At 38.8% G+C, this 72089-nt stretch overlaps 1 pseudogene; it reads left to right on the top strand.

Moving 5' to 3' along the window:
• Positions 1-51554: 51554 nt before the first annotated feature.
• On the top strand, positions 51555-51626 carry LOC122025897 (annotated as a pseudogene).
• The last annotated feature ends 20463 nt before the right edge of the window (positions 51627-72089 follow it).

Below are 72089 nucleotides of genomic sequence, written 5' to 3'. Positions count from 1 at the left end.
ATCATGGATCGTTATATGAGCGTCATATACTTTCTCATGTGGCTATTAGTATGACTACTAGTCCTTAGACCTGAAGTCACCATGGATCCCTACATAAGGAGTTATGTACTTTGGTTTCGTCAAACGTCACCCGTAACTGGGTGGACTATAAAGGCGATTACTGGGTATGTAACAAATTATGAGGAGGGATGTGAGTGATGTAGATGGGATCTATCCCTCCTATATGACAGGAGTGACATCGATATTCTTGATAGAGTGAGACCACGAAGTGCATGGTCATGCCCAAATGAGTCAATACGAGATATTGAGTTCATTTGATTTAGTGAGTCTACTTGGAGTTCAAGATTTAGATTGGTCAGAGGATGACATGGTCTATACCTCACATTGATCAATCTAGATGTCTAGGATAAAAGGACACTTGTCATATATTGTGAGGAGTCACAATTAGTAGTCACAAGGTGATGTTGGATCTCAACATTCTTATAACTTGGGTAGTAATGATGTGTTGCTAGATACCGCTCATTACTTATGCTTCTAAATGGGTTTAGGAGCATTGTCAACGTTATAAGAACCTATAGGGTCACACACAAAGGACAATTAGATGGAGATTAGGTTCATATGATGAACCAAGAGGGTTAGATTCATGTGATGAATCTGTTGGTGCGGTTAGCACTAACGATTTAACCCAGGTTTTGATGAATGACAAATAGTTTAAGTTAGTTTTGTTGTTGTCTGACACTTTGATCGAGTGTGCAGGAGAAGTCCAGACAGGTCGACGGGCTGACCGGATATCTGGCACGAAGTCCAGCTAGGTCGACGGGCTGACCGGATAGCTGGCAAGAAGTCCAAGCGGGTCGACGGGCTGACCGGACGCTTGGCGAGAAGTCCAGCTAGGTCGACGGGCTGACCGGATAGCTGGCGAGAAGTCCAAGCGGGTCGACGGGCTGACCGGACGCTTGGCGAGAAGTCCAGCTAGGTCGGCGGGCTGACCGGATAGCTGGCGAGAAGTCCAGACGGGTCGAAGGGCTGACCGGACGTCTGGCAGGTAAGTAAGGTAAGTCACTGGAGGAGAGTGACTGCGAGGACGCGTTCCCGGGAAGGGAACATTAGGCGTCGATCCGGCTTAGATCCATTTCGGATATCTAAGTCGAGATCGTGACTAGATTCCGGTCTCGGAAAGACGGAATCTAAGTCATACTCTTTGCTATTACTTTGTTGAACTTTAATTGTGCTAACAATCTGTTTTATAGGATATAGATTTGCCTCCGGACTAACGTTTGTCTTGCAGGACGGATTTTACGGGAAAACAGGGTCCGGGCGCCCGGAAGGAATCTAGGCGCCCGGAGGTCCGGGCGCCCGGGAGGCAAACTTTATCCTGATTGCGCGTCGCCACGTGGAGCATCTCGGTTTGAGCAGCTACGTCACATTCCAGGCGCCCGGAAGGAATCTAGGCGCCCGGAGCAACATATAAAAGAAGCCCCAGGCAGGAGCTTCAGAATGATCAATCAATCAATCGGAGAACTCTTCTACTGCTGGTCTTGCTGCTCGACGTTCAGTGCGACGCCAACAAAGCTCCGACAAAGTGCTCCTTCGGTTTTTTAATTTCCTTGTCGGTATTGCTTTATTTTCACTAGCAGTTCCTGTGTTCAATTTTGTAACTATATTCGAATTGTTAGTGATTGCCCAACGAAAGTGGTCAAGGACCACGGGCCTTCGAGTAGGAGTCGTCACAGGCTCCGAACGAAATAAAAAGCATTTGTGTCTATTCTACTTTTCCGCTGCGTTTATACTCTAAGTTTTCGAATCGATATTCACCCCCCCTCTATCGACTCTAACGGTCCTACAAGTGGTATCAAAGCAGGTACCGCTCTAATTTGGTGCAACCACTAATCAGGCAAAGGGGGGGACTTTTTTAAAGAAAAATTAGATATCGTTTGTCTTTTAAATACGCCTTTCGTTTTTTCCCTCCAAAACGGTTTTTGAAAAATACATCGCCATCTTTTCACCATTGTTTAGTATTTAAAAAATATTACATTTTCAAAATTTTGAAATAATATTTTTTTAAAATATTTTATTAATATTTTATTATTTTTTCCGAAAATAGTGAAATATTAGTTTTTCCAGCACTGCTAATCCAAGACCAAGTCTTGGGATTTTTTTTTCTGTTTCTCTGTGTGCAAGAATAATGACTCTTCAAGAAGGACGAAACCCCCACGAACCACCACCATACGATCAAGATTTCAACTATTGGAAGCGATTAATGGAATGCTTCTTAGGAAGTGTAAACTTTGATTATTGGCTGATATTGAGAAAACCTTCTCAGAACTCAGAACTAAACACAAATGTAAGTAAAATCATTTGTAATGTTTTACCTAACTATTGGAAGCGATTAATGGAATGCTTCTTAGGAAGTGTAAACTTTGATTATTGGCTGATATTGAGAAAACCTTCTCAGAACTCAGAACTAAACACAAATGTAAGTAAAATTAGATACACCTTTCGTTTTTTCCCTCCAAAACGGTTTTTGAAAAATACATCGTCATCTTTTCACCATTGTTTAGTATTTAAAAAATATTATATTTTCAAAATTTTGAAATAATATTTTTTTAAAATATTTTATTAATATTTTAATAATATTTTATTATTTTTCCGAAAAAAGTGAAATATTAGTTTTTCCAGCACTGCTAATCCAAGACCAAGTCTTGGGATTTTTTTTCTGTTTCTCTGTGTGTAAGAATAATGACTCTTCAAGAAGGACGGAACCCCCACGAACCACCACCATACGATCAAGATTTCAACTATTGGAAGCGATTAATAGAATGCTTCTTAGGAAGTGTAAACTTTGATTATTGGCTGATATTGAGAAAACCTTCTCAGAACTCAGAACTAAACACAAATGTAAGTAAAATCATTTGTAATGTTTTACCTAACAATGTTTTATGTAGACTAGAAAAGTACACAGATGCACATGAGCTTTGGACCCAATTGATCAAACTTCACGAGGAGCCGATGGAGCTCGAGGATCAAGTAAAAATCGAATCCGAACTCGGGTTAGATTCAATCGAAAAGCCTACTGAATTAGGGGTTGCGCTCAAGGTTAGTGATATTTACCAAAATACCCCTGCTAATAGTAGTTTAAAAAATATGAGCATTGATCTGGTTATTTCTGAAAATATATGTGAAAATAATGTAGTTGACAATAATTATAAAAATACCCCTAGGATATTATCTGATAAAACAAATCCAATTAATTTAAAAAATTCAAACTTAAATCTAAACAAATCTGAAAACTCAAATGATAGAGATGACAAGGTCAATATTGATCTAGATAAAATTAATAAATTATTTAATAATCTAGACAATATTAATCTAGAAAATCCTATCCAAACCCAAGATAATTTAATTAATAAAAAATTAAGTTTTAACGATAAGAATAATCTAATAAACTCCACTAATTATATCAACTTAAAAAATAAAGAAAATATAAGAATAAAATCAAAACTAAATTTAACAAAATTAAAATTAAATGTTAAAAATAACATATTAAATAAAGATAATCCGAAAAATTCAAAATTAACAATTAATAAAAGGTTAAAAGATAAACCTTTAAGGAAACATAATTCAAACAAGTTAATTAATTCAAAGTTAAAAATGAATAAAAACTTAAACTTTAAAAATAAGCTATTAAAGAAAGATAATTCAATTAACCTAATAAAAGTGAAATTGAAAGAAAATTTAAATATTAAATACATTCTCTTAAAGAAAGATAATTTGACTAATTTAATTAATTCAAAATTAAAAACTTGAATCTAAATTACAAATTAAACATTAGATTTTAACCAAAACTTAACTATAATAAACCCAGAACCAAAAATCTTATAATGGGGAGGTTCCAGAATAGCTGGCACCTCCAAAACTAACCTACCCGACAGGGTAACCCTAACCAACCTACCCGAAAAGGGTAACCCCAACCAACCTACCCGACAGGGTAATTAGGACTAGTTAAAGAGGGTTCAAGTTTAACTTGAATCATGGTACTGGTGAAGTTTTTTGATGATAGTACGTTGGGGAAGCTTGGGCATCGCATGTCTAGAAAGATATGGCTTCAATCTGGTGCATTTGGCCAAGTGGAACCGACCGAAGCTACCTTTAAATGGATCCTAACTAGTTAGACCAAGGTTTAATACTAAGCTCCGTGGATAGGACTATTCGGAAAACCTCGAAAGGTTGGTTACTTCTAATGACGTCCAAGTGACTCACCAAGCTTAGAAGTTTATCCGAAGAATGCCTATTTGTTGAGACCAAAGCTAAACCTGAATCTAACACAAGTTAAACCAAACTCTGTAATTAAATCTAATTCATCTCATAAAATTATAAGATTCCCTGATTGATAATCTAGATCGGGTGAGATGAATAAGGATTAAATTAATTAATTTTCAAACGAAATTAAAATTAATTAAAATTAAATTTGGAATTTCAAATTCAAATTAAATTAAAATTAATTAAAATTAAATTAAATTAAAATTAATTTTTTTTAAAAAAAAATCTATTTTAAAGATTAAACTTATTTTTAACTTAAAAATTTATTTTAAAACTTATTTTTTTTAACTTAAAAATTTATTTTAAAACTAAATTTCGGCAGCATCTCCCCTGTACGGGTGACAATATGAATCTCAGTATACATATATCTATACCTCGGCCACACTCGGCCGGAACAATACAATACAAATAAGAAACAACCACGCAGTTTATATCAATATTCCACACAGCTCAACATATAATCAATCCACGCAGTTTAATAGGGAAGGACGATATAAAACCAACGAAGATATACGTACACATCCTACTCCACTACAACGAAGAAAACTAATCCACGAAGTAGTGTGAAAATCTGCAGCGGAAAACAAAAGCAGCAAACCCAAAGGTTCGACATAAAGTCCACAATACAAACCCACAATACAAGTATACGTATAAAAGCGAATACAGAAAACGATATCTAGAAATCCTCGCGACCAAGGGGCTAGCGACTGGAATCTCTCCTGACGGCCTCAACCTGAAAAATAGTAACAACGGGGTGAGTTCAAGAACTCAGCAGGTAAACCAATAGACATGTACAACAATATATATCCACCAGTAATAACCTATGGTACAGTACACTAAACCATAGAGCCTACAGTACAGTCTCCTAACAGTACAACCTACGGTACGGTCTCCTAACAGTATAACAGATATGCATAGCTGAAATAAACTGTAATAACCAGCAATAGGCATAAAGTACAGTCTATAGCAAGAATAATAAGAAATGCATAACTGAAATAAACTGTACTCACCTGCGAGGCTTGGGCAACTGACTGTTAACATAGAGAGATAAAAATAGTCAGAGCAAAAGCATGTATCCTGTATGCATGTCAATCATATGCAATCACCAAAATGCATCAATCATAACGAATGCAATCCGTGCATATGATGCAATATGACATGGTCACCCCTGTCAACCAGTCAGCCATCTCACACACAATGGTGAGACCGAGTGGGTAGGGCTGTGACACCGTGCACTCTGCCATCACTGCCCCTGAAGAGTGACCGAGTGGACGGGATGCTGTCGGAGTACACCTATCCTCCTACCTCAAACATAGTGAGGGAGCGCAATGCTCTCAACTCCCGGTACGCGATGACGGGGAGGGATCCCTGTCTGCTACCACGCTGCAGTCACACTACCCATGAGCGGACCAGCGGAGCACTACAGAGCTACTACCATACACACCCTACTGTGCTGTGCCACTACCCATGCAGTGAAACACGTTGTGTGCAGGCCTATGTAGCCGGCCGACGAGCTCAACAATAATGGAGTCGTCAATCGCCCAGCATGCAATCATGCGATATGGTGCATGCGGCTACAATATGACATACCTGAACAAAGCCTCCTCCATATAAGTGCGTGCCAAAAAGGTAAACACATATAACTATAACCATGATATAAACAGCATAAATCCAAAGACATCACATATAACAATGATGTAAGTATCATGAATCCAAGAGCATGTATCACACATGTAAAGCAACTAATCCAGTAGAGTAGAGCACTATAGATATGCACCTCTATGAACATATATACACATGGCAAGAGATAAAATATCCAATCCTGAAGTAAAGCAACTAGCAGATGAAGTATGTGATAGGTATCAACTAACCCTAAATCCAGGGGAAGTGTTGAACTACCAATCACTAGTAACCGTCTACAAGTATCGAATAACCTATAACCAGGGAAGTGCTAAATCTACCAATCACTAGCAAGTATATATAAACTGCACATATCAAAAGACACTATCAAGAGATAAGTCAAAGGGTACCCGCCTCAAATAGCAGGAAGTATCACGCCAAATCCAACGTCGAGACGTCTGTCTCGAATCAGAGTCTTGTGTCAAACAAACAATATATATATATTTTATTTAGCTAAATCCAAATGAATAGCTAAATAAAATCCCTAAAACTAAATTAGGGCAAAACCCTAATCACACAACCTCAATCTACATAATTAAATCTAATGGTTAATTAGGATTAGTTACCTAATCCCTAATCACCAATTAGATTAGAAATCCAACGGTTGACTAGGGTTAATTACCTTAACCCTAATCATTCCATTAGATCAATATAAACAAATAAATCTAAACATAATCACTAACCATCTAGTAATCATGTAATCCAAATCATACCTAAATCTACACATAAACCTAATTCAATTCTACACACGATCAAGTAATACAACCATAATCCACATGTATCAAAATCCCTACACATACCTCGATTCACAGCCCCTGTTGATTGCTGGATCAAGGAATGCTGCTGGAAATCACCTCACTGATCCAAAACCTTTGTCAACAACACAGCAACAGAACCTCATTACTCTAATCAAGTTGCTGTTGAAACAAGATGCTGCTGGAGGGAGGTTCTGCCGAAACCCAGGTGAGCTGCTGGATCAAAGAAACCACAGCACACAAATTGAAATCCACAAACAGATCCTCACAGGAATCAAATGGATCACAACAGAAATTAAGCAGTGATTACCTAATCTTACCTCACTGATCGGATCAAGATTGGAATCAAGCCGAAAGATTACTGATCCAGCACAACTCCTCTGGTCTCTACCCGAAAACCCAAGCACAACTCACTGATCCCCTCCAATCCGTGACCTAATTCAGTCACCAAGAAGAAGAAGAGAAGGTGCGTCGGTGACCTAGGGTTGTGATGAGCTCGCAGGTGATCGGAATCGGTGGCGTCGCCGGCAACACCGGGAGGAGAAAGAGATCGATGCTCTCACCTAAGACTGGAGAAGGTCATCCACGATCGGATCTGTACCGGCGTCTGCTCCCCTAGGTCGACGGCAAAGTCGGGATGGTGAAGCTTTGGCGACGATCGAAGGCGATCGGAAAGAAGAAGAAAGGATCGGGTAGGAGAAGGGACTTTGGCTGGATCTGAGCGTACTGGTCGATGCCGGCAGAAGGAGATCACCGGAGCTCTCGGCTTGCTTCGTCCGCAAGGGAGACAGAGGAAGGGTCGGGGAGAAAGGTCGGGGAAGAGGAGTGGATCGGCGATTTGGGGGAGAAAAGAGCACGGGTTCGGTATTTGGGTTGGAAGAAATAATAAAGGAAAAGAACTAATAATTAAAAACTTTTCCTCACTTAAACGGGTATCCAAAACAGGCTTGATCCGCACTCGCCGATTCGTCCCCTCAAAACCCTCCATTCGAGATCCGAAAAATTCCCAGAAAATTTCTAAAAATTCCGGAAAAATTCTATAAGGCTATTTTCCAAATAACCCTATTAATTAAATTTTCTGAGATCGAACTAAACACAAATGTAAGTAAAATTAGATACGCCTTTCGTTTTTTCCCTCCAAAACGATTTTTGAAAAATACATCGCCATCTTTTCACCATTGTTTAGTATTTAAAAAATATTATATTTTCAAAATTTTGAAATAATATTTTTTTTAAATATTTTATTAATATTTTAATAATATTTTATTATTTTTTCGAAAATAGTGAAATATTAGTTTTTCCAGCACTGCTAATCCAAGACCAAGTCTTGGGATTTTTTTTCTGTTTCTCTGTGTGCAAGAATAATGACTCTTCAAGAAGGACGGAACCCCCACGAACCACCACCATATGATCAAGATTTCAACTATTGGAAGCGATTAATGGAATGCTTCTTAGGAAGTGTAAACTTTGATTATTGGCTGATATTGAGAAAACCTTCTCAGAACTCAGAACTAAACACAAATGTAAGTAAAATCATTTGTAATGTTTTCCCTAACAATGTTTTATGCAGACTAGAAAAGTACAAAGATGCACATGAGCTTTGGACCCAATTGATCAAACTTCACGAGGAGCCGATGGAGCTCGAGGATCAAGTAAAAATCGAATCCGAACTCGGGTTAGATTCAATCGAAAAGCCTACTGAATTAGGGGTTGCGCTCAAGGTTAGTGATATTTACCAAAATACCCCTGCTAATAGTAGTTTAAAAAATATGAGCATTGATCTGGTTATTTCTGAAAATATATGTGAAAATAATGTAGTTGACAATAATTACAAAAATACCCCTAGGATATTATCTGATAAAACAAATCCAATTAATTTAAAAAATTCAAACTTAAACCTAAACAAATCTGAAAACTCAAATGATAGAGATGACAAGGTCAATATTGATCTAGATAAAATTAATAAATTATTTAATAATCTAGACAATATTAATCTAGAAAATCCTATCCAAACCCAAGATAATTTAATTAATAAAAAATTAAGTTTTAACGATAAGAATAATCTAATAAACTCCACTAATTATATCAACTTAAAAAATAAAGAAAATATAAGAATAAAATCAAAACTAAATTTAACAAAATTAAAATTAAATGTTAAAAATAACATATTAAATAAAGATAATCCGAAAAATTCAAAATTAACAATTAATAAAAGGTTAAAAGATAAACCTTTAAGGAAACATAATTCAAACAAGTTAATTAATTCAAAGTTAAAAATGAATAAAAACTTAAACTTTAAAAATAAGCTATTAAAGAAAGATAATTCAATTAACCTAATAAAAGTGAAATTGAAAGAAAATTTAAATATTAAATACATTCTCTTAAAGAAAGATAATTTGACTAATTTAATTAATTCAAAATTAAAACTTGAATCTAAATTATAAATTAAACATTAGATTTTAACCAAAACTTAACTATAATAAACCCAGAACCAAAAATCTTATGACCAATAATTCAGGGGGAGGTTCCAGAATAGCTGGCACCTCCAAAACTAACCTACCCCGACAGGGTAACCCTAACCAACCTACCCGAAAAGGGTAACCCCAACCAACCTACCCAACAGGGTAATTAGGACTAGTTAAAGAGGGTTCAAGTTTAACTTGAATCATGGTACTGGTGAAGTTTTTTGATGATAGTACATTGGGGAAGCTTGGGCATCGCATGTCTAGAAAGATATGGCTTCAATCTGGTGCATTTGGCCAAGTGGAACCGACCGAAGCGACCTTTAAATGGATCCTAACTAGTTAGACCAAGGTTTAATACTAAGCTCCGTGGATAGGACTATTCGGAAAACCTCGAAAGGTTGGTTACTTCTAATGACGTCCAAGTGACTCACCAAGCTTAGAAGTTTATCCGAAGAATGCCTATTTGTTGAGACCAAAGCTAAACCTGAATCTAACACAAGTTAAACCAAACTCTGTAATTAAATCTAATTCATCTCACAAAATTATAAGATTCCCTGATTGATAATCTAGATCGGGTGAGATGAATAAGGATTAAATTAATTAATTTTCAAACGAAATTAAAATTAATTAAAATTAAATTTGGAATTTCAAATTCAAATTAAAATAAAATTAATTAAAATTAATTAAAATTAAATTAAATTAAAATTAATTTTTTTTTTAAAAAAAATCTATTTTAAAGATTAAACTTATTTTTAACTTAAAAATTTATTTTAAAACTTATTTTTTTTAACTTAAAAATTTATTTTAAAACTAAATTTTTTAAAATTTATTTTAACCTAAAAATTATTTTAAATTAAAAAAAAATTATTTTAACTTAATTATTTAAAAAAAAAAACTATTTTTTAAAATTCTTTAAAAACTATTTTAGAAATTCTTTAAAAACTATTTTTTAAAATTCTTTAAAAACTATTTTAAAAGTTCTTTAAAAACTATTTTTTAAAATTCTTTAAAAACTATTTTTTAAAATTCTTTAAAAACTATTTTTAAAATTCTTCAAAAATTATTTGAAAAATTCTTTAAAAACTATTTTTAAAACTCTTTAAAAACTATTTTTAAAATTCTTTAAAAAACTATTTTTTAAAATTCTTTAAAAACTATTTTTAAAACTCTTTAAAAACTATTTTTAAAATTCTTTAAAAACTATTTTAAAAACTCTTTTAAAAATTCTTTAAAAACTATTTTAAAAACTCTTTAAAAACTATTTTTTAAAATTCTTTAAAAACTATTTTAAAAATTCTTTAATAACTATTTTAAAAAATTCTTTAAAAATGATTTTTAAAATTCTTTAAAAACTATTTTTAAAGTTCTTTAAAAACTATTTTAAAAATTCTTTAAAAACTATTTTTAAAATTCTTTAAAAATTATTTGAAAAATTCTTTAAAAACTATTTTTTTAAATTCTTCAAAAACTATTTTAAAATTCTTTAATAACTATTTTAAAAATTTCTTTAAAGACTATTTTTAAAATTCTTTAAAAACTATTTTAAAAATTCTTTAAAAAAAACTATTTTTAAAATTCTTTAAAAATTATTTGAAAAATTCTTTAAAAAACTATTTTTAAAATTCTTTAAAAACTATTTTAAATTCTTTAAAAACTATTTTTAAAATTCTTTAAAAACTATTTTTTAAAATTCTTTAAAAACTTTTTTAAAAATTTGTTAAAAACTCTTTTCAAATTTTTTTTAAAATTCTTTAAAGACTATTTTAAAAATTCTTTTAAAAATCATTTTAAAAAAACACTTTAAAAAATTATTTTAAAAATTCTTTTAAAACATTTTAAAAATTATTTTAAAAACTCTTTTAAAAATCATTTTAAAAACTTTTAAAAATTCTTTTAAAACATTCTAAAAATTATTTTAAAAACTCTTTTAAAAATCATTTTAAAAACCTTAAAAAATTCTTTTAAAAATTATTTTAAAACATTTTAAAAATTATTTTAAAAATTATTTTAAAAACTTTAAAAATTCTTTTAAAACCTTTTAAAAATTATTGTTATTTTAAAAATTATATTTTTAAAATTATTTTAACTTAAAAATTATTTCAAAAATTATTTTAAAAAAAAACTTTTAAAAATCATTTAAAAAAAATATTTTAAAAATCATTTTAAAACTATCTAAAAATTTTGTATCATTTTGAAAAATTCTTCTTATTTTTCACTATAATGAAATTTTGTTAACTTAAAAATAGTAATAATAAATTATTTCTATAGATTATTTTCACTTTAAAAATTATTATTTTGACTTTAAACTCATTTTTAATCTTAAACATCATTTTAACCTTAAAATTAATTTTTAATTTGACTTAACTAAAAATTAAATCTTAAATTAAAACTTAATATTGAAATTACAATTAAAATTAAAAATTTTAACTTAAACTTAAAATTAAACTTAAACTTAAATTAACCACTAATATTAATTTAAATCTAAAATCAAAACTGAATCAAACATATGTTAATTGACATAAAACATATTATAAAAATCATTTTAAATTCCTTCTAAATGCTATTTTAGAAATCCCTTTAAAAATTTTTTTAATAATAATAATAATTATAACTAACACTTTCATTGACCAGCTCAATCAAGTAATATGAAATTTAAATTATTTTACTAAGTATTAAATTATTAAATCAAGTAAAAACTAATCAATAAATTATTGATAATGCTTAACTGTTATTGAATTAATAAAATCTTATCTTATTTAACCTTAAACTAAAGTTAAGCACCTGAATCTAAAATTAATTAATAATTGATTAATCAAATTCAAATAAACAGTTATACCAAGGATACAGAGATAATAATATATGTCTTACTAAATTAGACAAATGTGTTAGGGCTTTGAAATTTAACACAACCAAACCTTAGTATTAAAGGGGAGATATTAAATTAAGGGGAGTAACCAATTCAGGGGGAGGTTCAATTTCTTTTAAATCCCCTAGAAAAATTAATAAATAAGGAGGATTAATAAATTAAAGGAATATCAAATTAAAGGAATATCAAATTAAAGGAATATCAAATTCAGGGGGAGGTTTATTTTTTAATTATCTCTTTAAGCGTTATTTTTTAATCTTCTCTTTAAAATCTCTCTAGAAAATTCCACCTCATTTAAAAAAAAAAAATTTACTTTGAATATTTTTAGCAAATATTTTCAAACTTTTAAGTATCAAGTTCAGGGGGAGAAATTAATTAAAATTTTGTGTGTTTGAAAAATGCTTTTTTACATCTATTTTAAAACTAACTTATTTTTAAAACACCAGTTTTCAAAAAAGTTAAATTTAACTAAGTTTAATCTCACCTAATTTTTAAACCTGATTTTAAAAGTTGAATATTGCAAATTTAAACTTATTCAGTTTTGTAACGTATGCTTGAAAATTCAACTTTCCAAACTTAGCTTTTATCAAATTAGCCTTAAAAATTTATTTTGGCAAAAATTTTACTTCTTGAAAAATTATTCTTACTTATTTAATTTTTGCTTTGTTTTGAAAAATCGAAGTTGAAAATTTACCTTTTTGAAAAGTAAATGTTACATAAACATGAAAAGTAAATTTGAAAATTTTTACACGCTTGAAAAGTTAAACTTGATTAACGTTAAATTTATACTTTTCAAAATTCAACTTGTCTCCCCCAAGTCAACTTGACTATTTTTTTAACTTAGTGTTAAAAATTGCACTTTTATCTTTCAATTTTGAACCAAACTTAGATATGTTTCAAAATTTGATTACTTTTTACAGTAACTCTACACTATGATTGTTTACCCTTGCTTATTTTTGATGAATGTCAAAGGGGGAGGGTTAGGTGGTTAAGTTAGCTAAACCAATTTGAAAATACAAACTAACTTTAAAACCACATAAATGCATGTTGTTTCTTGCATATGTTTTCACTAACTTAACCAGGTTGTCATTCAATCAAAAAGGGGAGATTGTTGGTGCGGTTAGCACTAACGATTTAACCCAGGTTTTGATGAATGACAAATAGGTTAAGTTAGTTTTGTTGTTGTCTGACACTTTGATCGAGTGTGCAGGAGAAGTCCAGACAGGTCGACGGGCTGACCGGATGTCTGGCACGAAGTCCAGCTAGGTCGACGGGCTGACCGGATAGCTGGCAAGAAGTCCAAGCGGGTCGACGGGCTGACCGGACGCTTGGCGAGAAGTCCAGCTAGGTCGACGGGCTGACCGGATAGCTGGCGAGAAGTCCAAGCGGGTCGACGGGCTGACCGGACGCTTGGCGAGAAGTCCAGCTAGGTCGACGGGCTGACCGGATAGCTGGCGAGAAGTCCAGACGGGTCGAAGGGCTGACCGGACGTCTGGCAGGTAAGTAAGGTAAGTCACTGGAGGGGAGTGACTACGAGGACGCGTTCCCGGGAAGGGAACATTAGGCGTCGATCCGGCTTAGATCCATTTCGGATATCTAAGTCGAGATCGTGACTAGATTCCGGTCTCGGAAAGACGGAATCTAAGTCATACTCTTTGCTATTACTTTGTTGAACTTTAATTGTGCTAACAATCTATTTTACAGGATATATATTTGCCTCCGGACTAACGTTTATCTTGCAGGACGGATTCTGCGGGAAAACAGGGTTCGGGCGCCCGGAAGGGATCCGGGCGCCCGGGAGGCAAACTTTATCCTGATTGCGCGTCGCCACGTGGAGCATCTCGGTTTGAGCAGCTACGTCACATTCTAGGCGCCCGGAAGGAATCCAGGCGCCCGGAGCAACATATAAAAGAAGCCCCAGGCAGGAGCTTCAGAATGATCAATCAATCAATCGGAGAACTCTTCTACTGCTGGTCTTGCTGCTCGACGTTCAGTGCGACGCCAACAAAGCTCCGACAAAGTGCTCCTTCGGTTTTTTAATTTCCTTGTCGGTATTGCTTTATTTTCACTAGCAGTTCCTGTGTTCAATTTTGTAACTATATTCGAATTGTTAGTGATTGCCCAACGAAAGTGGTCAAGGACCACGGGCCTTCGAGTAGGAGTCGTCACAGGCTCCGAACGAAGTAAAAAATATTTGTGTCTATTCTACTTTTCCGCTGCGTTTATACTCTAAGTTTTCGAATCGATATTCACCCCCCCCCTCTATCGACTCTAACGGTCCTACAGAATCAAATTGGATTAAGAGTAATCCTAATTGTACTAATTGAGTTGGACTCAAGTTGATTCATGTGTTCAATGAGTCTAATTTAGATTATGACTCATTGAATCAATTTAATTAAATAAATTAGATTTATTATATTAAATTAGCTTGAATCAAATGGTTGGATTAGATCAACCATGGGAGTTATAATGTCAAGTTTGACTTGACTTGAGAGGAAGAGGAAAAAGTCAAGTTTGACTTGACTTTATGCCACATCATTTGTGAGTTGGCATTAAGTGGCCAATAATGGTGTTACACATCATCATATTTAGAACATGTGTGTGCCACCTCATGGAGGTTACAAATCTCCTCCTCATTTTAATGGCCACATTAAATGAGAGGAGGTTACAATAGTGGCCGGCCACTTATTGTGATGAATGGAATTAATTTTTCATAAAAGGCATTTTATTTTCATCTTCTTCCTCTTTCTCTCATTCTCTTCTCCCTCTCCTCCTCCTTGGCTGAACACTTCATAGGTGCTAGCACACCTTTTGTTTGGCCTCTCCACCTAGTTTGTTCGTGTGAATACTTCTAGAGGATCGTACACTTGACGATCTCGAGATCCGGCAAACCGTTGGACGAGGGGATTGCGAAGGGCATCGCATCGAGGGTAACTTCCTTCTCCTAGTGTAGATCTAGATGTATACGAGTTTATTTTGTATTTTTATGAAAAATAGCAGTTCTGTAATATTCTGTAAATTTTCTATTTTTATAGTTTTTATGGGTATTTTTCTCGTAGAAGCGAAGCACAAGTGTTTCGTCACTTGTAGGCTTCGACTACCGAGAAGATTTTTTCGAAACGGCAAGGTTTCGCCCCAAATCTTTTTGGGACAGCGGGCTAAGGCGCTGTAGGATCGCTAAGGAACACTCGCGATGGTTAGATCGCGGGTAGGGGCGCTGCCCCTGGCCCCGCAAGGGGATTCGTTTCACGATTGCGCCCGAAAACCCGCTAAACGGAACCGCCGGGAATTTTACTCATAAAAATTATAGTAAAAATTACAGAAAATTATAGAAAATACATAATTTAGAATTATGTATCATTTTATGATAGTCATGGCCCAAAAGGACCCAATTTGATTGGAAATATGTTGTAATTCATAATACGGTCGCGTGCCGTCATGTGATGTGCGTGTTGTATATTTGATTCGCGACCTGCGCGTCGTGTCTTTCTCTATTTTATATTCTTGTTGTAAATTAGTTTAGACTCTAATGTAACTCGAGTTTCAAAATTGTAATGTACAAAATTGGAGCGGTGGAAGGTCCACTCAAGACGGAGTTACGAGGAGGGCGCGAGCAACACAAGGTGGTCAAAGGGAGGAGCTTGAGAAGCTGTTGACCTTAGGTTGACCATCCGATCTTCTCATTGGCTTGAGAAGATCGTAGTAGGGTCATGACTAATCACAAATAATTTAATTAATTGCTTGTGTGTATGTGATGCATAATTAGTAATTAATTAGTGCCTAACGATTAGATTAGATCTAAATTGTGTACAAGATGCACCCTCTCGATTAGATTAGATCTCAATCGCGTCAACTCAAATGCCTACCGTACCATGATACCTATCACTACCTCGATCACATGTGTTGTTGAGTCTGCCAAAGTAGAGCAACACATATTATCTTGGTAGGGTACGGAGGGACAATCTTGGTCCGGCCTATCAACGCATAGGTGAGTAGAGACTCAATTTGATTGAGTACAACTAGTTAAATCGAGTTTAACTGTAGGCATTCTTCCAACGGTTGAAAAGATAGGACATAAATCACATTTATATTAATTCTTGGGCGTATTAACCAAAGCTAACTCAAGTTTTAATATAACTACGGATAATGATCCTATAAACAAGAGTTGCATAAAGATGTAATTGGTAAATTGTTACCTACCGATCATACTAAGTCTTGGGCGATTTAGCCAAAGCTAACTCAAGGCGTAGTATGATGTGGATCTTGTCCCACATGAATTATAAAATTCAGTGGGAGCATCATTTAGTTAAAGGCTTAATTAAATGATTTAAAAGAATATGATATTTATTTTTTGCATTTTTTTTCTGTGGTAGATAACCATGACGTCAAACACGAACACCTTCTCTCTGCGTTCTGTCCTTGACAAGGACAAGCTCAACGGAGCAAATTTCCTGGACTGGTACAGGAATCTGAGAATAGTTCTCACCCAGGAACGTAAACTGTACGTTCTGGAGCAACCCATTCCGGAGGCTCCTCCTGCCAATGCCATGCAAGCAGACAAAGATGCTTACAAGAAGCATCAAGATGACGCATTAGATGTGTCCTGTCTAATGCTCACGACCATGAACTCTGAGCTTCAGAAGCAACACGAGTTGATGGGCGCTTATGATATGGTTGAACATCTTCGTCAACTATATCAAGGATAAGCGAGGCACGAGAGATTCGAGATCTCTAAGGCACTGTTTCAGTGCAAGATGCAAGATGGGACTCCCGTAGGCCCATATGTACTCAAAATGATTGGGTACATAGAAAACCTACAGAGGTTGGGATTCCCACTTGGCCAAGAGATGGCAACTGATCTGATCTTGCAATCCTTACCAGATAGCTATAGTCAATTCGTTCTAAATTATAACATGAACAAAATTGACAAGCCACTGCCTGAGCTGCTTAGCATGTTAAGAACTGTTGAGCTCAACCTTAAGAAGGTTAAGCCCAACTCCATTTTGATGGTGCAAAAGGAAAAAGGCAAGGGCAAGCCTAAAGGTAAGGGAAAGTCCCAAGCCAAGGGCAAAGGTAAGGCACTGAAACCCAAAGGAGGGGTCGCCAAGGATGCTACCTGCTTCCACTGCGGTTAGACCGGGCACTGGAAGAGGAACTGCAAAGTGTACCTGGAAGATCTTAAGAAGAAGAGAAGTGAGACTTCCACTTCAGGTATCTATGTTATAGAAGTCAATCTATCTATTTCTTCATCATGGGTATTAGATACCGGATGTGCTTCTCACATTTGTACTAATGTGCAGGCGCTGAGAAATAGCAGGGCATTGGCAAAGGGCGAGGTGGACCTACGCGTAGGCAATGGAGCACGGGTTGCTGCTGTTGTTGTAGAGACTTATTTTCTATCTTTGCCCTCTGGGCTTGTACTAGAGTTGGATGATTGTTGTTATGTGTCTGCTTTAACTAAGAACATAATTTCAGTTTCTTGTTTGGACAAAAAAGGTTTCTCTTTTATAATTAAGGACAAATGTTGTTCTGTTTATTTAAAAGATATGTTCTATTGTAGTGCACCTCTGATGAACGGACTCTATATTCTAGACCTTGAAATCCCTATTTATAACATAAATACCAAGAGGTTCAAGTCAAATGACTTGAATCAAACCTATCTCTGGCACTGTCGCTTAGGTCATATAAATGACAAGCGCTTATCCCAGCTCCATAAGGATGGTTTGCTCGACTCATTTGATTTTGAATCTTATGAGACGTGCGAGTCATGCCTACTAGGCAAGATGACCAAGACTCCCTTTAGTAGGCACAACAAAAGAGCGACTGATTTGTTAGGACTTATACATAGTGATGTATGTGGCCCTTTCAATGTCGCTATTAGAGGCGGTTATAGGTACTTCATCACATTTACTGATGACTTCAGTAGATATGGTTATGTGTACTTGATGACACATAAGTCTGAATCCTTTGAAAAGTTCAAAGAATTCAAGAATGAAGTACAGAACCAGCTTGGCAAGAGTATTAAGATACTTCGATCAGATCGAGGTGGTGAATACCTTAGCCATGAGTTTCGTGACTATCTAGCTGAGTGTGGGATCCTATCCCAACTCACTCCTCCTGGAACACCACAATAGAATGGTGTATCCGAAAGGAGAAATCGTACCCTATTAGATATGGTACGGTCTATGATGAGTCACATAGATCTTCCTACATTTCTTTGGGGCTATGCTCTAGACATGGCAGCTTTTATACTCAACCGAGTTCCATCCAAGGTCGTGATAAAGACATCATATAGGATATGGACTGGGAGAGATGCCCAGGTGTCTTTTATGAGGATTTGGGGTTATGAGGCTTATGTTCGACGTCAAGTCTTAGACAAATTAGGACACAAATCCGACAAGTGCTACTTTATTGGATATCCCAAGGAAACTAAGGGATATTACTTCTACATTCCCAGCTAGCACAAAGTAGTTGTGGTAAAGACTGGGGTCTTTCTAGAAAGGGACTTTGTTTCTAAAAGACTAGTGGGAGTACGTTCGATCTTGAAGAAGTTCAAGATACGGACCATAGCACTGAAGCCTCGATGGAAGTTGAACTAGAACCATAAAGTGTTGTGGATGATGTTATTCCACAAGGAGTTGAGGAACAACAACCAGTTCAAGTAGACATACCTCTTCGCAAGTCTGATAGGGTACGTCGTCAGCCTGGGAAATACTCATTTATCTTGTCTGACCATGATGACGTTGTGCTCATAGAGGATGAGCCTACCACCTATCAGGAAGCTGTGATGAGACCAGATTCTGAGAAATGGCTAGAGGTCATGAGATCCGAAATAGAATCCATGTACACCAACCAAGTATGGACTTTGGTTGATCCACTTGAAGGGGGAAAACTCATAGGGTATAAGTGGGTCTTTAAGAGAAAGGCTGACATGGATGGACTTATCTATAAGGGTCACTTGGTAGCTAAAGGTTTCAAGCAGATTCATGGTATTGACTATGATGAAACCTTTTCTCTAGTAGCGATGTTTAAGTCCATTCGGATCATGCTTGCTATTGCAGCATACCATGACTATGAGATATGACAGATGGATGTCAAAACTGTGTTTCTGAATGGAAACCTGCTGGAGGATGTGTACATGACACAACCTGAGGGTTTTGTAGATCCACATCATACTAGCAGAGTATGCAAGCTGTATAGGTCCATTTATGGTCTAAAGCAAGCTTCTCGGAGCTGGAATCTTCGATTCGATGATGCAATCAAGCAGTTTGGTTTCATCAAGAATGAAGATGAACCTTGTGTCTACAAGAAGGTTGTAGGGGACATAGTTGTCTTCCTCATATTGTATGTGGATGACATACTACTCATTGGGAAAGACATCTCTTTGCTACAGTCTGTCAAGACTTGGCTAGGGACATGTTTCTCAATGAAGGACTTAGGTGAAGCATCCCGCATTCTAGGGATACAGATCTATAGAGATAGATCTAAGAGATTGCTTGGCCTAAGTCAGAGTACATATATTGACAAGGTACTCCTTCGGTTTGCCATGCAGAACTCCAAGAAGGGATTTCTGTCGATGTCACATGGCATGAGTCTTTCGAAGACTCAAGGTCCCTCTTCTAGAGAGGAGAGAGACCGCATGGATCATATCCCTTATGCCTCAGCCATAGGATCTATCATGTACGCCATGCTATGTACTCGTCCTGATGTCTCGTATGCTTTGAGCATGACGAGCAGATACCAGTCTGATCCAGGTGAAAGTCACTGGATAGCGGTCAAGAATATTCTTAAGTACTTAAGAAGGACTAAAGAATATTTGTTGATATATGGAGGCAATGATGAGCTAGTTGTAAAGGGTTATAGTGATGCCAGCTTCCAGACCGACCAGGATGATTATCGATCGCAGTCGGGGTTCGTGTTTTGCATAAATGGTGGTGCTGTGAGCTGGAAGAGTTCGAAGTAGGACACAGTTGTTGATTCTACAATAGAGGCCGAGTATATCGCTGCATCAGAGGCAGCAAAGGAGGCAGTTTGGATCCACAAGTTCATCACTGAACTTGGGGTGGTTCCTAACATCGCTGACCCCATTGAGCTCTATTGTGACAACAATGGAGCTATAGCACAGGCGAAGGAACCTCGCTCACACCAGCGGACCAAACACATACTACGGTGCTTCCATCTCATTCGAGAGATTATCGAGAGAGGAGATGTGAAGATTTGCAGAGTACCCACAGAGGCTAACATCGCAAATCCTTTGACCAAGGCTTTGGCACAGAGAAAGCATGATGGTCACACTAGGTCATTGGGGCTTAGAGCCTACACTGATTGGCACTAGTGCTAGTGGGAGATTGTTAGTTAGAGCCCTAGAGCCAATCATTTAATGATTGTATTATGAACTTGTTGCATCATATTCTTATATAAATAAAGGCATTTGTTTTGGTTATTATACTTACTTGTATTGATGCCAAATAAACTAAGTATAATAGCGCCCTTGAGTAGAAGGTTCTTACCTATATCAATCGATTGGTTGAATCGATAGTGAGATGATATAGGAAATACTACTCTTAATCATTCCTACTCGAGTATTAACATTCAGGGACGATGTTAATGCAATAAGACTAGCATGTAGGTCAACTCGATGACTTGATCTCACAAGTCATGGATATAGAGATATCAAGTTGACACATGGGTATGCATTGGAGAATGTATACTGAATGACCCGCCATGAGAAAGTATCATGGATCGTTATATGAGTGTCATATACTTTCTCATGTGGCTATTAGTATGACTACTAGTCCTTAGACCTGAAGTCACCATGGATCCCTACATAAGGAGTTATGTACTTTGGTTTCGTCAAACGTCACCCGTAACTAGCTGGACTATAAAGGCGATTACTGGGTATGTAACAAATTATGCGGAGGGATGTGAGTGATGTAGATGGGATTTATCCCTCCTATATGACGGGAGTGACATCGATATTCTTGATAGAGTGAGACCACGAAGTGCATGGCCATGCCCAAATAATTCAATATGAGATATTGAGCTCATTTGATTTAATGTGTCTACTTGGAGTTCAAGATTTAGATTGGTCAGAGGATGAGACGGTCTATGCCTCACATTAATCAATCTAGATGTCTAGGATAGAAGGACACTTGTCATATATTGTGAGGAGTCACAATTAGTAGTCACAAGGTGATGTTGGATCTCAACATTCTTATAACTTGGGTAGTAATGATGTGTTGCTAGATACCGCTCATTACTTATGCTTCTAAATGGGTTTAGGAGCAATGCCAATGTTATAAGAACCTATAGGGTCACACACAAAGGACAATTAGATGGAGATTAGGTTCATATGATGAACCAAGAGGGTTAGATTCATATGATGAATCAAATTGGATTAAGAGTAATCCTAATTGTACTAATTGAGTTGGACTCAAGTTGATTCATGTGTTCAATGAGTCTAATTTAGATTATGACTCATTGAATCAATTTAATTAAATGAATTAGATTCATTATATTAAATTGGCTTGAATCAAATGGTTGGATTAGATCAACCATGGGAGTTATAATGTCAAGTTTGACTTGACTTGAGAGGAAGAGGAAAAAGTCAAGTTTGACTTGACTTTATGCCACATCATTTATGAGTTGGCATTAAGTGGCCAATAATGGTGTTACACATCATCATGTTTAGAACATGTGTGTGTCACCTCATGGAGGTTACAAATCTCCTCCTCATTTTAATGGTCACATTAAATGAGAAGAGGTTACAATAGTGGCCGGCCACTTATTGTGATGAATGGAATTAATTTTTCATAAAAAGTATTTTATTTTCATCTTCTTCCTCTTGCTCTCATTCTCTTCTCCCTCTCCTCCTCCTTGGCCGAACACTTCATAGGTGCTAGCACACCTTTTGTTTGGCCTCTCCACCTAGTTTGTTCGTGTGGATACTTCTAGAGGATCGTACGCTTGACGATCTCGAGATCCGGCGAACCGTTGGACGAACGGGATTGCGAAGGACATCACATCGAGGGTAACTTCATTCTCCTAGTGTCGATCTAGATGTAAGAAACTCGTACTCGTAAAATTTTTGTTTTATTTTACTTTGCACGGATCCGGTGATGGGGGTTTCGGGGTTTTCGCGACGCGAAAAAGCTGTTTTCGCGGCCCGAAAAACCCAACAAAACCCTGGTCTACATCAACTGTCGAGCGGCGACCTTAAACCCTGGTCTTCATCAATCGTCGAGCAGTAACGTTAAACCCTGGTCTTCATCAACGGTTGAGCGACGACCTTAAATCCTTTTCTACGCATGTCAATGGTCGAGCAATGACCTTAAATCCATGTATCCAGCTCTAACAATCGAGTGGTGGCTATAAACTCAAGACCAACAAAAAATAGCTTACCCAAGTGAGTAGTACGATGCCGACCGATGGGCCATGGAGCCACACTTCGAAGTTTTTTGCTATGCAAAATGGTAAGCGATTCATAGTCCTGCTTAATCCTAAGCGGCAACGTAGGGACAAACAATGGAAAATAAAACAAGGAAGCACCGAACAACGAAGCACGAAGGAGTGACATCAAATAAAAAGGTTCACCGAATGGGCGACCATTCATTAACACTTGCATAGTTTTTGTAAGGGCGGAAGGGCAGTAATAAAAAGAAGGTATGCAGGGGAAGGCTTATTTGAGGTAGTCAAGCACGTCGTCGAGTAGTGACTCAATCACCTTGTCTCGGCTGATAACCTTGCTCGTTAAGATGGTCGGATTATGGTCGTTGCTCTTTAGTTGGTCGAGCATCCCGTCGATGGCAAGGTTGAAAAGATAGAGCGCTCAATCAGTGAGCTGTTCATTAAAGGCGTTCGAGCAAAGGTAAGCCTTTTTCTACACCTCGAACCAGTTGGACTCCACGCTTTGGTAAACTTCTAGTGTCGATCATGATGCCTCTAAATCTGCCTTCAGAGTGGCCAGCTTGGCATCTTTGGCATTGATCTGGGCCTTTGCTACAGACCGATCGGATGACCTGCCCTCTCGCTCAACATTCAGCGCGGCCTCCGTCCCCTTCAGGTTCTGAGCCAACACCCGAAACTCTTTATTTTTGATTTCCAAGTCTTCGATAGCTCGGAGCTTCCTGGTGGTAGTTGAGTAGATCTTCACTTCGAAGGAGGTGGCCTATTTATTAAGCCGAGAGAATTGAGTAGCCTGCTCGGCCCTTTTACCCCTCTCCTCCTCCAGCAGCTCAGAGCTCTTATTCAGATCGACCTTTAATTGGGTTATTTCGGTGCTCATCTGCTCCATGCGCGCTTGAGAAGCCGCCTCCTGACTACTCGTGGAGTGCAGCTGTTAGACTTCATGTTCCAAATATGTAAGCCTATGACATATGGCCAGACTCTCTACCTAATACTACAATGAACAAGGAAATTATAAAGGTTGAGCAAAAATAAATAGACACACAGAAAATACATACCCTAGTTGGCATATAGGTGTGGCTATTGGCAAGTTGCCCTAGAGCGATAACCAGCGCACAAGCTTAAGCATTGGCTCATATCTGGGTGAGCGGCCCTTGGATTTTTATTTGGTGCTCAAGGGTGAGGGACGCTAGGTCGTCCGTACTGCGGTACTCGTCCATCGACAAATTAATGATTATTGTTATTTTCCTCTAGCTGCTTAGGCCAGAGGGGTCTAAAGTTGCTCGGCCCGAAGACCGAGACATTGGAATCGGTCGGATGTGAGGCCCTTGGCCGCCGACAAATGTGATGTCATGAAGGCGACCAACGGCGCGCAAATCCTCCCTTGGGGCAGGCTAGACAACTAAGGTATCCGATTGGATGATATGGACATAGGGAATTCTACAACTCCCTGCTCGAGAGGTAAAATAAGGTATCACCCCAATCAGAGGAGGGTCGAGAGATGACTATTTTTGAGGTCTAAAGGGCAGAAGTCACAGATCTGGAGGAACCTTCTATGCGGTGCCAGTTGCATTGCCGCAGGGGTTCATCAGAAGTGGCTGACTCTGAAGTGATCGCGATCGGAACCATTAACGGTCATTTAGGTGGAAAGTCCGTTGTTGCAGCCGCTGCGTCTCTCACGACTGTCTAACTTCTCCCAACTTCGCTCCCCAACACTTGTGTTCCCTCCTCCTCGCCGAGCGGATCCTCGAGGGAGTCGACCGACTGCAAGCCGCGGCTCTCCAGCTCGGCCATGGCAGCAGCGTTGATCTCTGTATCCGTGAGCTTGCACTTGCTGGCCAGACGCGCTCGCAACATAATTCAAGCTATACAAAAGGAGAAAAAATCAGTTAGATTCAAAGGTTGGGAGAAGAAAGAGTATACCTATGCTGGACGGGAGCTTCATGCGAATCAAACTCAAGATGAACACATAGAGGACGCCCTCCAGCAGCAACTTATGGATATAGTACTTCTGACCGGCCAAGCTGGAGGCTGCATGGAGATAATCTGATCGGCTTTTGTACTTCTTGAGCCCCGGAGGGTTCGACACTTCTAGCTGCCAGTTGGTTGGTAAATCTAGTTGCTCGGGAAAACATATGAAGAAAAAGTAGTCTCTCCAATGATTGTCGGAGGACGACATCTTATCAAAGAAGACTAAGCCCACTCGGTCTTGGAAGAGAAAAGTCCTCGGCTCAGATAATTTCGTATAATAGAAATAATGGAAGAGCCGAGAAGTCAGAGGAATGCCATGCAGGCAAAACAGGATGATGACCCCGCACAACAACCGAAAGGAGTTCGACACTAATTGATGGAGAGAAATATGAAAATATTTACAAACTGTGGAAAAAGGGGTGGACCGAGAACCACAGACCGATGGTGAACTGGTTCCTAAAGATGCATAAAAACCCCAGCAGTGGTTCATGCGATCGGTCGAAAGCAGAAGGATGAATGATTTGATAGCCAGATGGAAATTCGTAAGCAGATTTCAAACTCTTAGCATTGCCCCCGTCGAACCTAGATTCAGTGGAAGTGTACCAGAGCCCAGGGATGGAGGAGGGGGTTGGGAGAAGCTTGCTATCGAAAACAAGGAGGATGACGAAGAACAACAAAAAAGATTTGAATGAAAAGATGAGGAGGCTTATAGGTGTTGGAGCAGCGGGGCCGGTAAGAGGGCGCAACGTCTGTTAAAAAAATAAAACAAAATCTTTCTCTATTTTTCCAACTAAGATTAGTAGCACTATCACAATAATTATAAACTTAAATGAACAACTAATACAATTAAAAGAGCCTAACAGGTTTAACTTAGTTACAACCTAGGTAGTTGTGAATCCAAGGCGGTTGCAAAGCTCCATTAGAAATATCTCCTTCATGTAGGCGGAGAAGCCTCTTACTATCTATGAAAAGCTCAGAAAAGACTAGGAAATTGATTACAGCAGTTGTTGTATTATTTTCTAGCTCCAAGGGCCTTTTTATTGCTCCTGAAAATCCTATCCGTAGCTTGAGGGTGCCTCCCAAGGACTTGGAGGGTGCCTCCAGCGAGGCGCCAAAGGATAAAATTTTATCCTTTGGCAATAGCTAAAAATTTGGTCGAGGGTGCCTCCCATAAGCATGGAGGGTGCCTTCCATGCTTATGGAGGGCACCCTCCATGCTTATGTAGGGAGTCCTCTATGCTTATGGAGGGCGCCTTCCGCCTGAAGGTGGCGGAGGCGCGGGACCACCTAGGAGGCGTCTTCAACCCTTGTTAAGGGTGCCTCCAGCAGTCTTTACGGACTCTCTCTGCTCCGTTGCTGCTCCAATTGTCTGGGTGATTGTGGCCAACCGAAATAGGGCTCACCCGAACCCAATTTCTGGCCTTCTCCTCTAATAGGCTTCTGCTCCGGCTTCTCATCCCTCGAACGTCGCGTACATTCTTCTCGTCCACCTGTGTACTCTTCCACAGCACTTCATCCCTCGGATGCACCAAGCTCGTCGGCTTCGTTCCCGTGCCATCCTTTTCGCTAGCTGCATCTTCCGCTCGACTTCTTGTACTCCTAAGCTCCTGCACACTTAGATACAGGGATCAAAATAAAGCAAAACCTAACTTTAACTTGGTTGATCATACCAAAACAACCACAGGGTCTAACAACAGGAAGGATCACTGGATAGGAAGAAAAAGCGAGACGTCGCCGAGAAGCTTGAAAACGAAGGCACGCGAAGTGAGGAAGACGACAACGCATGCTAGGTTTATAAACATCGCGGTCGACCATCCTAAGCCGTCCGATCCAAGATTGTGAAAAACTAGAAGGAGATCCGGTCATTGAATATGAAAAGGCGCCTGTCACGTCGCTAGGGGATATCCGTCTGTCACGTCAAACATGCAGTGGTAGAAAGGAGAACACGTGGTGCTCAATCATCGGACAACATTAATGAGGCGTAATTAAAAGGTATGGTCGCATGCTTGGCCATAATGATTAGAGATTTACATGATCTTCGAGAAATCTGAATGACATCAGGGCACTTGGCCCAAGAGTGCAAGAAAAATAATTTTTCTCCAAGTGTTGTGGCACATCGTCCGAGTGGCACGAATAAGAAAGTATCACACAGCCGAATGGCTGAAGCATAGTTTTCTTCGAAGGGCTTGGGTTAAGCAGCGGTTGTACACCCAATTTGGCAATGCGAAGTCGAACGGCAAAGGTGTGGAAGCCATCAATGACTGTACTGGTCCAGTCAATCGGATTTGCAGCCTCCTTCGACTAGATTTGAGGGGGATGCTTGTGATACGATAATGGAGGGAGGCCTATCTGGCATTGGGTTAGCTGCCAGGGTGAAGGTCAAAGTCAAGGTGGTCAGCGCCAGGGTGTCAAAGGGTCGAACGGAGGACAATTACAATGGTCAGTCGGGCGGTTGGGCCCCAACTAACAGGAGATAGGTCCGAGTAGACCCCTATTCCAGATCAGGATGATACTCATGATAGTCGATGCTCAATATGGAGCAACAGGACATTGAGGGAGACCACATAGCTAATTTGGATGGGTGAAGATATGTTACCACACGGTCACCGCATAGAATAACCACAAAGGCTGATAGAGCGCAGGAGTCCCGGTCGAGCAGCTACCCCGCTCGACCAAGCAACGGGACCTGACCATGGACAGAGCAAAGTCCCGGTCGAGCTGCTACCCCGCTCGGCCAAGTAATGAGACCATTGTAGTATCTCTCGACATCCTTTTGAGAGATAGTACCACTGACACGAGGCATGGTCGACAGACAGATGATACAATAGAAGCTTCTTCTGTCGCATCAGGGATATGCATGCCCTGTTAAGGTATGGTGTTAGAGGTATTTTCCTGACAAGGCCCTTTCATGGGACACATGGGAGAGCGTGTCCATGCCTCAAGAAATGCGCACGTTGCCCACTAGGGCTCTACATAAAGGGGGGTCCAACATCGGTGGAGGTACGCGTTATTTTTGAGTTCTACTGTTGCTACTGTTGCTCTATTTTTCTCCACATTCCGGTGACTGACTTGAGCGTCAGAGGGCCAACACTAGGACCCCTTCCCTGGCCCGGCACTAACGTCATTTGTTTTGTAGAGCGGAGCGAAGTCCATGTCCGGTCACTGAAACTGCCACCTCCCAGCTTTCCAGCTTCACGCTTTTGGACAGGATCAGATGACTTTAGGTGTTCCATGGACATTATTAGATAGCAAGTGGCTACTCTTTTTCAATACCATGAACATATTAGCTAACTTCTTGGAATGCTTAGATTTCCTCCTGGACCATGTATTGCTTGGTCTGGAGATCATCCTCCCTATTATTACCCTCCCCCCATGTGGTCCTCCTTTTTCCCCTCCTCTACCATATTATATTTTATCGAGATGATAAAAGGTTTAAGTCTAGGGGTGTTGTACATAGTGTCATTTTCCTTGCAGTTTAGTTCAGTTCAGTTTTATTTTGGCCTATTTTCATGTCAGTTCTTATTTTGAGTGCAATTTTTTAGTTTTTCATTAGTTGTTTTTTGATTGTTGCTTTGCTTGTCTTTCTAATTATTTTATGGCATATTAAGAACATCAATCTTCACCTTATTGTTGGCTTGTTCAATGGCAAAACTACTGCACGTTTATATTTAGATTCATATTGTTATTTGAAATAGTGCTAATATGTTTAATGAATTTTTTTTCTTTATCTCTAATAGCACAAAGTGAGCATTGTATTATAATGAGATAGACTTGATTGTTGGCATGATCTTAAGGATTTTATTTTCACTTACTTAAGCTTGAATAATATATAACTCTAAAATAGTCATGATTCATCCAATTTATTTAGTATTTAGATTTCTATAGTGATTTTTCAGATTACATCTTGGTTACTGAATGATACTGGTATCATGTAAGCTTGCTTGGATAAATCAAAATATCTCTATGATTGTTAGTGGTATATTTAAAGCATCAAAAAAAAGAAGAGAGAAATTCAAGTGTTACACAATGCAATCATTTTAAGAAAAAGAGAGAGAAGAATAAGGGATATAAAAAATAGTTTCGCAAGTGAAAATTAGCAAATTACTCCTTTAAGACTGAGTTAGGTTATTGGGAAAATAAATGCTATGTTTCTCTTGATGTCGAGCACTCCTTAGAGAGCTTGGGTAAACTAAGAAATATGAACCAAGCATATAGAAAGTAAGTGTCTATTGTTGAGAATATGAGAAATTCATTTGGATGATGACTTGACTATGACTGGGGATTGAAACTTGAAGAGCTTAAGTCACATATTGCACTAAGTATAAGAACTTACGATTAGGTCATTCTTAGGTTGCTCTATGATCATGCTCATCAATGTGGCAAAAGGTGATTTGCTCGCCCCCAGCGCCTCGCCAACCTGTAAGATCATGCTCATCAATGAAACTAGTAGACAGAGTTGGATTAATTCGATAGAGATTATGATGCATTATGTTAGCACATGGATCTAGCTGGCGGCAGTTTATTTGAGGGCAAGAAAAGATTTAAGTTTGGGGGTGTGATGTGCATAAAATATATATACTTTTATGTATATTTTAATGCACATTCACTTGCTTTCTTTGCGTATATTCTATGCATTTTTAACCCTCTTTGTTATATTTTTAGTATAATTACTCTCTTTACTTTTATTTGGTTTTATATTAATAGGATGCATTTTAGGAGTGAAAACGATGTGAAATGTGCTTCAGAGAGATGAAAGAAGAAGAGTAGAGTTTTGGCCATGTAATGTCACATTGTCATGCCCCTTCACCTGTAAGCAAGCATCACATGGTCGTGCTATTTATCCAGAGAAGAGGAAGGCTTTGACCGTGTGGTTTCACACGGCCATGTCATCTCACCAGAGCTCAATCAAGCCCTGGTCATGCCAAAATGCATGGTCGTCCAACCATAGCTGGGTAAAGACATGGTCTTTCCAAAAAGTATGGTCGTGCCACTCAAGTCGAGCGGCTTTAGGATCTGGCCGTGCCAATAGGGCACGACCGTGACACGGGCCATGCCAATGGGGCACAACCGTGACACGGGTCGTGCCCTGGCCTATGCCCTACTATATTTAAGGGGAGTTCTTCCCCTTCTTCAAGAGAGGATGGTCATCCTCATTGAGAGATCCATCTTGGTTCAGATCTACACTTTCTCTGCACTCCAATTGAAGATACAGGGTCGTTCTCATCATCTCCTTCAACTCCAGAAGCGTGGGATTAGATCCAAAGATCACTCAATGTCTTGGATAAGCTTCTACCCCCTTCTTTTCTTTAGATTGGATTTTAAACTTGTGATTTCATTGTCGTTGGATTCTTCCCTTCCTGTTATGGAGTAAATCTTATTGTTCTAGGATTAAGGAAGTAGTTGTGATGTGTGATTGATGTTTATTCTTGGATTTGCCAATTTCCTTTCCATATGCCATTGTTTATGTCTTATATTCATTCTATCTTATGTGTGTATGATGTGTTTGTACTTTAATCTCATGTATGATTGAATGATTATATGGTTTTATTTATTTCATAGAGGGGATGCCCTAAATCGTATGATCGGGGGGAAGGGGGCAGTTACAAGGGTAACCCTTTAATTAGACATTAAGAGCATCACCTTAAAGGGGGTAATTCTCTACAAAGTAGTGTAGAATTAGGCTTAATGGGTTATTTCTATATTCATGATATCAAGTGTTTTGTGTATTCTTATGAATGTATAGCCGGGGGACCCTAGTGATAAGAGTAATTCTTTAACCAAACTTTATAGGAATCACTTTCATTGGATGACATCGGATGTTAATAGAGATGACACTCTGACATAACCACCATGGGAAAATATCGGTAATGAATCAACCTCCCATGTGTGCATAGGAATAGATGATGAGTAATTGGTTATCCTTAGTTTATTGATTAACATTATAATGAAATCGGCCCCTCGAACATTTCTCCAAACCAAATTCCTCAACCAACTCTCCCTTTCACTCTTTCTCTCAATCTTACTTCTCTCCACTTTAGTGTGTGATTCTCAACCATCGATCGTTTAGCTAATTCACCATGATTAATCTCTAGTGTTTATATCCAGTCCTCATGGGATCGATATCTTTTATTACTTAAGGACAATCATGTACTTATAGATTATACACATCATATACATCCCTTTGTCTTTCAAGAATCAGATCAAAGTTCTTAGAACCCAAAGTGAATTATTCCAATGTGTTCTTAAGTTCTTTAATTTGAGTTTTCAAATTAGAATTTTCTTCTTCAAGTTGTTGGACTTGAGTTGAAGTTCTAATTTGAATTAGCTCAATCAAAGGACTTAGGTTAGTCTCCTCCTTAAGGTGTTTGACATCCTTTTGGAGTGACTTGACTCGAATATTAGACTTGGCTAATTTTCTAGATAAGTAAGAAATTAAATTGTGCAATCTAACAAATGATGGCCTTACAGTGGAGTTGGAATCGTCTAAACTGGATATGGATTCGTTTTATAATTTATGTCATCGCACTTCTTTTCATTATTATAGCCAGTGTGACTATTTTCTTATTCGAAAATCTGCTCTTTTTTCCTTTTGATTGACAAGGCGAGATGAGGATTGAAATTGGATGAAGAATGCAAGGAAAGCACATTTGGAAGCCAACCTTAGGCAATCCGTGTCATTTGGCACGGTCATGCCCCTCCTCTAGAATCCAACACTTCTCGATCGTGCCAAATGGCATGGTCATCCTGTCCCCTCCAGCAAGTCACATGGGAGGGGCGTGCCAAATGGCACGACCATGCCTCTCTCTTCTAGAGGTGAACACGGCCTGATCATGCCAAAAGGAATGGTCATGTGGGGTCTTACACCGTGTGCATGGTCTGGTCGTACCAAATGGCACGGACGTGTGAGGTCAGCGGCCAAGACACATGACCTTGTCCCTATAAAAAGGAAACTCCCCTATTCTTCTTGGGGAGGAAGTTTTCACTTTTGGAGGAGACATGCCGAGGAGTTGTCATCTATTTGGAGAGTTCTTAGAGGCAATCTGAGGTTGTTTCTATCATCGTTTGTGTCCTAGAGTATTGGATTGAATCTAAAAACCTTGTTTCTCACTTTGGCTAAGCATCTCTTTCCTCTCTAACTTATTTGAATTGTAGAATGCTTATTTTAATGTCTTTGTATTCATTCCCTTTGTTTATGGAGTAGATTTCTCTTATTCTAGGACTATAGGAGTAGTTGTGATATGAATTGATGTAAAACTCTATGGATATGTCTTTCCTTTGTTTCAAGGACATGTTTATGCTTATTTCTTATTTGATTAAATGCATGTGTGAACCTTCTCGCTAATACATGTTATTGAATTAAATGGATGTATGGATTAGCCACCACGTAGATGGAATACCTAATATTGTATTACTAGATGTCCCTTAGTGATAGAGGGTAACCATCAATCAGGACATTGTGGAGATTTCCTCAAAATAGAGGTTGAATCCATACAAGAGACACCTTAAATTCGGGCACAAAGGATTTTCCCAAATTCTATTGTTTGTAGATAATTGGGGTAACTTAAACCGAATGATCACGAGTCCCTAGGTGACAAGGGTAATCGTTAGACTAGACTTCTTTAGGTTACCCATCTTGCTTGTTAACTTGAACCGATGGCCAGGAGTCCCTAGGTGACAGGGGTAACCGTTAGACTAGACTTCTTTAGGTTACCCATCTTTCTTGTTAATATTAGACAACAACAACAGGAGAACACTAGTAATTACTTAGGATCTTTATTAGGTATAAACTTAGAGAACAATGAATTGACTGTCCATATTGCATCGAAAAGAATCACAGTGTAACTTGAATCCTAGAACTACCTTCCCAAATTATACTTCCTCACAACAACTCCTTCTACTAATCTCTCTCTTAGACTCTCACATGATTTCTAGTTCGAAGACCACCAATACTTTCATTAGTCTAGATAATTCATTGTGCGACATCTCTAGTGCTTGTTTCCTAGGGACTGTGGATCGATATTTATTACTTATCAACCTTTTCATGCACATACGGATTTGTATAATAAGTTTTTGGCATCGTTACCGGGAACTAGTGTTAAGCAACATTAGGTGATTAGCATCCGAGTTAGTTTAGACAATTTTTTATTTTTGTTCTTTCTCTTTTATGAAAATTTATTTTCTGCATTTGTCCCTTTTCAGTTAGTGTTTTGTTTATTCGCTTTGACCTCTTTGATGCGAAGAGTAACCTTTGCAGGAAATTTGCTACCCATAGATCCTGAGATTAATAGAACTTTTAAGAGAAGAAGAAACCAACAAAGGCAAGTTTTCCAAGAAGATCAAGCAAGAAGAGACATGGCAGATAAATCACTAAAAGAGTATGCTGCTTCATATGCTAGAGGAGTCAGATCTAGCATTATCAGGCCTACTGTAGAGGCCAATAATTTTTAGATAAAATTAGCCTTCATTTCTATGGTCCAGTAGAATCAATTCGGAGAATGACCCAATAAACATCCGAACCAACACCTAGAGGTCTTCCATGAGATATGTAATACAATGAAGATGAATGGTGTGCCTCCTGATGTAATCAAACTTTACTATTTGGATTTTCCCTCAGAGACAGAGCAAAGGTATTGTTGAACTCCTTACCTCGAAATAGCATCACCTCATGGGGATAATGCGAGCAGACTTTCTTGGAGAAGTTTTTTCCTCCAAGTAAAACAGCATAGGTGAGGAATTTGATCGCTAGCATTTGCTAGAGTGACACTGAATCTTTTTATGAGACTTGGGATAGATTCAAAGGAATGCTCAGGTTATGCACACACCAAGGTTTAGAGAAATGGCTAATAATTCACACCTTCTATAATAGAATTATCTATCAGGCCAAAGTCTCTTTGGACTTCGCAGCTGGTGGAGCATTAATGAACATGGGGTTGGATGAAGCCGAAAATATTATCGAGAGTGTATCACTTAATAATCATCAATGGTGTTCAAAGAGAAGTGGGAATCCTACCAAGACCCCAAGAAATAAGATGTGGACGCCGTGAGTCTAATTGTTGTAAAGTTAGATGCTCTGTCAAAGAGGTTTGACACAATTAATGTAGGCTCCATGAATGTCATCACCACCACACGTGAAGGATGTGGAAGTACAGAGTATGACCGCGAGAGTTGTCCAATTGGGGCCTTCAACGCACAAGTGGCTTAGATAGAGCAAGTGGATGCAATTGGAAACTTCAACCAGCGGCAGAATAATCCATATTCCCACACATACAATTCCAGCTGGAAAAATCACCCCAATTTGTCGTACAAGAACAATCAAGAGCAAGGACCTTAACCAAACTATCAACCAGTGCAACAACCAAAAGTACCAACAAGGAAATCAACCATCTAGGGTGGAAAATCCCCTTGAGGAGTTAATCACCAACCAAGTGGAGATGAAAAATGATATCAAGCAATTGAACACCTGAATGGATAACACTGATAGACATTTGAAAACACTTGATACTCAGATTGTGTAAGTAGCAAGTTCTTCTTCAAGGGCATAGGGGAACTTTCCTAGAAAACCAGAACCAAACCTAGTGGAACACTGCAATCAGATAGAATTAAGGAACAAATGGACCTTGGGGAGCCCCCAAGTAATTGCTCATAAGGAAGGCATCGAACCTAGTGAAAAGTCATCTCCTACTACCTCTTCTAAAAAAATTGTTCATGAGGTGGAGGAGGCTACCTTTAAGGTTGAAGGAACTCCATCAAAAAGAATTATGAAACCAATCCCTCTCTAAAAGCCAACAAGGATGCAAAGTTCGAAAAATTTATGGAGAAAGTGAAAGAAATATGCATCGACATCCCCATTTTAAATGCTCTTCAACATATGCCTAAATTTTCTAAGTTCATAAAGGAAATAACTTTGAATAAGAGGAAGAAGGAAGGATATGAGATTGTCGCCCTGACTGAAGATTACAGTGCCTTACTTTCGAATGCACTGCACCCGAGCTATAAGATCTGGATAGTTTTTTCATAACTTGTAAGATTGGCATTTCCATCATCGATAAGGCATTTTGTGATTTGGGAGTGAGCGTAAATCTTATTTTATATTCCATGTGTAAAAAGTTAGGGTTTAATGATCTCAAGTTAACAACTATGGTGTTGTCCTATGGGCATTATTGAAGATGTGTCAATGGAAGTGGGAAGACTCAATTTGCCCGCAGACTTTGCAGTCCTGGCCATGGAGGAGGACCCCAAGTTTTCACTAATCCTTGGAAGGTCTTTTCTTACCACAGCCGAGACATTGATAGATGTGAAGAATCACATATTGCCTTTAGGCATTGCTAAAGACAAATTGAAGTGTATATTATCTAAGACAACTATAGAAGTTTCACCCATTGAGAATTCTTACTACAACCCAACCAATCAAGATGAAGAAGAAGTTTTTTAGCACCAAAAAAAGAGATCACCAAATAAGGCATTAGATCTAGTGAGAAAAGGGAAAAGACCTTGCACACTAAATGATAAATACATCATTCCAGCGCACGTGCGAATAAAAGATGAGTCGCAACAATCTCACCAAGATGAGGAGGAGCTTTCCCCCTCCAAGGCAAAGGTTCCAGGCTGAGCCAGATGAGGTCAAGCTTATGTCTTTAAATGAGCACTTCTTGGGAGACAACCCAAGGATTTCTTTATTTAGATTTTTTCTCTATATTTTGTTTACTTTTTAAATTTTGAATTTTGTTCATTTAGATTATTTTCAAAACCCTGAGCCTTCACAAGCTGGCCACAAGATTTTTTCATGGGCGTAGAGGCATCAAGGAAGAAGAAACCATCATTGGGAGCAAAAATAAGAGGAAAGATGATCTGGTCATGCCTATTGGCACCACCATGTTTGGTCAGTCAGAGGAAGGCACGGGTAGGCCGTGTCACATGACATAGTCATGCCACCCTATGGTGAAAAAAACACGGCATAGGGTTGTTGGACCAATCCCAATGGTCCGTGCGACCATGTGTTTTGGTGTTTGGGCAAAGGGTTTAAGTTAGGTTCACCCTTGTATTTGATATGTGTATTTGAGTTGTGCAGGTTTTCAGGATACACATGTGACTCAGGTTGATGGCTTCGGGTCCGGTGAAGGATGGAGCATCCGAGGGACCGTGGACAAGGTAGCGAGGACAAGGGCCGAGGGAAGCGACTTCAAGGCATACGCGAAGGATGGCATTGGGGACGAGCCGCGGGCTTGAATGCATCCGAGGGACGAGAGCCAAAGGAAGTATGCTTGAAGGCAAGAGGTCAAAGTTGCAAATGGAGCGTCAAATGAGTCATAAGGGTGAGGGTACGAGTGCATGAGAGATTGTACTCGGAGTAAAATCCTAGTTTTAGGGGGTTACTGTAGCAGCAATGTAGCGCTACTATAGCAGTACTGTAGCGTTACTATAGCAGTACTGTAGCAGTCAACTGCATGTTTTAGCAGTCGATTGGTGTAGTCGACTGGCAGCGAACAGAATGTCTCTGTTCGCTCGGTTAGTGTGGAATCGAGCCGTTGGGATGTAACGGTCGAATTTCCACAGAGGGCAGTCGACTGCATGTTTTAGCAGTCGACTGGTAGGCGGGGTTTTCCAACCCGTGGCCTATATAACCAAGCCTTGGGAGCTTGGTTGAGGTTGACAAAATAGATGTGGTTAACCCCTATTAGTAGTCTACTTGTGCCCTAGCTTGTAAAGAGTCCTTGGTGAGGGTTATGGTGAGGTTTCTCCACCCACAAGGAGCTACGTGAGCTAGCCGGAGGTCTTCCGGGGAGTAATCCACCGACGGATAGGGATCGTGCACCTTACGGACAGCCGTGGAGTAGGAGCTTTATCTCCGAACCACGTAAATCGGCGTGTGTTGGTTTGCTTGCTCTTTCTTGTTCTTTGTATTTGTATTTAACTTTCGTATTTGTGTTTGTATTATTTGTATTCCGCTGCGCAACTAACAAATACGTAGAAAGCGATCGATTTGGGGGCGCTGTCTATCCAACCCCCTTTCAAGCCGGCCACCGATCCCCCAACAAGTGGTATCAGAGCGAGGACGCTCTCTATTGGACTAACCGCCAAGGAGGCAAAAGATGACCGGCTTGATTGAACCTCCAAAGTTTGAAGGAGGAAGCCTTGGGGACATCACCTATTGGATGATGAAGATGGAGATCTTCTTCAACACGGATTGGGACACCATGATGGTGGTAAAGGAGCCATTCAAAGTCCCAAAGGACAAGAAAGGAAAGAAGCTCCGAACACGACATTGGACGGAGGAGCAAACCTCACGATCGGAGGTAAACTCAAAGGTAATAGCAATTTTAATTGATTTATTGCCTCCTAATGTGATAAGTGGTATAGGTAAATATGAGAATGCCCATAAATTGTGGAGCAAAGTGAAGAAATTACCATGGGAGGAATTTTTGCCTACACAAGAAGAAGAAGAAAAATCCGAAGAAAGTGATGAAGTGGTCCAAGAGGAGAAGAAGGACCAATCGGATGTGGAGACCAATTCAACATCAAAAGAAGAAGAGGAAGTAAATTTGGTCACATTTGAGGAAAAGGATGAAGAAAGGTCATCCACAAGTGTGGATGAGGAAGATATATCATCTACATCCTCAAAGGTTGAAGAAGAATCCAAGACAAGTGAAGAAGAAGAAGAAGAAGAAGAAATCTTGGAAGAAGTCAACCTAGTGAGCACCTCCACCGAAGCAAAGTCAAAAGATCACATCATTTGTTTCGGGTGCAATGAGAATGGCAACTACAAGAGTAGATGTCCTATGGGTAAGAAAGAAGTGTCTCCTAAACTCAATTCAATCTCTTTAGAATCTAATTTGAGTTATAGGAAGAAGAAGGAGAAAATGCACATTAGATGCTTCACGTGTGGAGAACTTGGACACTACCACACAAGATGCTCAAGGAAGGGAGAGTTCAAGAAGTTGGAGCATCTAAAGAAGTGGGAGAAGAAGAAGAGGAGCTCAAGTCAAGGGGGAGCCTCAAGGGTAAGGGAGATATACCCTAATTTGAAGTGTAATTCAAATTCAAATTCTTATGTTCCCATGCATGTTAGGAAAAATAATGTTAATCATTATATGCCTATGCAAAATTTTGGTTTCAAATATCATGATAGGAGTAGGGTAATTGTAGATCAAAACCCTAGGAGACCCATTCATGAAAAATCTAGAAATGGTAGACCTAAGGAGACCCAAGGCATTAATCCCAAGAAGGGGAGACATATGCCTAGAAAAGGTAGGTCTAGGAATGTCCAATTTGGACAAATTAACTCTAGGGTTAGGAACCTAGAGAAGGAGAATCAAGTCTTAAGGGGAAAGCTTGATAAGTTAGAACAATTCCTTAAGAGATTCAATGTTGGATCTAAGAAATTAAATATGGTGTTGGGTAGCCAAAGAACCAATCATGATAGATCGGGCTTGGGATACCGATCTAGTTCCTCCAAGGCTAATGAGAGATCATGTGCTAGGGTGGCAAATGATCATGGAAAGGGAGAGTCCTCCAAAGCTAAGGGAAAGTCTTATGCTAGGGTTGCATATGACTATAGCAAGGAGAAGCCAATAAATGGCAAGGGAAAGTCATTTAATGGTAAGGAGAAATTAACCAAGGACAAAGTGTCCAAGGTTAAGAAAGTTAGATTTGTAGGCCAAGTATCACCGGAGGTGCACCAGATCACCTAGGGAGGTGGATAAGGCTAAGAGCTCTAGGGGGAGGTCAAAGAGTCAATTTGGGACCCATGGCCAATGGATCTCAAGTGGGTTTTACTTGGGAGTCTATGTTAGGTCATGGAATGTGCCAAGTGGTTTAGAGACGGACTTGAGTCTCAAACCTAAGGAATTGGCACACATGAGTTGTGTTTCATGCTTGAAAATATGACATTAGGGTCATATATCATGATAATTGGTTTTGGATGTATAGATGCCATATAAACCAATGCTAGGGATGCATTGTGGGTTAGTATGGGCAAATACATCAAGAGGAAGCCAAAACTAGGACTTTAGGTCAAGGTTCAATTGAACTTTTTAGCTAGTTTTGTGCTTTATGTCAATCTTGGGATTGGTGATAGAAATATTTTTATATATATTTTTCCCAAGTAGATATTGATACAATAGACCTCTCCACAAAATTTGGGGATTTTTGGAGGTCTGTGAAATTTCTGGCGCATTTCTGAAGTTGGCTAGAAAAGGTTGATTTTTTCATGAATAGTGTACCAGTCGACTGGTACAGTTACCAGTCGACTGGTAACACTGTTCACGAGCACAGAATGTCTCTGTAAGCTCGTTTTCATGGGGGCAGTCGACTGGTACTTCTTGCAGTCGACTGATACCAGTCTGAAAGTGTTTTCAGCACTAGATTTTGACCGGGTCAGCTCATATAGATGTATGCGATCCATGGATTATACATACTTGAGTTTAGGATCATTTGGATGGTAAGCTCATTTAATTTATGCATTTTAGTTTATTTAGTAAAGTATCTGTCAAGCTGTAAGTTTCGAGAAAGATATTTATTTTATTGTTCAAGGCAATTCACCTCCCTCTTACCGGTCGCATGAAGACCTATAGCCAGGATACACGATCCTAACCCTATAAAAGGGAAACTCCTCCCTATTTCTTGGAGAGGAAGTTTTCTCCATTGAAGGAGACATACCGAGGAGCAGTCATCTGTTTGGAGAGTTCTTGGAGGCGATCTAAAGACATTTTTATCATTGTTTGCGTCCCAGAGCATTGGATTGAATCCGAAGACCCTGTCTCTCACTTTGGATAAGCATCTCTTTCCCCTCTAACCTATTTGAATTGTAGAATACTTATTTCAATGTCTTTGTGTTCATCTCCTTTGTTTATGGAGCAGATTCCTCTTATTCTAGGACTATGGGAGTAGTTGTGATGTGAATCAATGTAAAACTCTATGGATATGCCTTTCCTTTGTTTCAAGGACATGTTTATGCTTATTTCTTATTTGATTGAATGCATGTGTGAACCTTCTTGCTAATACATGTTGTTAAATTAAATGGATGTATAGATTAGTTGCCACTTAGATGGAATACCCAATATCGTATGACTGGAGGTTCCTTGGTGACAGAGGGTAACCATCATTCTAGACATCATAGAGATTTCCTTGAAATGGAGGTCGAATCTATACAAGAGACACCTTAAATTTGGGCCTAAAGGATTTTCTGTTAGTAGGTAATTGGTGTAACTTGAACCGAATGGCCAAGGGTCCCTAAGTGAAAAGGGTAACCGTTAGACTGGACTTCTTTAGGCTATCCATCTTGCTTGTTAGCATTGGACAACAACAAGAGAACACTGGTAATTACTTAGGATCTTTGTTAGGTATAACCTAGAGAACAAGGAATTGACTATTCATATTGCATCGATAAGCATCACAATGAAACCTAAATCCTACAACTATCTTCCCAAATTAGACTTCCTCACAACAACTCCTTTGCTAATCTCTTTCTTAGACTCTCACGTGATTTTTAGTTCGAAGATTGATGTGTATAAATAATATATGTTTTTAAGCATTCTTTAACACACATCTACTTATATTTCAAACATATAATCTATACTTATTGCACCCTATTTCATTATTATGTCATACTTTTATTCTATTTATTCAGAGATCTACTTTTTACAAATTTTGATTGGTAGGACGTCATTTGGAGTAAAAATTACACATTGAAGCAACTAGTGAAGATCATCAATGGGGGTCGTGCCAAAAGGCACGGCCATGTGTCGTTCCCATGGCAAAGTAGGAGCAGGATGTGCCTCCCATCAGCAGCAAACCAAGGAGTGGTTGTGTGAAAACATACGGTTGTGTCCCCCTTCCATGGCTGAATCATGTTTCGATTGTGCTAAATTACACGGTCGTACTACATTTCTAAAGATGATTCAGGGTTGGCCATGCCAAAAGGCAAGGTCATGTCTCTTCGACTGAGGCTATTCATGCCTAGGTCGTACCAAAAGGCACGACCATGGCGGAGAAAACAAGGCTGAGTTTAATTTGGGCAGACTGCAGACTTATTTTGAAATAGTTATAATTTTGTACTCGGTTTGAATTATAGGATATTTTTTATACCAAAATATAGCTAACTTCAAGATCTATAACTTTGCTTCAGGTTTAACAAAAAGAAATCATGGTTTACCCATGTTAAAAGGCATGGTCATGCCTCTAGTCGCATCTTCATTGGGTCATCCATCTAGACTGCAGACTAAACTTTGAACCATCAAACTTTTAGCTCGGTTGGAGTCAGGGCTCAATCCAAATATCAAAATGTAGATAATTTCAAGAGCTACAATTTTGGTTCAGGATGAACCATGAGAAAACTAAGTTTAAGGGGTGAAAAATCCAGTTTACTAAAACCCTATAATCCTGATTAATCTGGACATTTTGGAGGAGACATAAAAGGGTCAATGAACCCATTCTTTGACTCAACTTTGGCTTGAGATTCACCCTCATTCCTTGGGAAAGGATTCTTCCCCTTCGAGGAATCCTAGAAGCTTCATCTTCGTCGATCTGTCCACCTCCGGAGCAAGGATTGTATCCAAGAAAACTGACGCTATATAGATAATCCTTTTCTTCTCTTCTCTTTATGTTTTGAGTAGTAGATTACTTTACTTCTTATCTCTTGGTTGTATTTCCTTTTCTATGGAGTAGATCTTCTAGATCTAGGATATAGGAAGTAGTTGTGATGTGATGCAATATATGAATTATGTAATTAGACATTTATTTGTGCAATGATATGTTCTATGGACTTGTTCCTATGTGTTATGCCTTGTACATGTCTGACAAAATATGTGTGTAGTATATGCATGTAGATTGTAGTGGATTTGTCACATTATAGAGAGAAATACTAGATTGTATGACCATGGAGTCCTGTGATAGGGGTTAACCTTTTAAGCGAACTTTCTAGGATGATCCTCTTGAAAGGAGACAGATTCACTACAAAGGAGTATCTAATTAGAGTTTAGAGGATTTATACCAAATTAATATTAGGAAGTGACTTGTGTAATTTAGAACTGTATGACCAGGGAGCCCTGTGATAGAGGGTAACCCTTTAACTGGGTTTTCTAGGTTATCTCTTCTTTCTAGTTGCATTACTCTACCATTAGGAAGTAAATTGGATAACCCTAGGATTGTATGACCGAGGGACCTTAGGGTAACCCTTTAACAGAACTTTTTAGAGTTGCTTCTTTACTTAATGGCGTTAGGACTTGGGTCAACTCTTTAATACAACCTATGCGAGGTTTTATCATACTTCAGTTAAAATTCCTACAATAATATAAACATGGAGTTAGGTAGATGAACAATGTATAGTGACATTAACTAGCATCATAATGAAATCGAAATCCTAGAATCTATCATCCTTCCTTCACTTATGCTCATTCTCTCCCTCTCTATTCTCTCACTCTCTACTCTCTCTTTACTCTCACTCTCTCTCTCTCTTCCCTTCTCTTTCTCTTTTAAGCGTTCGTGAGCCAACATTTGATTGCCTAGATAACTCACCATGTGAAGTTAACTAGTGCTTAATTAACAGTTCTCATAGGATTGATATTTTATTACTTGATGATAAATGTCCACTAGTGAATTATACACATCAAAGAATGTTGGTGCAGTTTTGCACTAACGGTCTAACTCAGGTTTTGATAAGTAACAAGTAAGTTAAGTTAGGTTTTGTTGTGATCTAACCACTTGATTAAGTGTGAAGGAAATCCAACTAGGTCAACGGGTCGACTAGATAGTTGGTACGAAATCCAACTAGGTCGATGGTCTGACCGGATAGCTGGTATGAAGTCTAGGTCGGTTGACGGGCTGACCGGATATCTAGAAAGAAGTTCAGCTAGGTCAACGGGCCAATCGGATAGATGACATGAAGTCCAAGCAGGTCGATGGGCTGACTGGATGTCTGGCAAACTGGTAAGTTAACTGTAAGTCACTAGAGGAGAGTGACCAAGTGAGGACACATCCCGGTTAAAGGGATAGTAGGCATCGGTTCAATTTAAGTCCATTTGGGATCCCTAAGTTGAGACCTTGACTAGTTCCTGGTCTTGGGAGGACAGGAACTAATTACTACTCTGTATTATTATTAAATTGTCCTAAAACTTGTTTTGTAGGTTATTTTTAGACTAACATTATTTTGCAGAGCAAAGAGAAGAAAATTACCTTCGGATGAACAGTGTTCGAATGCGCCTTCAAGCAGTGAATGCACCTTTGTACTGTTAATAGAAGGCATCTTCCATGGCCATGGAAGGCGCCTTCCGCAGGATAAACTTGGGCATCGTCGCAGATAAGAGCTGAGCCGTTTGGGATAAAGTTTGACCAGTTGAAGGTGTCTTCTACGCCTATTGAAGGCGCCTTCCACAGCCTATATAAGGTAGGCTCGACTAAGCAACCTACAATAACTACTATACAAGCTACTACGCATTCATTTGAAGTTTCGACTGCTCCGAGCTTCTGCTACGACTCTACTGCAAAGCTGCTATGCCCGACGACTGCTCCGAGGACTTTTGATCATGGTCGATAGACCAACATCGACACAAGCACTCCAACTTTGATCTTTAAGTGTCAATAATTTTTCTTTGTAATTAAATACTACAAAAGGACAAGTGCAGTGTGTTGCACTTATTCAACCTTCTTATACTCGATTCTCTTTTTCAGAGGTATCAAAAAAGGTTTTTAGTGCATTACCCGCCGATAGGTCCACGGGACCAGGGTCTTGGAGTAGGAGTCATCGAAGGCTCCGAACCAAATAAATCGACCGTGTCTGTTTCTACTTCGCTCAACTATCTTTTTGATTTCTGTTTTCTTTTCAACTGCATTTGTACTTTGATTTTAAAACTGAAAAGATGAGTTTTTAAAAAATCACATGATTCACCCCCTTCTCACATGCATAATAGATCTAACAAGTGGTATCAGAGCAAGTTCTGCTCTGAATTGGTGCAACCATCAATCAAGCCGGGGGAATCATTTTTAGATTTCTTTGTTTTTGGCATTCTATTTGAATTGGTAAAACTTTACCTATTTAGATAATTTTTTCGTTTGGTTTTAATTTAAGATTGGTACAACACCTCTCAAATTTTTTCTATATTTTTAAATATATCTCAAATACTGCTAATCCAAGATCAAGTCTTGGTACCTCGTTTTAGTTTTTTTCTACAACTATGAAATGACACAACTTGAAGGGTACAATACTGTTCGTCCTCCCCTATTCAATGGTGACGACTTCCCGTACTGGAAGAAACGGATGGAGGTGTACCTGAAGACCAATTTTGACCAGTGGTTCAGCATCACTAGAGGCTACAAAGCTCCTGTCGACAACGTCGGAATTCCAATGGATCCAGAACATTGGAATCCAGAAATGAATATAAAGGCGCAGATCGATTTCAAATCTCTTAACACAATTCAGTGTGGGCTAACAAAAGAAGAGCTTAACCGCGTTGGCCCACACAAAAACACAAAGAAACTTTGGGTCAAGCTCATAGAACTGCACGAGGAAAATAACGACACTAAGGTAACAAAGAGAGACTTATTTTTAAATAAATTATTTAATATCAAAATACAGGAAGATGAGACTTCCAGTCAGCTGCACATGAGAATAAAGGTCAACCTCAACGAACTCCACACAATCGGCCACCAATTAGAGAACTGGGATCTGATAAGTTATGCCTTAAATGCATTTCCTTGAAATGAACTGTGAGCATCCATCGTGGATGCCTATAAGATTTCAAGGAACTTGTCAAAGTTAAAACTAGATGAATTATTATATGAACTAGAACTGCACAAACAGACTAATACCAAATCTGAGAAAGGTCTTGCTCTTATTGCAGGGTTATCAAAAGACAAGTCTAAATCCAAGCCGGAACCTGAAGTTGAGTCTGACCCAGACTTAGATGATGAAGAACATCTAGTGAACTTGGTAAGAAAAATATTCACCAGTAGAAAGAAAGAATAGAACTCTACTTAAAGCCTCTAGGACAATGCTAAATGAGTATGACTTACCAAAATACTTTTGGGCAGAACCTGTTAGCACAACCTGCTATGTATAAAACAAGACAACTATAAACAAAACTCATAATAAAACATCATTTGAACTCTATTATAATAAATAACCTAATATTAAATACTTTAAAGTATTTGGATGTCCAATCTATATATTAAATACAAGAGAGTACTTAGGAAAATTTACCTCAAAAATATAAAATGGAATCTTTTTAGGCTACTCACTAAATACTAGAGGTTATGGAGTATATAACAAAGTTACACTAAGAATTGAAGAAACCTCAAATGTAAAATTTGAAGAGTCTAATCAAAACCTAGAATAAACCCAGAATCAAATAATCGAATTTGTTCGAGGTACTACTAGTCAAGGGGAGACAGTGAAAACCTAAGTCATGAAGAAGAAGATCAACTTCAATAGAATGAACCTATTAGAACCATAAGAGTAAACTCAAATCATCCAATTGACCAAATAATTGGTGACTGTTACGATTCCGCAAGTGCACGGATTCGTCATCAGTAATAAAAAATATCGATCCCACAGGGACTGGTTATAAGCACTAACAATTGTTCACTTAGGATTAGCTAAGCTACCGATGGTTTTAAACAATCTAAGAAGAGAGATCGGGAAAAAGAATCAAAAGCTGGAAAGTCAAAATGTTCACTTGGTTATGAGGTATTCTAGGAGGTCGGTTTCGTTATGGTGGTATTGATGTGCCACGATTTATCCTACTCTCGTTGTCCTTTATCATGCAATTGCTGGGAACTAGAGCAGCTATACTTAAGCACCAAGAGGAGGAATATCCCTAAGAAAGCCTGTTACGGTTTACCCCTGTCACTAGGGCACCTCGGCAAATCTAGAGGGCACAACTCCAATTGGTAAGTTAAGAATAGCGGTTAAGAGCTGAGTTTGATCTTTCGTTTCCTTGAGGAGAATTTGCGTCTCCTTTCAAGGAAGTACCCTAGATGTCCGTGAATGGGTTACCCCTTGTCACTAGGGCCCCTCGGGTGTACGATCTAGGGATAATTCCTATGCGAGGTCAACAAGTTCTACACAATCAAGCGGTAAGCGATTGAAACAAAGCATAAAAGATCATCCAACGTGAATAAACAAAATGCGAGTTTTACATCAATCCGTGCCACAACTACTCCCTACTCCTAGAATAGAGGATCTACTCCATAGTTATCGAAGAAACGCCCAAATACATAATGTAGATAAATATACAATCTTCAGATAGAGATAGGAAGAAAGAGTATGCTTATCTGATGACGACGAGTGGCCTTCAGATCCGATTCTCTGCTTCTGGAGTCGATGTGATAGTGGAAGATCATTGGACGGGCGTCCAGAACGGTCCGAGATGGCTCCAAGATATTTCTCCAACTGATGGTTTGCCCCCCCCCCCTCACGAATAAGGGTTAAAACCCTTATATAGACTAGGGATCGGCCGCGGCGACACGGCCGTGGCAAGATGGCACGGCCATGTTCATCTCCTTCTCTGGCGGGGTTGCACGGTCGTGCCAATTGGCACGGCCATGTGGTCTCTGGCCTATGTTCCCTAAGGCACGGTCGTGCAAGGAGGCACGGCCGGGCGTTTTCTTGTCTCGGTCTGGGGTGGCACGGCTATGCAAGGGTGCATGACCGTGTGTTGCTTTGCCTCTGCCTCGGCCGCACGGCCGTGTAAGGGTGCACGACCATGCGCTGCTTCGCCTCTGCCTTGGCCACACGGCCGTGCAAGGGTGCACGGTCGTGTTCTTTGGCTTGTTTCGGTGCGTAGATAATCGTCGTTTTTGCTCTGAAAATCGTTCCTGTCAGCACAAAACCAAACAAAGAGCAAATATCCGAACAAAAGAGTATATATGATGAATACAAGATGAAAGAGGCAATAATGCAACAAATACATATGTATAAAGTACGTGAATGTGCGCTAAAACACGCGTAAATGATCATAATATTTGCGCACATCACACCCCCAGACTTGAACCTTTGCTTGTCCTCAAGCAAGACGCTACAAACTATGCTCATGGACTCTTGTAGTGTTTCATAATCCCTAGTGCATTCGTCAGACTCTATCAACTAGTTTCATTGATAAGCATGACTGTGGAGTAACCTAAGTATGGCCTAAGCGTAAGTCCTTTGTGCTCAGTGCAGTAAGTAGCTCAAACTCTTCAAGTTTCAATTCTCTGTCCTAGTTAAGTCGTCATATAATTGAGTTCCTAATATTCCCGGTGATAGGCACTTACCTGTCACACACTTGGTTCGTTTTCCTTAAATTACACAAGGTCTCAAAGGGTACTTCTCAGAATCAAGAGAAACACAACATTCATTTCCCCAGTAACCTAACTCGGTCTCAAAGGGGTGGATTGTTAGTTTCCACTCACGACAACTATTTTTTATCCTTTATTTATTTATTTATTTTTTTTTTGAAACACATGCATGATGCATATGTTGGGATTTAGATTTTTCCGAATGAGCTTTCATGATCTGAGGTTGTCCAGTAACCAAAATGTAATTAAGGAATCACCATGGGAATAAAAGTACTAAGCAATTTGGATGAATCATAATTATTTCAAAAAGTATTTCTACTATCCAAGATTAAGCACTTAAGTGTAGTGAAAATAAGGTCCTTACGGTTAGGCCAAAAACTTATGCCGGACTCCGTACAATACTTAGCTTATTTCATGCTACTAAAGATAGAAAAAGGAGATACACTAAACATACTAACACTATCAGATAACCCATGAACTAAGGAAATACTAGCAATTTTTCTATCGGACAAGTCGGAAAAAAGGTCGACGGTTGATGTTCTTAAATATGTCTCACAATCAATAGGTAGAAAAAGAAAATGCAAATGAGGTGCAGGCATAAACAGATAAAATGTGAATAACTAAAACTAGACTAACCAAAACAAAACAAATAAAATATCCAAAAGCAATAGAAAGACTTGACTCAAGTTGTGCAGCAACACCCCCCAGACTTAAACTTTTCATCGTCCCGATAAAATCAATACGGTGGAGGGGGTGGGGGGAAAAGGAGGTCCCTGATGGGGCACATGGGGAAATTCAGGCATACCAAGAAGATGGCCAAGGTGTTGATGATATTGATACAAGACGTCTACTTATTGTCGAGTAATATCCATATCATCCATAAAAAAACCTCATTCTCTCCTGGCCCACCTCGTAATCCTGTACGAACCCCGCCACCTGACTATGAAAGTCTCTAGTGAACTGAAAATGATCTCGCACCTCCCTAAACTGGTTGTCAGATAACTTGAAGCGACCCTCCAACAATTGTTACTGGGTATAGTGCTTCTCATGAAGGGATTCTAAAGAGGTGCGGAAGTCAGAAAAATCGAAACTAGAGGGTCTCGTACCGTAAGCAAAAGAGTGTCTAGGAGGATCCGGATGTTCGGAAGGTTGCGAGACACCAGATAACGAAGGTTCCTGGTGGTACTTGGTCTCTGCAGAAGTGGAAAAAATCTCAGGGGTTGGCTCACTATCACCCAATTCGTAAGGTTGCAAACTGAAGTGCGCTCGGGATAAGGAAGGGGTAATGGAAAACCAACATTTCTAGGAAAGGAAAACTCATTCTCATCCCGAAAATCATTTTCATCACAAGACAAGAATCGATGTCAATCTTGTCATTGCCATGAATAACCTCTAATCCATCAAGCTCACAATCTAAATTAAGTGCTATTAGAGTGATCAATCCACCAAACACTATCGTCCCTGAAGATGCCTTAGCTGCCCTTACCAGAGTTTACAAGAAATGGAATCCGGAATCAAAATCAACTTTCTTCAACATCACCCAAAGAGAATAGAGTTCTATTTTTCTAACCACCCCGTCACTTTCTCCTCGACCAAAGATCATGTTGCTCATCACTCGGTGCAGATACCTAAAGGTCGGGTTTTGCATACGGGACGCCTTGGCTCTGGAGGGTTCATAAGGGCCATTTGATCCGGTTATCGACCTCCAAAATTCGTTCCATCTAATTCCACCATCAAATCCTCGGGCACCACCACTAGGTAAACCAAAACAATCGTTAAAATCACTAAAAGTCCATCGAACTTCTTTGTTCATCATTCTAAAAGTTATTATCCCTATGTAGTCCTCTTCGGATGAAAATTTAACATCAATCAAATTCAAAAATTCAAGGACTAGACGAGGGTAAGTCAGTGCATGGCAATACATAATATTGTTCCAAGCTAAAGAGCTAATCATCCAATCAATGTCATCCCTAATTCCTAGCACATCCATAGTGATAGGATCCATATATTTGGCGCAGACAATTTTTCTAGCAACAAGGTTATCATATCTAACTTTTTGATCATGATTTCTAAAAGCAATATTAAACTCATTTTCGTTACCTTCGTCGCGTGCCACCCTCTTTCCTTTGCCTTTTGATGATGAAGCCTTCCCCTTGCCTTTGTCACCTCCCGGTACGTCTCCTCCTCCAGATCCACCGCTTTCTTGACGAAATATGTTCAAGATCTGCGACATGGTGAGCTTAGAATTCCGTGGAGATAAGTCCTTGAGGATAGGAGCAGGGGAGAGGAGGAATAGTGGGTTAGCTTCTTTTTCCAAAGTTATGGCTTGGGAATGTGTTAGATCTAGATGTAGATCTAAGGAAAGGTGGACTCTAGAGGGAGAAATTAGGGTTAGATGAGGTATAATGGGGAGGGGAAGGGTTTTGGGAGAGAAGAAGGTAGGGGCTAGGGTTTCTTGGAGGAAGTAGGCGGCGCCGCACAGGCTAGGGCACGGCTGTGTCTTATAGACACGGCCGGGTTAGATCAGACTGCACGGCTGTGCCAAATGGCACGACCTCTTCTTTTCACCCCTCGGCCGAGCTCGCAAGGCAGTGCCGAATGGCCGAGCTCGCACGGTCGTGTCAAACGGCACGACCCAACTCTTCTTCTTCTCTGGAGTCTTCTGCACGGTAGTGCCAAATGGCACGGTCAATTCCTTCCTCTTCTCTGCTCAAGCCACATGGCCGTGTAAAGTCGCACGGCCCGTGGCTTCTACTTCTCCGCACAGCTCTACACGGTCATGTGAGGTCACACAGCCACCTCCTTTAAGTGCGGGATGACTCGTCCTCTATTGTTTTGGCTCCTCTGATTCCTCCACGCCAATGAAACGCTCACGGCCAACTCGTGGAGATTATGCACATCCTGAAAATGAACACGAAATAGGTAATGCTACTCGACTAAATCTACTTAAAGAAATAAAATAAATGATGGAACACCCTTGGGTTGCCTCCCAAGAAGCACTTGTTTTAGGTCTTTAGCTCGACCCTGTTTCAGTCAGTGTGGGCTGACCCCATGGGACAACGACTCTTCTTCTAGAGTTGATGCTCCAGCCTGCTCCTTCAATTTCGCTCGTGCAGGACAAATGTATTTCTTGCTGCTTGCTGGAGGGGAACTCTCATGGAAATTGCACTCCCCTTCTTTGTATATTCTGATTCCGCAAGAATTTCCCTGAGAAGAGGGGTTGCATATGGAAGAATTAGACAAATCAAATTCAATCTTTCCCTTATCGATCTCTAAGGATACTTATGGCTTTTTACATCGATGATGGCTCCAGCCGTGGCAAGGAATGGTCTTCCAAGGATGATCGGTATCTTGGGATCTTCCTCCATGTCTAAGATAATGAAACCTGTAGGAACTATACATCCACCCACTTCAACTGGCTCATCCTCCACTATTCCCATCGGGTACCTGCATGAATGGTCAGCTAGTTGCAGTACCATCGTGGTCAGTTTAATGTTCTGAAAACCCAGCTTCTTGAATAAAGAGTATGGGAGCAGGCTGACACTGGCTCCCAAGTCGCAGAAAGCTCGCGGTATAAGTTCAGAACCAATTTTGCACGGTATAGAGAAACTTCCTGAGTCCTAAAGCTTGGGTGGAGGATTCACCATAAGGAGGGCGCTTCAATTCTCTATTAGTGCTACAGTCTCGAAGTTGCCCTTCTATCTTATGTTAGATAAAATTCCCTTTAAAAATTTGGCAAACTTTGGCATTTGGTGCAGCGCATCTATCAATGGTACTTCTATGCAGATTTCTTTGATATTCTTTAGGAAACGGTTGAACTCTTCATCTCTCTGGGATGATATAATCTTCTGCGGAAAAGGGATCTTCAGATTCTGTGGCATAGCTTAAAGAGTTTCTTCAACCCATTTAGTAGCCTCTTCTCCATCCTTGTTTGGAGTCTGACTGGGCATTAGAAGAGAGGGCTCCTTTTCTGGGTCAAGCTCCTTCTAAGTAATGATTTGGGGGCCACCCACAGTACGTTCGTTCCTCAGCTCAATGTGGTTGCAATATTCTACTGGATTTAAATCTAGTTTCCCTGGGAAGGTACCCTGTGCTCTTGAGACGAACTGAGCTATCTGGGCTATCTGGCTGTCTTGCATCTTTTGATGCTTCTCAGAATTTTCCAGCCTCTGAGTCAGTTGTTTGATCTCACTTTTCATCTCCTTCTGCTATGAGAGGGCTTCCTCAAGCATCTTTTCAATTCTGGATAGTTGTGAAGGTGGCTGTTGCCCAGGTTAGTAGCTCTGTTGTCCAGGTTGATAATTCTGATGTGCTGGTCCCTGTTCTTGATTATTCCTGTATGAAAAATTGGGGTGATTCCTCCATCCAGGATTGTAGGTATTGGAGTTCGGATTATTTTGCCTCTAATTATAGCTAGTTATTATATCGCATTGCTCAAGTTGGTTTATCTACGCTTGCATCGGCCCAAGGGGGCAAGTGTCTTGAGTGTGGCCCATGCTCCCACAGATGTCGCAAATATAGACTATGGCATTGGCTGTGTTGCTTCCCATTGCTTCAAATTTCTTAGTTAGGGCATCCATCTTTGCAGACATGAGTGTGAACGCATCCACCTCGAACTTTCCTGATGTCTTCATCTGACTCCCCGAGAATGCACCGCTGGATCTTTCAGATGCCCATTGATGGTGGTTCTGTGCCACATTCTCTATAATCTCTTCAGCTTCATTAAGGCTCTTGTTCATCAACGCTCCTCCTACTACAGAATCCAAGGATACCTTCGTGTGATAATTAATTCCATTGTAGAAGGTGTGCAGAACCAGCCACTTCTCAAAACCATGATGGGGGCATTGTCTCAGCATATTCTTGAATCTGTCCTAGGCTTCAAATAATGATTCTGAGTCTATCTGTTTGAAGCTGGCAATCAGGTTCCTCATGTGGGCAGTCTTGCTTAGTGGGTAGAACTTGTCTAGAAATTTCTGTTCACACTGCTCCCAAGATGATATGTTGTCTGTTGGAAGAGAGTTCAGCCACTGCTTGGCCCTGTCTTTTAGAGAAAATCTGAAAAGAAGCAGCCTCACTGGTTCTGGAGGGACACCGTTCACCTTCATCGTACCACATATTTCATAGAACAGCTCTATATGATGGTTTGGGTCTTCGTGCGGTCCTCCTCTGAATTGATTCTGCTGGACCATGTGAATTACTGCAGGCTTGATCTTAAAGTTGTTGGCTTCAATAGGAGGTCAGGTGATGCTGGATCGAACCCCTCATGCATATGGTGTCGCATAATCTTTCAGCAGTTTGTCGGTCATTTCTGAGGGTTCCTGTGCAGCTTGGAAGGCCTTCTGTAAATTCCTTCTCCGCAGAAAGGTCCTGTCAATCTCTGGATCAAACGAGAGAAGCTGCCCTGAAAGGTTAGCTCTTCGCATGCAAAAACAAGGTGTAGAATATTACAATACGAAATAAGGGATGATAGAGGAAAGAATAAAAATGCAGTAAATAAAGAAAATAAAACCTAGTCTAATCCAATATGAATATGCTAATGTTATAGACGCAGTCCCTGGCAACGGCGCCAAAAACTTGTTACGATTCCGCAAGTGCATGGATTCGTCGTCAGTAATAAAAAATATCGATCCCACAAGAACTGGTTATAAGCACTAGCAATTGTTCACTTAGGGTTAGCTAAGTTACCGATGGTTTTGAACAATCTAAGAAGAGAGGTCGGGAAAAAGAATCAAAAGATGGAAAGTCAAAATGTTCACTTGGTTATGAGGTATTCTAGGAGGTTGGTTTCGTTGTGGTGGTATTGATGTGCCACGATTTATCCTACTCTCGCTGTCCTTTATCATGCAATTGTTGGGAACTAGAGCAACTATACTTAAGCACCAAGAGGAGGAATATCCCTGAGAAAGCCTGTTACGGTTTACCCCTGTCACTAGGGTGCCTCGGCGAATCTAGAGGACATAACTCTAATTGGTAAGTTAAGAATAGCGGTTAAGAGCTGAGTTCGGTCTTTCATTTCCTTGAGGAGAATTTGCCTCTCCTTTCAAGGAAGTGCCCTAGATGTCCGTGAACATATTACCCCTGTCACTAGGGCCCCTCGGGTGTACGATCTAGGGACAATTCCTATGCGAGGTCAACAAGTTCTACACAATCAAGCGGTAAGCGATTGAAACAAAGCATAAAAGATCATCCAACGTGAATAAACAAAATGCGAGTTTTACATCAATCCGTGCCACAACTACTCCCTACTCCTAGAACAGAGGATCTACTCCATAGTTATCGGAGAAACACCCAAAGACATAATGTAGATAAACATACAATCTTCAGATAGAGATAGGAAGAAAGAGTATGTTTATCCGATGACGACAAGTGGCCTTCAGATCCGATTCTTTGCTTCTGGAGTCGATGTGATGGTGGAAGATCATTGGACGGGCATCTAGAATGGCCCGAGATGGCTCCAAAATATTTCTCCAACTGACGGCTCGCCCCCCCCCCCCTCGCGAATAAGGGTTAAAACTCTTATATAGACTAGGGATCGGCCGCGGCGACACGGTCGTGCCAAGATGGCACGGCCGTGTTCATCTCCTTCTCTGGCGGGGTTGCACGGCCGTGCCAATTGGCACGGCCGTGTGGTCTCTGGCCTCTGTTCCCTGAGGCACGACCGTGCAAGGAGGCACGGCCGGGCGTTTTCTTGTCTTGGTCTGGGGTGGCACAGCCGTGCAAGGGTGCACGGCCGTGTGTTGCTTTGCCTCTGCCTCGACCACACGACCATGCGCTGCTTCGCCTTTGCCTTGGCCGCACGGCCGTGCAAGGGTGCACGACCGTGTTCTTTGGCTTGTTTCGGTGCGTAGATAATCATCATTTTTGCTCCAAAAATCATTCCTATCAACACAAAACCAAACAAAGAGCAGATATCCGAACAAAAGAGTATATATGATGAATATAAGATGAAAGAGGCAATCATGCAACAAATACATATGTATAAAGTACGTGAATGTACGCTAAAACATGCGTAAATGATCATAATATTTGCGCACATTAGTGACCCAGACCTAAGAGTTTAGACTAGGTCATCCTTTAGAAATTTAAGTAAAATATCCTTGATCTCAAAAATTGAACCCAAAATAATAGAAGAATCCTTACTTGACCCAGATTGGATCATAGCCATGTAGGAAGAACTAGCCCAATTTGAAAGAAACGAAGTCTAGGACTTAGTACCACCACCTAACAATAAAAATGTAATAGAAACAAAATGGGTATTCAGAAATAAACTAAGTGAAAATGGGAAAATTATTAGAAATAAGGCTAGACTAGTGGCTAAAGGGTTTAGTCAAGTCGAGGGACTTGACTATGATGAAATCAATGCCCCAATAGCTAAACTTGAATCTATTAGAATGCTACTTAGCTATGCAACCCATAAAGGATTTAAACTTTATCAAATGATTGTTAAATCTGCCTTTTTAAATGGGCTAATAAAAGAAGAAGTGTATGTAGGTCAACCACCTGGATTTAAGAGTCTAGATCATCCTAACTATGTCTTTAAGCTAAAAAAAAGCCTTAGCTTGTATGGTCTTAAACAAACACATAGAGCCTGGTATGAATGGTTGACCTCCTATCTAATTTTCAAAGGGTTCAATCAAGGATAAATTGACCCAATCTTATTTGTAAAGGCAACCAAACAAGATATATTTATAGCTCAAGTATATATAGACGACATAATCTGTTGGGGTTCCATTAAAGTCCCATATTGGAAAGATTTGGTAAAGATCATGGGTTTAAAAGAATGTAGAATATCTCCATTGGCATGAGGCCTTTTAGGGAGAGGCCAAAAGTAAAGCCATAAGGGTCTAGGCCCAAAGTGGACAATACCATGTCATTGTGGAGATATGTGGACATCCTTTGGGCACAACAATTGGTATCAGAGTCATGGTCCAGATCAGATGCAATGTGAGGCAGCCTTAAACTAAGTTGAGGGTGGGCCCAGAGTAGGTCAGGATGACCGGATGCTTGCGAGGAGGCCCAGAGTAGATCAGGATGACTGAATGCTCGCAGGGAGGCTCAAAGCAGGTCAGGGTGACCGGATGTTCGCGGAGAACCCAGAGTAGGTCAAGGTGACCAGATGTTGGGGGTTGGCCTAGAGCGGGTCAGGATGATCGAATACTTGCGGGGAGGCATGTAGGTCAGGGTGATCGGATGCTCGCAGGAAGGCCTGAAGCAGGTCAAGAGTGACTGGATCCAGCTGCTTGCGGGGAGGCCCGGAACAGGTCAGGGTAACTGAATGATTACAGGGCCCAGACCATGAGAGTAATGACGGCCCTTCATTTTGGGGGAGGATTGTTGGGATTCAATCAAAGTCCTACATTGGAAAGATTTGGTAAAGATCATGGGTTTAAAAGGATGTAGGATATCTCCATTGACATGAGGCCTTTTGGGGAGAGCTCAAGAGCAAAGCCATGAGGGTCTAGGCCCAAAGTGGATAATATCATGTCATTGTGGAGATGTGAGCATCCATTGTGGAGAAGTAAATCCCGTGAGTACTAATCCTAAGTGAGTAGGGCTTCCTCGTGGTTAACAAGGAATCCTAAGGATGTGTCAGGATAAGGGAACACCTTATAAAAAGCTCGATATAAGTTTAAAAATTCTTTCAAAATTCATTTGCAAATCTTTAAAAACTCATTTAAAAATTCATTTTGAAATTTTTTGACAAATATTTTTGAAAAGTTACTTTGAAAACTCTTTGAACTTCTTTTTGGAAAACTCTTTGAAAAAATTAGTCTGAAAACACTTTTGAAAACTTCTAAAAATACTTTCTTTAAAAAAGTTTAGAAAATATTTTTAAAAAAAATACTTTAGTTGTTCTTTTAATTTGGATCAATGATAATCATGATTTTACTGCATTATTTTGATTCATATATGCATGGTTTGATGTTGATTTCATAGTTTAAATCATGGTTACATCACATTTTGTGCATAGTGTGTATTTTTGGACTTAATTGCAAATTATCTTATTTTTGTACTATTTGATGCTAATATTTGATTCTTATTTTGTAGGCATCAAAGGATCTTGGATTTGGATCTATTTGGACCGGAATTTGGCTCGAATCGGAGTTCAAACGAGAAGATAAAGCTTTGAAGCATTATGGGTCGTTTATCAAGAATAGGACAGATCTGGACCATCCGTTGAAGATCTAGCCGATCCAACTTAATGGGGAGGAGATCTAAGCCATTGATGAAGATCCAGAAGTTTTGATCCAGATCTGAGTTCATCTATCCATTCATCAAGCCGAATTAATCTGGGCCGTTCATTGAAGACTAGGCGGATCTGGGCCATCCAGTGATGATCTGATCGATCCGACCTACGGGAGGGTAGATCCAGACCCTAGATCAACATCAGTACCTTCGGATCAGATTTTGGATGACTTTTCACCGTTGATTTAGCCCGGAATCATCTCAACCGTCCATTCCAGATCTGATTTAAAACAGAAGCTACAGTCCCTTTCTTCTTCGTCGACTCCACAGCGCGCAGCAGCCTCGTCCTCGTGGCAATCTTCCGGATTTCGGCCCTATTCCTTCTCCGATCAATTTCCCGAGCTTCAATCTCGGTGGAGAACTTCTCGGCGGTGTCATCCCGATCATCTGGATCCATCGGAGAGTGTTCTCTCCGGTGGAAATCTGCTCACGGCGACTTCTCTGTTTTCGCCAGATTTGGAGGTGGTCTTCCAAATCTGCGCTCCGATTCCATTCAGTGACACTTGGAGGTGGTCCGCCGGCGTTATTGAGCTTCATCCGACGCTCATCCGCAGTCCACATTTTCACTTCAGATCCAGAGAGCTCCGGGATGTAGATTTCCATCATTTTCGGCATTTTTGGGTTTTGGGATGTTCTTAGCTCGTCGGGGGTGGTCCGTCGGCGTTGCTGAGTATACCTGGAACTGAGACGCAGCTGAGATGCTCCACTGAGGTCCGAAATTGGGTAGTCTCGATTTTGGCCTCTTGTGTGACGGCTTGAGTGTGAAGTTTTGTGGAATTGGTTGAGGGATTGGATTGGTTAGGGTTTATTTCGTTTTGTTATTGTTTTTACAGCTTAGAACAGATTACTTTTATGTTTTGTTATATTTTTATGCAAGTAGTTAGCATTTCTTTCCTTGTTGAAGCTTAGTTTAATTTTAATTTGTTGCTTGGTTAAGTGTTTAGAGTTTAAATTCAAGCTAGGGTTTAATTGGTGTCGTAGATCAGATTTATTTGCATCTTGTATTTCATTCCTTAGTTTATAAGTGTGTCAATGATTTAATCTCAATGTAGGAGTGACAATGCGTTAAAGTTTGATTGTTGGCACATAGGTAGGTTTTAGTTATGCTTTAGATTAATTTCTTTACTGTTGTGTTTTCCTTTGTAGATTTATATTCAAAGCTTTAAAACCCCCAGCTCCATTTTTATATCGAAAACCCCAAAAATAGGAATAAAAAGACAATCCTAGATTACATCATACTGTTGATTCCTCGAGAGCGATCCTGGGCTCGTTACTACAACGTTATTGCAAAATTAAGGGGTTCAGTGGAAAATACATTTATTAATTTGATTAGCGGATGTGACAGATTCGCTATATCAAATTTTGGCGCCGTTGCCGGGGAAACATTGTAGTAATTTTAGGATTATTCTTTATTTTGGAAAACTTTTTTTAAAAAAATTGTTGTTTAATTACTTTCATGATTATATATCCATGTGTTTGATTTTATTTGTTCCTGAATCTTCTGATTTTATTTGCTAGTGTTTCAGTGTAAGAACAGGAAATTCATGTGACCATGGATCCATATCATCAGTATTTTGGAGATGGGATAGAGAATCATTATTATCAGCCTCAGACTGGGATTTATGCGCCTGAATATCAGTATGAGGAAGTACAAGAACAAATTAAAGAATCAATGTGGAAATGCAATGAAGTTATGCAACAAATGAGAGAGCATCAAGAGCAACAATTTGCAAGGATACAGAATATACAGAGTCAGTTAGATCAGATAGCATCATCTATTAATCAGTTACAAGCACAAAGAGCCAGTGAAGAGGTGGATTGTGGAGATCTTGTCAGGCATGACACTACTTCTATTTCTTCACAAGAATTTTCTAATATTATTTGTGATGATGATGTAGTTGTTAAAATTTCTGAATCTACTGATGATGTTGCTTTAGATGATGTGAGTGATGCAGGTCTTGTTGCAGAAGATGATATAAGTGTAGGGGAGTGCTTACTGGAAGCATTACCTCAAGAATCACCAAGAATTGAAGATGTAAGTGTAGGGACTTGTGCTATGGAGCCAAGCACCCAAGAATCACTACATGAAGTTGAACATTCGCCAGAACTGGAGTCTGAGCATTTATTTGAGGAGAAAGAGGTAACAAACACCACTCCAGGTACCTCTCAAGATGACAAGGTGAGTATTTTGTGTAGTTTTTCAGATAATTTTATTGAGGTACCAATTGTTGATTTTATTAGTTGTGATGCAATTCTTGATATATATTTTACCCACACTAATATTCTCCTATTTTCTTCTTATCCCATATGTGTATGGGAGGTGTTTTCTTTTATTGATTGTGTAGGAGAAATTAAGCTTCCGGAGTGGGTGCTTACACTGAACCGCCTTAGACCTCCAGAAAAAGCTTTCGAAGGAAAAATGATTAATAAGAAGAATTCGAGTGGAACCATGATTACTCCACTTTCGGGGTGGATTCTACTTCTAAACCTTCTTCAACCACCGGGAATTAAAGGGGAGTTGGTTCTAATTTCGCTTTCTTTTGCATTTTAATTCAAGTTTTGAGTCTAATAAATTCTTTATACGTGTCTTTAGTTTCATACTTTTCATTTGCATTTTATTTCCATACATTGCATTTTGTTTAGTATACATAGCATGTCATTTGAATAAAATTCTTCATGGGAATTTTCTAAGTAATATTTTTAAGATGGTAAAAGTTTTTTAAATTTGATCATCAACTTTAGGTCATTTGACATGATTGAATGCTCTACTTACATGATTTTGGTTAGTGTGGTGGTGGATTCCATTTTGATTAATTGAGTTTGATTGCATAAAAATACCTAGAAAGGACCACTACAAGCCTAAACACTATTTTATCTTTGTGTGACATGCACTTACAACAATTGAAACTCTAGAACTTGCTTAGTTTCTTTTCAAAGTCACATAGCATATGTATGCATGGAAATGAAGGATTTTTCTTATTCTTGTTCCCTCACACTTTCTAATTTCTTCTTCCACAATTTTCTTGAAACATATTTCTCTTGCATTTTAACCTTTGATCATCTTTGCTCTATTTCGTTGAGAGTTATGGATTAATTGCTTGATGAGTTAACTTGACCAAGATGTAGATAAAGGTTAAGTGTGGGGGAGAATTGCCTATGCCTGAGATTCATGGAGGAATTTAATTGTTTGGAAGTTCTTGAACTTGTGAAGTTAAGTTGATGGTTGCATTGCTTGAAGTTAAGGAAGTTAAGGATGCTTAACAATTTTTGGAGCAGAATTCTTAATTTTTATTGCAGTTTAATTGAAATCTGAGAAGTGCTGTTGAAAATGCATTAGATTGAGCAATTTTGTGCCAAGTATAAGTTGTAAGAGTATGTTCAGTCATTTCTGCAAATAGGAAGAGAAAGAACTGAATTATGGAAGTTTTTGAAGTGTGCATTAGTGGAATTCTACAGCTGCAGGGAGACTAGAATTATGTATCACTGCCACTGGAAGCTGAGTTTCAAAGTTGCTGTTGGTGTATTTAACCTTGTTTGGATTTCATTACTGGTGTAATATGAATGTAAACTTCAATTTAATCAAATTGTTGGACAGAAATTAAGCCAAATTGAATTTTTTATTGTGATGTAGTTTGAGGAAAGAGGTTACTTTAAAAGTGCAAAATCTGAACAAATAAGGCTGATTTGCAAAAGTTGAGAAGTTAATATTGTGTAATTTCAGAGAATACATTGTTGAAGATTGAGTTGCCATTGCTGTAAAGAAATCTAAGCCGGACAGAAATGAACAAACTGCAGATTCTGCAGAAATGAATAGTGAGGAAATTCTGTGCCAAATTTGGGAAGAGGTTTGAGATGAGCAAAAGATGCTGGAATAAGGGAAGCTTTCGGATATGCATTGTAAAGGGTCTATATAGACAAGATGAAGGAGCATTGAAAATTTTTTGTGGCTGAACATGATAGGTTGATACAAAGTCCAGTATTGAAGAAACACTGAAATCAGTAGTTGGCTGGGCAAAATGGAGTTCAAGGGCTAATGGTTCATGAAGAATCTGAAACCCAGCTGCTAGTTTAGTATTGATGAATGGTTGTCTTTCTTCTATAAAGTTTAGAAGACTTTTAGACAAGGAATTTGATACCAAACAGAAATACAAAACTGAGAACTGGAAAATGAAATGATTCTGCAGTCTGGGAATTGGTAACTGTAATTGAAGCAGAAGAAAGTTTAAGTTCAAGATGAATTTTTGTATCATTGCAGTAAAAGAGGTTAAGTCTTACTGCAGGTCAAGTTCAGAAGAGGATGTTAAGAGGAAAGAAGTGTGCATTTGCAAAAGGAGCTGAATTCTAGTTTAAATGCAGATCAGTTTTGTGCCAAATGAATGCAGAATCGGCCTTAATGCTGAAAATTTTTAGAAGTTGAATCCCTAGCACCTGAGCTAAGATAGAAACTTTGCTTCCAATGAAGATTACTTGATAAGCAAATGAACTATCAGATTTGAAGGGTTTCTGATTTACCAGCAATGGAAATAATTAGAAACTGAGGTGTTGCTGTAAATGAGGTATCAGCAGCAACATGTTTGTTCTGTGATGAATCAGTTCTTATAAGTTATGTGCTAGGCTCCTTATGTAGCTTCGTGATCAATGGCACATCTAATTGCATTGCAAAGAGGTCTTCCAATAACTGGAAATCCAGATCAACTTAGAATCTGAATTGAGTGCAGAAATTAAGGAGGATGCAGGATAAACAGATTGCAATTCAGAATCAAAGTTGTATCAGAGGAGCAACATATAAACAAGGAATTAAAGTTGCTCATTTTGCAGATTGGTTAAATTGCTGAATCCATAATTATTGATGGTATAAACTGCAGCTGAATATGAAACAGGAGTTTGAATCTGATATAGATGCAGTAACTGGAAGCTGGAAATGTCTACGGTTCTGGTTGAAAATTTTCAATAGGAAACTTTTAGATTGAGCAACTCCATTAGCTTCAACTCATCAACTCCACTAATGAAGGCAACAAGCATCTGATCAGTGAATAACCAGCGTGTTGTGATACTGAAATCTGTAGCAGTAGATTGCATCATCCATTTCCAGAATCCAACAGAACTCTCTAATATTTCTGCAAATCTGACTGTGGTGTTTGAATTTATGATGGTGAACCTATTAAAAACAAATGTCCGTGTTAAATATGCCATGCAGAAAGCTGGAAAGTAGAAACAGAGGGCTGAAAGCTGGAAATCTGTGGAAATATGGGGAATGTAGTAGTGGCAGCAAGGAACAAAAACAGGATTCAGCTTTAGAGTTGTATCAAGTTGTATCAATCTTTTATCACCCGCTGTCAAAATAATGAGGAAAGACAGAGAAGATCTTGCATTTGCAGTGACAAATGGTGTTTCATTGTTTACCATGTCTTTACAAATTGCATTGGACAGAATAACTGATTATAGAAGAATTCTAGAATCCAGAATTTAGACAGTTCTGAAATGCTGATGTTGGAAACTTTAGATCCTTGTGCAGCTACAAATTGGATTGGAACCTTATTGTATTAAGTTTCTAAATTGTTGTAATACAGAAATTTAATTGAATCTGATTACTGGATATGAATTGTTGCATCCTTGGAGATATCTGCTGAAGGGAAATCTGATTAATGGAATTCTGTTTAGTGCCAACAAAATAGAATTTGAAGAGAATTTAAATTATATTACAGCTGGAGCTGTCGGTGCTTAAGTAGATTGTAGTGGAAGAGAACAAAGAAGGAGAGCTGGAAATTCTGTTAAAAGTAGATGGATGTGGTACGATCTTGTTTCTGGGTAAGTTTTAGAGAAACCAGTAAGTTTAAAGGTGGTTCTTCAAACCCTGTTCAAAATTTAACTGAAATCTGCAGAAGCAAAAATTCAATAATCAGATTTGTTTCTAAAATTAGCAAGTGTGGGCTAAGCTCTTCCTTGCAATTATTGAATCAATTGAAGGCTCAAGCAAAGCTAGGTGTATGAAAATGAATGCATTTATATGCTGTTTGATACACAGACCACAAACAGAGAAGAGCAGAAAAAATTTGGAGCTAATGGATTGTCCAGCTTCTAGATTTTCTGATCAGTGGCATTCTAGAATCTGATTCCTGAAATTTTGGGTCAATACCAAGTATATACGGTTAGAACCAGCAAGAAGACTGAAAATGATGAATCAATATGTTGTGTGCCAAGTTTTGGATGTAATTTTCTGATCATTGAAGCATCAAGAGTTGGAAAAAGTCGGAACTCAGACTCTGAAATTTTGGTGGTTGTTTCTGTCCAAGTTAAGTATTGGTTTTTCAATATCATGTGATGTTCCATTTGTTTCATGAAGCCACTTTTTATTGACTCAAAGACTTTGGAATATTCAGAAGTTGAAATTAAGAAGTTTGGAAATCTCTAAAACTGTGGAAGGCATGTAATTTCAGAGAATTGATTTCTGAATGAATACAATTTAAATGCAGTACAGAGATTGGGAAGTTGATAGATGCAGAATTGAGAAAAATTCTATTCCAGGCTACATTAATCCTTTTCCAAGTTTAGCTCATTATAGTGTAAGAAAGGATTCTCTTAGATTCAAATTTCTGAAGCTAGGTTGTAGCAGGAACAATTGTCTTAAGCCTAAGTACAAGTTCTCTGTAGCATTCTGATGTGGTGTGCCAATTTAGTATCGAGCTCACACTACTGGTTCTTTTGTCTCCAGGCTTGTTGCTATTACTTTACCTTTAACTTTTGCATTATTTCCATTGTTTTTATAAAGCTTGAGGTCGTTCATAAGAAGAAAGGGCAGTAACAACAACCATAGACAGATCTGATTTCTGAAAATTACTGCTGTTGTGACATCAAGCCTAGGAAATGTTCAGATTGACACCCTGCAGAATGTAGATGTTGTTGATTTTAAGAACTGACCAGCTACACTTCAGAGCTGAAATCAGTGAGTTGGAATGCTTATTAAAGGATTTTCTTGATGATGAGATGTAGGAATGTTGATTTCAGCATATGTGAAAGCTGCAACTTAAAGAGTTTGATAGAATCTGGAATGAAGCTGCCTAATAGAAGCTGTAATGTTCAGACTTTGCAAGTTTCTGTAACTGCTGGAACATTATCAAGTGCTGAAATTGCTAAGTTAAAAATTCTAGATTTCAAATGGAATTTGTTCTTGTTCAGTTGTTGTGTCAATATCTTGCTGCAAGTCTTTGACTAGTTAAGCGCTAAGATGAAATGTGGATGGAAAAAGCTGAGGATTACTGATTTTTAGGTTTATATGTTGCAATTCCAGAAGGGTTTTCTGAAACTCTGTCTACATTATATTGAAAATTGCTGCTGATTTTTAGAATCCAGATTTTAAACTGAAAATTTCTGCAACATGTGATTATGCATAGATGAAATTAATGTATCAACTGTTTTGTACCAACTGCTGAAATTGATTCTAAACAGTAGTGTTTTGATTTAAATTATGCAAAGATCAAGTGAGCAGGATTCTGAAATTTAGATAGTAAAGAAATTCAGGAAATACAGATTTCTGCATTTCGGTATTTCTGTAGGATTTTGGAAGAGCAAAAGAGGTGTGCCAAATTGTGGATGACTTTATTAATTCTGGAACTGAAGTATCCAGCAAAGATTGTTTCTGTTGCTTCTGGGCATAGATTTGTTTGTGTTTGAAATCACATGAAGTGAGTGTGCTCTGAGTACAGTTTCTGAAATTTTCAGATTTTGAACTTCATTTCCAACTCGCTTGAGAATTGCATTTCTATTGTATTGAAAGAACACTAATGATGCTCCTGTGTGTTAGTTGTTATTTAAAACATCATGTCAGCAAATTCTTCAAATTTGAATTCTGAAAACATGCTCCTCATATCTTCTTATTGTCATTCAGAATGAGTTTGTTAGGGATTATAAGTTAGACAAAAGAAACAACAAAATGATATTTATTGCATAAGTTGAAGCAACTTCAGTGAATTGATTTATGGAAGGATACAATTTCAGAATAATTATAGAGAATTTCAGAGATAGCTACTGGAGAATTCTGCTTAAACGATTTGGATTCCTGTTGCAACTTTGCTGCTGAAAAAGATTCCAGAAATTCTTATTATAAAGGTTGATGATAACAATATCATGTGGCTCCATGAAGCTTATTTCTTCATGACTAAAAGCTGAAGAATCACTTGAGGTTTACTTACTTCCAACTTTTCTGATATTAGGCTGATTAAATCAATACTTAAACTGGGCCAGCAGAATTTGTCTAGCAGTTTTTGTTGCTGTATTTGAATTCTGAGATTTATGTGCTATGATTCCAGAAGTGATTTTTACAAGAGCTATGTCAGAGGCAATCCAGCTGTGATACCCTGTTACTAGAATCTTTGTTGCAGATTACAGAAATAGCAGCACATCATATATTCAAATTAAACAGTTTGAATGGCAGAATTGTCAGAAGGTTTTGCTGTTTCTGAAAGTGATACTGGGAATTTGATTTCTGATTTGGTTAGTTGGTTCATTGATGGAATTGGCTTATTCTGGAAATGAATTCGAATCTGAATGAAAACCATAGAAACAGAACAGAGGATCAGAAAGAATCTACAGAATGCAAATGAAAAAGTGGTTAGAAGAATATCAAGTCTTTGGAGAGCATGATGTGTTCCATTGTCCGAGACGGACAATAGTTTAAGTGTGGGGGAGGGAATTCTTCTTCATTAATTGAGTTGAGATTATTTGAGTTTGCAAGTGATGAAATTGAAGAATTAAAGCAGAATTGAAGTGGGAAAAACAGAAAAAAAAAATAGCAAAACAAAGAGTATCAAGAGTGGAGATAGAGTATCAAGAATTTCGGTTTGCCATCAAATTGAAGAAGAGTTTGACTTGATCTTTTGTATTGATAAAAACAAATGGTATTCATTTGTTTTTACATCAAATGGATCAACTCATCAAGTAAATTCCTTCCATACTCTCATTCTCTTCATTGATGCCTTTTCTTTTGTCTATTTCATTCACTTCTATTGTTTTTTTTTTTTTGCTTCTATTTCAATTCTTCATGATAAATTCCTTTTGATTCATGTATGCTATGTTTTATAGTGGTGGAGAAGTAGAATATAAGCAAGCTTATGGTAGTGAAATGTTGTGAGTTGCATTGAGTGAGCTCCACTTATACACATGCTTGAGTGTGAGAGATAGATTAGGTAAATCCCTTGTGAGATTGCAACTTGCTTAATTTTTCAATTGGATTGAAACTATCATACCTACTGATTATTGTTTGGATTGTATTCATGATTGTTTGTGATCTTTAAGATGATCTTAGTTAAATTCTTTTTACCATTTTTAGGTATTGCTAGGGAAATTTTCTATGGAGATGATTTTGGGTTTTCTTTACTTTCACGGGACGTTCAAGATTAAGTGTGGGGGATTTGATAATCATGATTTTACTGCATTATTTTGATTCATATATGCATGGTTTGATGTTGATTTCATAGTTTAAATCATGATTACATCACATTTTGTGCATAGTGTGTATTTTTGGACTTAATTGCAAATTATCTTATTTTTGTGTTATTTGATGCTAATATTTGATTCTTATTTTGTAGGCATCAAAGGATCTTGGATTTGGATCTATTTGGACCGGAATTTGGCTCGAATCGGAGTTCAAACGAGAAGATAAAGCTTTGAAGCATTATGGGTCGTTTATCAAGAATAGGACAGATCTGGACCATCCGTTGAAGATCTAGCCGATCCAACTTAATGGGGAGGAGATCTAAGCCATTGATGAAGATCCAGAAGTTTTGATCCAGATCTGAGTTCATCTATCCATTCATCAAGCCGAATTAATCTGGGCCGTTCATTGAAGACTAGGCGGATCTGGGCCATCCAGTGATGATCTGATCGATCCGACCTACGGGAGGGTAGATCCAAACCCTAGATCAACATCAGTACCTTTGGATCAGATTTTGGATGACTTTTCACCGTTGATTTAGCCCGGAATCATCTCAACCGTCCATTCCAGATCTGATTTAAAACAGAAGCTACAGTCCCTTTCTTCTTCGTCGACTCCACAGCGCGCAGCAGCCTCATCCTCGCGGCAATCTTCCAGATTTCGGCCCCATTCCTTCTCCGATCAATTTCCCGAGCTTCAATCTCGGTGGAGAACTTCTCGGCGGTGTCATCCCGATCATCTGGAGCCATCGGAGAGTGTTCTCTCCGGCGGAAATCTGCTCACGGCGACTTCTCTGTTTTCGCCAGATTTGGAGGTGGTCTTCCAAATCTGCGCTCCAATTCCATTCAGTGACGCTTGGAGGTGGTCCGCCGGCGTTATTGAGCTTCATCCGACGCTCATCCGCAGTCCACATTTTCACTTCAGATCTAGAGAGCTCCGGGATGTAGATTTCCATCATTTTCGGCATTTTTGGGTTTTGGGATGTTCTTAGCTCGTCGGGGGTGGTCCGTCGGCGTTGCTGAGTATACCTGGAACTGAGACGCAGCTGAGATGCTCCACTGAGGTCCGAAATTGGATTGGTTAGGGTTTATTTCGTTTTGTTATTGTTTTTACAGCTTAGAACAGATTACTTTTATGTTTTGTTATATTTTTATGCAAGTAGTTAGCATTTCTTTCCTTGTTGAAGCTTAGTTTAATTTTAATTTGTTGCTTGGTTAAGTGTTTAGAGTTTAAATTCAAGCTAGGGTTTAATTGGTGTCGTAGATCAGATTTATTTGCATCTTGTATTTCATTCCTTAGTTTAAGAGTGTGTCAATGATTTAATCTCAATGTAGGAGTGACAATGCGTTAAGGTTTGATTGTTGGCACATAGGTAGGTTTTAGTTATGCTTTAGATTAATTTCTTTACTGCTGTGTTTTCCTTTGTAGATTTATATTCAAAGCTTTAAAACCCCCAGCTTCATTTTTATATCGAAAACCCCAAAAATAGGAATAAAAAGACAATCCTAGATTACATCATACTGTTGATTCCTCGAGAGCGATCCTGGGCTCGTTACTACAACGTTATTGCAAAATTAAGGGGTTCAGTGGAAAATACAATTATTAATTTGATTAGCGGATGTGACAGATTCGCTATATCAATCAATTTCTAAGACAAATAAGATGTATTCCTTGTGGTTAACAAGGTCATAAGAAAGTGTCAGATTGAGGAGGAGTCCTGATTGAAAGATCAAACATAGTTTTCAAAATTCTTTCAAAGTTAATTTTTAAAATTCTTTAAAACTATGTTTGAAAACTTTTTGAAAATTATTGTATTTTTAACTACATTTTCAAAAGTGAAATTTTCAAAATAATGTTTGAAAATAAATGCTTTAATAAAGATTTTTCAAGTGTTTTTCAAAATTGTTATTACAAAACTAAGGAAATCTTAGGTAGTCTTTTTGATGTGTGTCAAAGGGGGAGAGTGACCTTAAGTTAAAAATATTTTAACTCCCAACTTAAGAAAATTGGCAAACATCAAAAAGGGGGAGATTGTTGGTGTAATCAGCTTCCAGGGTTTTGATGTTTGATAATATACCTAAGTCTAGTTAGTTTGACCAAGGGTTTATCCAAACATGACTTAATGTTTGGAAGAGAGAAGTCTAGTCAAGACTAGATGACTAGCAAAAGTCCTAACTTAGGCAAGGGTAAGTCTTAGTGAGTGAAGCTAGGCAGTGGAAATCCTAGGGGGAAGTAACCTTAGGTGGTGGAAGTCCTAGTCAGTGAAGCTAGGCCCTAGTGAGTGAAGCTAGGTGATGAAAATCCTAAGGGGAGGTAACCTTAGGTGGTGGAAGTCCTAGTGAGTGAAGTTAGGTAATGAAAATCCTAGGGGGAGGTAGCCCTAGGTAATGATAAAGTCTTGGATGTTGTCCAAGCATGAAGCCTAGTAGGTCGGGTAGACTTACAAGAGTGCGACTTGATCCTAAAGGATTTACCCTTAGGTGGTAGAATTGGAGGAGAGACCTTCAAGCAAAAGGGTGGGTCAGGTAGACTTACAAATATAGGCTAGGTTATTTGTTTATATTTGTATGATTGTTTTGCAGAAATCTGGAGCTGGAAGCAAAACAGAGAGAAGACAAATATAAATGGATGAATGTTAATGATCCACAAGTGTACGGATACGTCGTCAGTAATAAAGAAAGATATCGTATCCACAGGAACTGATAAAAGCATTAAAGATATCTCAACACAAATTAGCTAAACAACTAATCAATTGATTTATGAAAACTAGTGCAACTATTAAAAGTAAAGAATAGAAATAAGAATTAATAAGGGCTATGATAAAGGAATGTTTTAGGAGTTTCGGTTTCTTTGTAATGTTATTCAATGTAGATGATCTACCAAATCATATTCCTCAATTGCCCATCATTCGTAGAAGGTTGTCGGTACTCTCTCGCAATAGGCAAACGGCTTAGGACTGAAATCTATACCTAAATGTGATCAATTAGGAATGATTCCTATGTTGTCCTTACACGAGCTTGCCTGTCACGTGCGTCCCTCGGAAAATCAACATAGAAATTCATTACTTCTCAACCTCATCAAGATATGAAAGATTAATACATCCAATCTATCCTACCCCCTTGAATGCCCTTATTTCACCTTCAAGATCATCCCTCAAATGTCCTTACACGGGCTTGTCTGTCACGAACATCCCACGGATAATCGAGTGAGGAATCACCTTTACAAGATCCACAAGATACCCAAACATTCAACCAAGTATGGTAATTAAACCAAATCACAACAATCCACACAAGATCAAATAGATACAAACAGGGCAAAATCATAGAAATAGAAAATTGACAAATCCACAAGAGTTTACATCAAATTCAAATTACAAATACTCCCTCCATCCTAGAACATAGAGATCTAATCTATAGAACAAGAAAACAAATCCAAAGACAAGAAGGATACAAGCATCTTGATCCCAAATCCAAGAAGATAAAGGAAGAAAAGCTTATCTACGATGAAGAACCATCTTCGGATCCAATCCTCGTTCTCTAGAGTCAATTCGTTGAAGATCTGCCCTTAGATCGCTGGAAAATCCCTCCAAGAAGGTGGAGGAACGCCCCAAATCTTGATTTCTCCCAAAAGGGAGAGTTCCCCTTTCAAATGAGGAAGAAACCCTTATATAGAGCTGGGGTTTGGGCACTACACGGCCCCAAGACACGGTCGTGTGAAGCTCACACGGCCTAGTCCATTCCCTTCATTGCCCAGGTGGCATGGTCATGATAAAGAAACCTTGTAAATGGATCGCCTTGAAATTCATCTTGGGGAAGGGTATTGACGCCACACTCAAGCAAGATAAGAAGGTGAGTGATAAGTCATGGAGTTTTGATCGCCACAAGTTGCCTTGATAAGATCGAAATTAGTTCTTTGCCTAAGAACAAGAAGGAAGCTCTCACAAAAGAGAAACTCAAATTTTCATTCAAACTTACATGATTTGTCATACAAGAGTTCTCCTATTTAACATCCCTTAAGATCCCCTATGCACTAATTATGCAATAAATATCATGCTTGCATGCATGGGTTTTATTATCCACTAATGCAACCACTAATCCCTAATACTAGCTTAATGCAACCATGCATGCATGGTATTTGTTATACTAGCTTAGGAACTTTTAAAAATGCATTAAAAACCCACAAAGGACATCAAAAGTCACTTTAGAAAAACCCCCCCATGCATGCACACGAAAATGGTCCTCATGTTGGACCAATTTCACTTTCAAATTGAAGGAATGTGATCCACTTAGTTGTTGCCTCCATTGTGCATTGATCCTCCTTTTCCTTGAGCCTCATTATTAAGCCTTCCAAAGCTTGCTTCATTCTCTTAGTCTTGGACCTTGTCATGGGTCCCCCAATTCCCTTCAATGCCTCTTCTTGGCTCACATCATTCCCTCCTTCTTTAGGTGAATTCGTCCTCGAATTTAGGTCTTCATCTCCTACATCAAAAGGACTCAAATCAGCCACATTAAATGTTGCACTAACACCATACTCACCGGGCAAATCAATTTTGTAAACATTGTCATTAATTCTTTCCAACACTTGGAATGGTCCATCTCCTCTTGGTTGAAGCTTTGATTTCCTTGGGTAGAAAACCGTTCCTTCCTCATATGAACCCACACCCAATCACCGGGTTCAAGGATCACTCTTTTTCTCCCTTTATTGGCTCGATTTGCATATTGCTCCATTTTCTTCTCAATTTGAGCTTTAACTTGCTCATGAAGTTTCTTCACATATTCTGCCTTTGTTTTGCCATCCTTGTGAACTAAAGAAGAAGTGTTAGGTAAAGGAAGCAAATCAAGAGGTGTTAGTGGATTGAACCCATAAACAATCTCAAAAGGAGAAAATTGAGTAGTAGAATGTACCGCCCTATTATAAGCAAATTCAACATGAGGTAAACATTCTTCCCAAGACTTAATGTTCTTCTTAATAATTGCTCTAAGAAGAGTAGAAAGTGTCCTATTTACCACCTCAGTCTGGCCGTCAGTTTGTGGGTGGCATGTGGTGGAGAAAAGAAGCTTTGTTCCCAGCTTGTTCCATAAGGTCCTCCAAAAATAGCTTAAAAATTTGGTGTCACGATCTAAAACAATGCTCCTAGGCATGCCATAAAGTCTTACCACCTCTTTGAAAAACAAATCTGCCACATGAGTTGCATCATCCACTTTGTGGCAAGGTATGAAGTGTGTCATCTTGGAGAATCTATCAACTACCACAAAAATGGAGTCCTTACCTTTTTGAGTACGTGGTAGTCCTAAAACAAAATCCATAGACAAGTCAGTCCAAGGAAAATTAGGAATAGGCAAAGGCGTGTAAAGTCCATGAGGTAATGTCTTAGATTTTGCTTTTCTACACACAATGCACTGTGCACAAAATTTCTGCACATCGTGTTTCATGTGTGGCCAATAAAAATGTTCAAGAAGCATTTCTAAGGTCTTTTGAACCCCAAAGTGTCCCATTAAACCCCCCTCATGTGCTTCCCTAACTAGCAATTTACGCATGGATCCTCTAGGCACACAAAGTCTGTTATTCTTAAACAAGTAGTTGTCATGCCTAGCAAACCCATTTTGTGATTTCTTTTCACACGCAGCATATAATTGGGAAAACTCATTATCATGTATATATAATTCCTTAATATGTTCAAAGCCAAGCAATTTAGTTTCAAGTGTAGCTAACAAGTTATACCTTCTTGAAAGTGCATCTGCTATAACATTTACCTTTCCTTGCTTATGCTTAATCACATAAGGAAATTGTTCAAGAAATTCGACCCATTTGGCATGCCTTTTGTTGAGCTTCCCTTGCCCTTTCAAATACTTCAAAGATTCATTATCACTATGAATGACAAATTCTTTAGACAAAAGATAATGCTGCCATGCTTGTAATGCTCTAACAAGTGCATACAATTCTATATCATAAGTGGAATAGTTAAGAGTGGCGCCACTTAGTTTCTCACTAAAATATGCAATGGGATGACCATCTTGAAGTAAAACAGTCCCAATACCCACATGAGATGCATCACATTCAATTTCAAAAGATTTGGAAAAATCAGGTAAAGCAAGAGTGGGTGCATGTGTGAGTTTATCCTTAAGTGTTTGAAATGCCTTTTCTTGATTCTCTCCCCATCTAAAACCCATGTTTTTCTTAACAATTTCATTTAGAGGTGCTGCCACTGTGCTGAAGTCCTTCACAAACCTCCTATAGAAACTTGCCAACCCATGGAAGCTCCTAACCTCACTCACAGTTTTAGGAGTTGGCCAATCTCTAATGGCCTTAACTTTCCCTTCATCAACCTACACTCCTTTAGAACTTATGACAAAACCAAGAAAAACTACATGAGTAGTGCAAAAAGAACATTTTTCCAAGTTAGCATATAGTTTTTCCTTTCTAAGGACATGCAAGACAGATTGGAGATGTGCAAGATGATCAACAAAACTCTTGGAATATACCAAAATATCATCAAAGTATACTACCACAAATTTTCCAAGAAATTCTCGTAAGACATGGTTCATAAGCCTCATAAAAGTACTTGGTGCATTAGTTAACCCAAAAGGCATTACCAACCATTCATACAATCCATATTTGGTTTTGAAAGCTATTTTCCATTCATCCCCTTCCCTTATCCTAATTTGATGGTACCCACTTTTCAAATC

This window comes from Zingiber officinale, chromosome 9B (assembly GCF_018446385.1).
Source record: "Zingiber officinale cultivar Zhangliang chromosome 9B, Zo_v1.1, whole genome shotgun sequence".
In the NCBI taxonomy this organism is placed as follows: Eukaryota; Viridiplantae; Streptophyta; class Magnoliopsida; order Zingiberales; family Zingiberaceae; genus Zingiber; species Zingiber officinale.
This window is presented reverse-complemented; position numbering and strand designations above follow the sequence as displayed.